General features: G+C 42.1%; 3 protein-coding genes across 3 annotated transcripts; all 3 read right to left on the reverse strand.

Annotated features, from left to right (window-relative positions):
- Window positions 1-6,997: 6,997 nt before the first annotated feature.
- Window positions 6,998-14,717, reverse strand: LOC137043233 (putative nuclease HARBI1). Its single transcript, XM_067419422.1, has 7 exons — window positions 14,663-14,717; window positions 14,290-14,496; window positions 14,062-14,174; window positions 13,885-13,996; window positions 13,570-13,811; window positions 8,581-8,657; window positions 6,998-7,112 (listed from the first exon to the last, which is right to left on the reverse strand). Exons 1-7 carry the CDS (start codon window positions 14,715-14,717, stop codon window positions 6,998-7,000), a joined length of 921 nt encoding a protein of 306 aa, XP_067275523.1.
- Window positions 14,718-18,549: 3,832 nt separating this feature from the next.
- LOC137043327 (extracellular calcium-sensing receptor-like) lies at window positions 18,550-22,244 on the reverse strand. Its single transcript, XM_067419569.1, has 6 exons — window positions 21,942-22,244; window positions 21,546-21,834; window positions 20,717-21,472; window positions 20,394-20,621; window positions 19,614-19,737; window positions 18,550-19,454 (listed from the first exon to the last, which is right to left on the reverse strand). The coding sequence occupies exons 1-6, from the start codon at window positions 22,148-22,150 to the stop codon at window positions 18,550-18,552; spliced, it is 2,511 nt and encodes an 836-aa protein (XP_067275670.1). The 5' UTR covers window positions 22,151-22,244.
- A 3,050-nt stretch (window positions 22,245-25,294) lies between these two features.
- Window positions 25,295-33,069, reverse strand: LOC137043279 (extracellular calcium-sensing receptor-like). Its single transcript, XM_067419482.1, has 6 exons — window positions 32,837-33,069; window positions 32,367-32,655; window positions 31,522-32,271; window positions 31,202-31,429; window positions 26,367-26,490; window positions 25,295-26,205 (listed from the first exon to the last, which is right to left on the reverse strand). The coding sequence occupies exons 1-6, from the start codon at window positions 33,067-33,069 to the stop codon at window positions 25,295-25,297; spliced, it is 2,535 nt and encodes an 844-aa protein (XP_067275583.1).
- Between the last annotated feature and the right edge of the window lie 39,020 nt (window positions 33,070-72,089).

Below are 72,089 nucleotides of genomic sequence, written 5' to 3' on the forward strand. Positions count from 1 at the left end.
TACAAGAAATAGTCTTTATTGGGACAGCAAGCACTACTAGAAACCGTGTTACTTAAAGGAAAAAAAAAGTCAACTACAATGATGTCTCTGAAGCTGTTTGGGAAGAGGTTAAAGTTCGGTGACTTTGCAGCAGGTCGCTCCAACGATCCTCCCTCCAACAGAAGTCAAGCAGACACGTCCAGAAGATCACAGCAGTCGTCCGACCCACAGGAGAAAGTTATGGCACTCAGCAACAAACCGCAAATGCTGTGGGAGATCCCGGTGTCACCGAGACAGTCTTCACAGCAACACTGGGCCCAGGAGCCCAAGATGGATAATCCAGAGGCTAGAAGAGAGCACCAAGAATGACCACTAACGTCACAGATAGCAGGTCACACTTACACTGTAGTACGATAAAATATAATTACGGCCCTTCAGGCAGCATTAGAGAGCGTTGAGGAAGGTTCGAGGGTTAGAGAGCGTTGAGGGAGGATCGAGGATAGCCACAGTCTTCGGGACAATGCCAGCCACTGGAACCATCAGATAGGTATTGCTGAGGCTAAAAACAAGTGATCATCATGAACACCAACACCACAGAAAATGGACCCCCATTCACAATATGTGGTAATAAAATATAATTACGGCCCTTTAGGCAACATTAGAGAGCGTTGAGAAAGGTTTGAGGCTTTAGAGAGCGTTGTGGGAATCCAGCTGCAGTATACCGGTGGTCAACCAAAGATGCCTGGGAACTTGGGCTTCATGTGCAGAGCAGGAAAGTGCACTCAACACAAAATGGCAGCAGATCAGCAGTCACCAGTCCCCACTCTGTTCCAGAGAACCAGTTTTTATCTCGTTCAAACTAAGCATGGCCGGCTGTTAGACAATTAGTCGCTAATTGCCATTATCAGCAGCCAATGCAGATGCAACAATAAAGTTACTCAGTCACAGGAAGTGTCATCCAAATATGGGCAGGAAGGTGGAGCATGGTGGCAAGTACTTATGAATTAATTAAGTTGCATTAGCAGGGGAGGAAGCACAGTCCAAATATGGGCATAGTAATAAAACAGGAAATAGGTTGCCAGGTTTGTCCATGAATAAATGTCTAAAAAGGGCCAAGCAGGGCAAATTAAGAAATAAAACCCACTACAAATTTGATGCACAGTACATAACCACTACAATTCAGAGTGCCAATATATTAATGCACACAGTAAACACCATCACACAACACTGCACACAATAAGGCCCAAATGTCTCTGATTAAAAACAAACAAAAATACTGAGTCAACCTATGACATTTCCCCCCCACTTTTCTAATGGTCGTCCCGACATTATCTATATGTGCCCATACCTGGTTGGGGGCTGCCCCCTGGTGGATCTTTGTGACCGCCTTACTGCCCCACTTGTTGGACTCACAGGGAGGCTTGGCAGACAGGGCACGGTTTCAGGTGATATTATTCGCTCCGATTCACCCATCAGTTCTTCGTTCAGCAGGCTTGGGTTCTGTCGTGTTGGGTCTACTCCACTAGCTGCAGTCAGCAGATCTCTCTCTGTATTTGGTATAACCGAAGTGGTGGTGGTGGGCATATGGCCAGTAAGCTGTTGCTGATGGATGAGTGGAGTGACCATGATCGGATACCAGGACATGCCCTGTGGTCGGCTTGTAGATGGTTCCTCTTCTGAGGGCTCCTCTCTTGGCATGTTAACGGGGCAACAGCGCAGGTTATTGCGGTGAATGGTCTTAGGGGGGCCTTCATGACCTTCTGGGTGAATTACATAGACCGGTCGATCGGCTCGAGGTCGGGCTACCACCACCCAAACATCCGGACCCCAACGCGGTGCCAGCTTGCCCTTTGCACGCCTGCGGAAATTCCTTAGGAGGACTCGTTCCCCTGGCAGAAGCGTATCCACTTTAGCCCGGCGGTTATACCTTTGCTGGTCCTTTTGTTGCTGCCTCTCGACATTTGCCTTCACCACGTTGTAGGCTTGTGTCAGAGTTCTGTAGTGGTGCTTCACCCAATCCGACAAAGAATATCTTGGTATGGCAGGGGATGAGGATACGACCCAGTCTACTGGGAGGCGTGCATGTCGACCGAAAACAACAAAATGAGGGGTCATACCAGTGGAGCCATGAGTGGAATTATTATAAGCCTGCAGTAATGCAGGGAGACTCTGTGGCCAGTGGTTCTGATCGGCTTCCGAAAGAGAACTAAGGAGAGACAGCAAAGTTTGATTAAATCTCTCGCATGCAGCGTTACCTTGAGGATGGTAAGGGGTGGTTCGGGACTGTTTACATCCATACAACTGGCACAATTGTTCCATTACAGCTGACTGAAAGGCCCCCCCACGGTCAGAGAGGATCCTTTCTGGGCACCCCACCACCTGGATCACGGCACTGTACAGGGCTTTGGCAGTAGTGGTTGCAGACTGGTCCTTGGTGGGTACTGCGAAGGCATACTTAGAGAAGAGGTCAGTCATGACTAAGATATACGGGAAAGGGTCCCCGGGTCTTCCCAGAGACAGATAGTCTATTCCCAATACCTCAAAGGGGTAGGATGTAGAAATAGGTGCCAGGGGAGCTCTTACCTCAGGTCCAGGCTTCTGCCGGAGACAACGAGGACAGGCCGCCGTCCAAGTCTCCACGCTCTTCAGCATGCTGGGCCAATAGAACCGTCTCCTCAGAACTGACCAGACCTTCTCTGCTCCCTGATGGCCCAAGTTCTCATGATATTGTTGCCATAGCCCTCGTGCTTCCTGCTCCGGGATCAACACTTGCCAGTATACCTCACCAGTCCTTGGGTCTGTGCATCGGCGCTGCATTTGATTGCCACGGATTACAATACGTTCCCACTCACGCAGGAGTCGCCTTACATATTGGGGAGCCCCTCTTTGTTCATGAGGTGGTGGAAGTTTGTTTACAGATTTCCAGGTCCAGAGGAGCTGTAGCCCTGGGTCCTGAAATTGGCAATTATACCACCGGTCCAGAGTCTGGTGAATGTCCTCCACAGGACGGACCGCATCAGCTGGTTCAGTCACCACCCTTACCGCAGCTTCGACGCACTCGCCTGGCAACCTGGAGAGGGCATCAGCATTTTTATTAGTACTTTTTATTAGTACATTTTTAGGGCGAAACTTGATGGTATACTGATAGTTGGCCAGCTGGTTCACCCAACGTTGTTCCACGGCTCCCAGGTTGGCAGTGGCTAAGTTTACCAGTGGACTATTGTCTGTAAAAACATCAATGGTGGCCCCCCACAGATAATCCTTAAACTTCTCGGTAATGGCCCATTTCAGAGCCAAAAGTTCAAGTTTAAATGAGCTGTAATTTTGGTCATTTCTTTCTGAGAGGTGCAGACTCCGACTGGCAAAAGCTATGACTCTTTCTTGTCCATCCTGCTCTTGGGCAAGTACTGCTCCCAAGCCCTCCAGGCTGGCATCAGTAAACAGTCTAAAAGGCAGAGAGAAGTCAGCGTATGCAAGGACTGGGGCACATACCAAGGCTTTTTTGAGCCTGTCAAATGAATCCTGGCAAGTTTCGGTCCAATTCACCTGAATTTTTCCTTGTTGAGCAGTGGCTGTTCCCTTCAGCAAGGCATGAAGAGGGGCAGCAAGTCGGGAAAAGCCATGAATAAATCTTCTATAATATCCTGCAAAGCCCAGAAAGGAACGCACCTGTTTGATAGTTTGTGGGATAGGCCATTTCTCCACCACAACGGTCTTCTGAGGATCAGTCGACACTCCTTGGTTACTGATGACGTGGCCCAGGTAGGTTACCTGTTGCTGAAACAACTTGCACTTCTTTGGTTGTAACTTCAGACCATGATCATACAGCTTCTGAAACACCTGTTCCAAATGGTGAAGGTGGCTGTCAAAATCAGGGGAAAACACGACCACATCATCCAAATAAATTAACAAAAAGTCATGCACCATGGACCCCAAGCACCGCTGCATGAGCCTCTGGAAGGTTGCTGGTGCGTTGCACAAGCCAAAAGGCATACGGTCAAACTCATAGAGACCCATTGGGGTAGTGAATGCGGTCTTCTGGCGGTCTTGGGGGTCTATTTCAACTTGCCAGTATCCACTAGCAAGGTCAAGTGTGGAATACCATTGGGCCCTCTTCAGTCCTGTAAGGGACTCTTCGATGCGAGGTAGTGGATATGCATCCTTGTGAGTAACTGCATTAAGCTTACGATAGTCCACACAGAACCTCCAACTGCCGTCTTTCTTTTTAACCAGGACTACCGGTGCTGCCCATGGACTGGAGCTTTCACGAACCACCCCACTATCTAGCATGCCTTGTAGAAGGGTCCTAAGTTCTGGATAAAGGGTCGGGGGGACAGGACGGTATCGCTCTCGACAAGGCGGAGCAGCACCCGTGGGTATCTGATGCTGTACTGCACTGGTTCTGCCAAAATCATCATCATGCAAGGCGAACACGCTGTTCCACTTCTTTAAGAGCTGCAGAATGCGTTGGTGTTGATCTGGGTTCAGGCCATCTCCCTCAACAGCAAAGATAGGGTCTGTAAGAGTAGAGAGTTCAGAAATGTTAGTCACAGCTCGAATTGCCACTTCCACAACTCCAGAGGAGTCGGGCTGGACCACTAACTCCCGTCCCATTTGGACATCACACTCGTCAGTCTGCGTCACCTTAGCCAATGGTCGGCGCAGTGGGACCTCGACTGGATAAGGATTTGGGTTACACATCCTCATTGGCAGCTTACCTCCGCTTACCACCACTAACGACCGTGCTACATACCACTCCCCATCTTGGTCCTCTAGGGGTTCTATTAATGCATTGTGAACTGCCTTGGGGGCTCCATCCTGAAGTTGAGCCCATACCACCATCTCAGACTCAGGGGGGATAACCACTGGTGGCTGCCGAGGCAGTAGAGCAACCCCGTGAAAGGGAATGGGGTGCCCTTCAGCCGTCACCCTCTGACAGACAGAGAAAGCTTGTTCCCAAACTTGACCTGCTACAGGTGACACAAGAGACTTGAAAGCTGACAACCCAGGGTGTTTACCCTTGGCCAATTCATCCCAACAGTGTGCAATTACATTCATTCCCAGAATGGCATGGTCTGCTCCCATGCACCCATCTTCAACCACCACCATTCCCTTCTGTGGAACCTGGACACCCCCGACAGCAAAATCAACAACTGCATAGCCAACATACGGAATCTGTAATCCATTAACTGCTCGTAAGGTTAACCAGGGAGAGTCGTGGGCACAATTCATGTCAATATCTCCAAAATGTCTTGCAAAAAAGGCTTTACTCACCAGAGTGACTTGGGAGCCGGTATCAAGGACACAAGGAATAATTTTTCCATTAGCCTCCACCTCAACACGTGGACATTCTCCAACAAGCTGGGACTTGGTGGTCACTCCAGCAGAATGAGCGACTGTCCCTGCCACACGCCCCTTGGTGGCAGGGGGCGCTAAAAACCCGAAGTTGACCTGCGACGAGCTGGACAATACCTCTGGATGTGCCCCACTCCTCCACAGTCCCTGCATATAGGCCTCCCCTCAGCATCCCATTGGAAGGACCCCCTGCCTGGTGGTGTCTGTTGAGGTCTTGGTCGTAACGTTGTACCACTATACAATCGGGGGGTGACGGCAGGCAAAGGTGGGACAGTGGACTGACCGGCCATTAGGGGGGTAGGTGATATCTGTTTGCGAAGTTCCTCAACAATGGAGGCACTCAAACCCTTTAATTGCTCTGCCACTTCTTTGCGAAATTCTGCCTGGAGTTCGCTTTTCAGTTGACTCAGGTCAGGTGTATCGCATTTTGGGGTGTTGACTGGTGAAGCCACTGCTGTAGGTGTTGCGGCCCATCTGACCCAGGCATGGTCTTCTCCATGTTGCTGCTCATGCTGGAGAGCCACAGCCTCAGTGCAGACGGCAGCAAATGTCAACTGGGGATTGCGGCGCACTTGTCGATGAATCTCTTGCTGGATTGGGCCTGGTCTTAAATTCAAGGTGAACTGATCTAACAGGTACTCACCCTCTTCTTCTTGGGTTGGCCCACGTCCCTGCCAGTCGAAGTAGAGTTCCCGTAATTTCAATATAAAGGATTCTACTCCCTCATCCTGACCTTGCCGGCAGCTGAAGAACCTGGACCGTCGCTGGGCTCGACTTCCTCCATCACCATACTTCTTCTGTAGGGTGTCCAGTAGTGCTTTAGTGTCGGCCGTCTCCTCTGCCTTAAATAACCGTGCCTGGCGCCTTGCCTCCCCATCTAGTGCTGCCAATAGAAAATCCACCCCTTGTTGTGTTGTTAACCCCTGGGCCCTCAGCATAGCTTCTACCTGAGATCTCCATGAGTTAAATGTTCCCCTCTCCCCACTAAAACGGGGTATCCATGGCCCCCCCATAAACCATGGTACCAATAAATGGGCTGTTCCCTGACTACTTCCACTAGCCACATTCTCTTCTGCCTCTCGGTTAGCTACGCTACCAGGAGGGTCAGACATGGCTGTTGTGTTTCGCTGCTGGGACCCTGCCGAACTACGCCAGAAAAAGACTGTCACCTAATGACCAACGTTAAATAAAATAAATCAGGTCCCAGCCAGAGAAACAAAACAGACAGTCAATGTGTGGGTACAAGAAATAGTCTTTATTGGGACAGCAAGCACTACTAGAAACCGTGTTACTTAAAGGGAAAAAAAAGTCAACTACAATGATGTCTCTGAAGCTGTTTGGGAAGAGGTTAAAGTTCGGTGACTTTGCAGCAGGTCGCTCCAACGATCCTCCCTCCAACAGAAGTCAAGCAGACACGTCCAGAAGATCACGGCAGTCGTCCGACCCACAGGAGAAAGTTAAGGCACTCAGCAACAAACCGCAAATGCTGTGGGAGATCCCGGTGTCACCGAGACAGTCTTCACAGCAACACTGGGCCCAGGAGCCCAAGATGGATAATCCAGAGGCTAGAAGAGAGCACCAAGAATGACCACTAACGTCACAGATAGCAGGTCACACTTACACTGTAGTACGATAAAATATAATTACGGCCCTTCAGGCAGCATTAGAGAGCGTTGAGGAAGGTTTGAGGGTTAGAGAGCGTTGAGGGAGGATCGAGGATAGCCACAGTCTTCGGGACAATGCCAGCCACTGGAACCATCAGATAGGTATTGCTGAGGCTAAAAACAAGTGATCATCATGAACACCAACACCACAGAAAATGGACCCCCATTCACAATATGTGGTAATAAAATATAATTACGGCCCTTTAGGCAACATTAGAGAGCGTTGAGAAAGGTTTGAGGCTTTAGGGAGCGTTGTGGGAATCCAGCTGCAGTATACCGGTGGTCAACCAAAGATGCCTGGGAACTTGGGCTTCATGTGCAGAGCAGGAAAGTGCACTCAACACAAAATGGCAGCAGATCAGCAGTCACCAGTCCCCACTCTGTTCCAGAGAACCAGTTTTTATCTCGTTCAAACTAAGCATGGCGGCTGTTAGACAATTAGTCGCTAATTGCCATTATCAGCAGCCAATGCAGATGCAACAATAAAGTTACTCAGTCACAGGAAGTGTCATCCAAATATGGGCAGGAAGGTGGAGCATGGTGGCAAGTACTTATGAATTAATTAAGTTGCATTAGCAGGGGAGGAAGCACAGTCCAAATATGGGCATAGTAATAAAACAGGAAATAGGTTGCCAGGTTTGTCCATGAATAAATGTCTAAAAAGGGCCAAGCAGGGCAAATTAAGAAATAAAACCCACTACAAATTTGATGCACAGTACATAACCACTACAATTCAGAGTGCCAATATATTAATGCACACAGTAAACACCATCACACAACACTGCACACAATAAGGCCCAAATGTCTCTGATTAAAAACAAACAAAAATACTGAGTCAACCTATGACACATCCTCAAAATCAGCGGGGTAGATTGGGAAGGCTTCTTACGGCGTCTGAGGGGGGCCAGGCTCACTGCAACAGATGGGAAAAAACCCTACCGGCCGATTAAATTAGGAGCGGTCTTGAATAAAATTACCGATCGGAAAGGCTCTTGCAACGTCTGAGGGGGGCCAGGCTCACTGCAACAGACGAGAAACAAGCTGTACCAGCTGATAATGAGGAGCATCCTCAAATCAGAAGGACCGATTAGGAAGGCTCTTACAACGTCTGAGGGGGGCCTGGCTCACTGCAACAGACGAGAAAAACCCTGCCGGCCAATAAATGAGGAGCAACCTTGAATTTGACAGACTGATCGGGGAGGTTCTTGCAACGTCTGAGGGGGGCCGAGCTCACTGCAACAGACGAGAAACAAACCCTAACGGCCGATAAATGAGGAGCATCCTCAAATTAGAGTGACCGATCGGGAAGGCTCTTGCAATGTCTGAGGGGGGCCCGGCTCACTGCAACAGACGAGAAACAAACCCCCACCGACCAATAAATGAGGAGCATCCTCAAATTGGAAAGACCGATCAGGAAGGTTCTTGCAACGTCTGAGGGGGGCCGGGCTCACTGCAACAGACGAGAAACTAACCCTAATGGCCGATAAATGAGGAGCTTCCTCAAATTAAGATGACCAATCGGGAAAGCTCTTGCAATGTCTGAGGGGGGCCCGGCTCACTGCAACAAACGAAAAAACCTTACCGTCCGGAGAAAGAGTGCACAACGAGATTCAACATGCGCGAAGTTTGAAAACCGTCGATCGGGGGCTCAAGCCGCATCTGACGGGAGATTAGAATCACAGCGTCAGATGAGTGAGCCCTACCAAATTGGTAAATGGGGCGTCGAAATTAAAAAGAAAGACTGACCGAGGGGGCCCACCCAGCTTCCGCCAGGAGCAGATTCCTGGCATCAGATGAGTGGGTACTATCGGCCGACGGTACGGAGAAAGAGATGGGGAAACACACGCCAGGAGAGCTTTCACAGCATTCGATGGGAGATCAATGCTCACTGCAATCGGAAAGGGAAGCTTCACCGGACGGAAAAAGAAAAGATGGATAGTGACTGAGAGGCTCTGACGGCATCCGATGGGAGATTAAGACTCATTGCTTCCAATGGGGGAGCCTCGCCAGATGGATAAGGGAGAAAATTAGCCAGAGAAACTGAGCTCCTGTGGGAGCAGAGGGAACAGCACTGCTGTGGCAGTGGTGAAAATTAGTCAGAGAAACTGAGCTCCTGCGGGAGCAGAGGAAACAGCACTGCTGTGGCAGTGGAGAAAATTAGCCAGAGAAACTGAGCTCCTGTGGGAGCAGAGGGAACAGCACTGCTGTGGCAGTGGAGAAAATTAGCCAGAGAAACTGAGCTCCTGTGGGAGCAGAGGGAACAGCACTGCTGCGGCAGTGGAGAAAATTAGCCAGAAAAACTGAGCTCCTGCGGGAGCGGAGGAAACAGCACTGCTGCGGCAGTGGAGAAAATTAGTCAGAAAAACTGAGCTCCTGCGGGAGCAGAGGAAACAGCACTGCTGCGGCAGTGGTGAAATTAGCCAGAAAAACTGAGCTCCTGTGGGAGCAGAGGGAACAGCACTGCTGCGGCAGTGGAGAAAATTAGCCAGAAAAACTGAGCTCCTGCGGGAGCGGAGGAAACAGCACTGCTGCGGCAGTGGAGAAAATTAGTCAGAGAAACTGAGCTCCTGCGGGAGCAGAGGAAACAGCACTGCTGCGGCAGTGGAGAAAATTAGCCAGAGAAACTGAGCTCCTGTGGGAGTAGAGGGAATGGCACTGCTGCGGCAGTGGAGAAAGTTTAGCCAGAGTAACTGAGCTCCATGTGAGCAAAGGGAACAGCACTGCTGCGGCAGTGGAGAAAGTTTAGCCAGAGTAACTGAGCTCCGTGTGAGCAGAGGGAACAGCACTGCTGCTGCTGTGAAGAAATTTAGCCGGAGAAACTCAGCTCCTGTGGGAGCAGAGGGAACAGCACTGCTGCTGCTGTGGAGAAAATTAGCCGGAGAAACTCAGCTCCTGCGGGAACTGAAGGAACGGCACTGCTGCGGCAGAAGAAAAAATGGTTGAACAGACAAATGGAGAAACATGTTTGTATAACCAACTGAGACTTTTGAAATTACTGCTTGATTATTGCAGAATGCTCCTTTTAACTAGTATGAAGGAAATAACATATACTCCCTCACAATTGTGTGCAACAAATTACGATATAATCGTAGTACAGAAACCTTCTCATTGTATGCATTTACTTGGCATAAACGAGAACTAATCATGATTGTGAACTGCTCTGAAATAAAGCGTTGTTGTTGTGAAGGCTGTAGAACGCACAGGTTCTGAATGTGAAGCTCACGTTTATTTAATGAAATCATGGCCTTTGAGGTTTGCGTAATCGTGATATATGTTTTCTTTCCCCAAAATATAAGATGGCTTAAAATAATGATTATTATGCTATACAATATAGCCTACTGTAAGAAATTTGTGTTATATTTAGGAAAACAGGAGCTCCAAATTGGATTGTATTTCATGAAATGCAGCTCGTCTTGCTTCGTCCGGATTCTGACTTTCAGTTTGCAAAGTCTCTGTCCAGATCAAACTGAACGAAGGTTAGGTTCGTTTCTTGTGTGAAAGCGTTCTGTATGGTTTGAATTATCTGACCATTTACAGGAAGTTCCTTTTTTTTTTTTTTGTTGATGTAATGTTAAAAGCCTTATAGAAAGCCTTCTTTAGGTTAATTTTATTTGTATGAATGGCTACAATTTCTAAAGATATTTCAAAGGAATTTCCAGTGGGTTTTTTTTTTTTTTTTTTTAATTTTTTTTTATTTATTAATATATTTTTTTAATTAATTTATTTATTTATTTATTTATTTATAAACACGCAACCACCAATATTTCCACTTCTGGTGTAATTATAAATGTAGAACTAGTGAAGTAATTAGATGTGCTTAGTTTTCACAAAAGCTCTCTCTGTTTGCTGCAGATCATTAAACTGTTACACTGTTAGAAGTCTGTCCAAAATCATTGACAAAACGCTGCTTTACAAGCCATGTCTTGTAAGGCAGTGAGGCAAAGAGTCAGCTGGCTAAGTTTTTGGGAGTTACTCGCCCGAGTGACGATGCGCTGACGTCAGACGCACGTTCGTTTACGAGCCGATCAATGTCAAGAAGCAGCACACAATAGTAGTGGGAAGTTCGGATCCTTTTTACTGATACGGATCTTTGAATCTTGTTTAGCAAAATGGACGAATCTTTTCTAAAGTGATCCCGTTAATTTAAGCAGAATCGAATTAAAATGTTACATGTTACATTTTCCAGCACGTTTAGTACTTCCCTGTACAGAACACATGCGCGTGCTCGGTAAACAAATGAACGAATCGCTCTCTGAGAAAACTCGTTGTTCAAAAGATTCGGATTAAAGATTCATACAAAATGAATGAATCGTTCGTAAACAGCATCACTACAGCAGGACGCGGTATGTCATGTAAGTTCTTTAGTGCACTCGCACAATTTGCAATGTGAAAGCAAACAAAACTAACCCAACATGTAAAAATGAATCAAAACATGAGCTTCAGTTCAGACCCCGGTGCGGACTTTAAGGTGTGGAAATGTCCTGAGTCTCAAATGCTTGTAAGAAGGTTGTACTCACTGTGTCCCTGTGTGACCGAGCTCATATGGGCGTCAAGTTGAGACGTATTGAATCAAGGGAGAGCTGGTTCCGACTAGTGGCTTGTCTTTTTTGTGATGTACGCTGTAGCATTGTCATTATCTGAGTGATGTAGCCTCAAAATATTTGTATATTCACTTTCCCAGAAGTATAATTATTTGTTCATCGCCACGGTCACCGCGTGCGCGTCCATGATGTACGTATTCTCGTGGATTAAAAGTAACGTAGGTAAAGTACACAGCGATCGCAAGCTTGAGGTGTGCCAGTAATACATTCATTATTTAAAGGGGGGGTGAAACACTCAGTTTCAGTCAGTGTCATGTCAATCTTGAGTACCTATAGAGTAGCATTGCATCCTGCATATCTCCGAAAAGTCTTTATTTTTTTAATAATTATATAAGAAAGATGCGCTGTTCCGAGTCTTTCCGAAAAAAGCCGAGCGGGTGGGGGCGTGTCGTGTGAGCGGAGCTAAATAATGACGTGTACAGCAGCGCTGTAGTGTTGAGTCGAGTCCGTCATCCCTAACAGCGGGAAAAAAAACTTTATTCAAAATAAAAATATGGCTTTTAATCAGATACAGCCATACATCTATGATCCGGAATCAGACCCAGAGGCTGCAGTTGAACAGGAGCAGCAGCAAAAACGACTAGAGCAGGACGTCTGTATGTGGTAAGTTACAAGTTATACACTAACTATATAATATGCTTAGCGGCTTGTGTTATTTACATATTTATACTTGAATTATATCGTCGTATTTTTGTCTTTGAAGGTGTACATGTGGGAAGTGCAGTTGTGCACGTGTGTTTGTGTGTTTACGCGTGGTTTGTGTAGAGACATTTGAAGCAGTCTCACTCACCCTTCTAACGTTGGGACTGCTCCATCCTTCAGCATTAGGCGATTGGGAAAATGCGGCGTCGAGCTGGGCCTTGTGAAACAGTCGGCACCGAAATGCAGCGAACAGATATAAACATTCGCGCAACTCAGTTGCTGATCCGGAAAAGCAAATTACATCCACTGTTGCCTTAACGCGGGGTTTTGGAGAATCTGTGCAAGACTGTCTTGGTCTGGCAACCAAAAACGCACTTTTTTGGTGACATTATGTGTAATTGTCACCTGTCCAGCAATCTACAAACCAGCGCTTTGATGGGCATAGGCTGTTGCTTTCGCTCTCTCCCTCGCTCTCTCTCACGCGCTTCCGGTAGAATTGTCCGTAAGGCCCATACAAGGAAATTCCGCCCCCACTAACGTCAATGGGGACGCATGATCTCAAAAAACTTGCCGAAACTTATGACTAACCGGAAGTAGTATTTTTGACAAAGAAATACTCCCATCAAACGTCCACCTTAACTTTTGAAACTTTGTCTATGTTTAGTATGGGATTCCAAGTCTTTAACAGTGTAAAAAGATCAGTATGCATGAAACAGCATTTCACCCCCCCTTTAAGATCGTTTTCTATTTCTTAAGACAGAAACTGTTGTAGTTTAATGTTGCAAGTCTCTGCAGTGTGCATTCTTTGATGACCGAGTGCTGCTTTCGCAGTTGACTCTGTTGTCGTGGTTCCAAAAACGCAATGTTATTAACATGCTTTTAGGACATTGATTATTGAAGTTGTTCATCGATTAGAATTGTTAGAAGACAAAATGCCAATTGTGTTTCATAGGGAAAAGCAGAAATCTTTTACCATGAATGCTGATGAAGCGGTATGAGTTGAGTTTATAAATAGCTTAAACTTTTGTTAGGAAAATACTTGTTTCTTGAGCATTTTGAGTTAGCCTAGCAGCGTGAGTGTGCAGGTGGGGCGACCTGCCTGAAGCCATCCATGCCAAAATAAAAATGGTCAACGAGAGGAGATAAATCTGTAGTATAAGTACACCTCCTATCGTTGATCAGATTGATTACTTACCATGCTCCACCTGTGTTTAATTAGGTTTAATTATCTGACGTGCTCCCCTTGTTAATTAGGTTTGATTAGCTGACGGCTCCGTTGTTTAATTATCTGTTAGTGCTCCTCCCGAAATTAGTTAATAAAACTTCACATTGTGAAGCACAACACAAGCCACAATAATGTCGCATGCCCTCTCTGGAATAACCCGGAGCCCACGCAGACACTGAAACCGAGATTTGAGGATCCCTATAGTCATCTCCACCTTGGCCCGTGTTCGGCTGTGAGCCAGGTTAAACCGTGTCTGTGGTCCAGGCCCAGGTTCAGGGTAGGGTGTCATTAAATAGGGCAGACAAGGGTATCCTCTGTCCCCCAGCAAGTAACCATTGTACTGTCCTGTAATGATTGAAGTGTACAACACAAATAAAGTAAAAACGAAAAAACAAAAATTGTATAAAGCAAATCATACCCTGCTGAAATGTCTGGCATAATGATGACTCGCGGAAAATTCTGGCATCATGCACAGATCCTGGCCATTTTGCCTCGACATTGGTGATGATTTGGGTTGCCTCACATATTACCTATAGTTAGTGGAAAAAGTAATGACTTTGATGATTTTAAGAAGGGGAAAAAATTAAGTTGTTACCTGCACATTGATACTATGAATAGATTTCCTATTAACATAGTCTCCCTCATTTATTGATGGAGCTTTAATAGGAATGTGAGTGCCATCAATGCACCCAATTACATTTGGAAACCCTGAAACAGAAAGTTATGGAAGTATGAAGTGTGTGCATAATGAATACATGTATAGATATTAATAATATGACTAAATATTACATATGCGTCATATATTTTACTACAAAGGACAAACCTGCCACTCTGTGGAATTCGCCTTTAATAACAAGCAGAGGTTTATGGCCAGGGAATTGTACAAACGTGGGTAACAACTGTTTAAGTGCCAGACACACTGTACGAACGGCTCTACACACAGTTGCCTTTCCCACATGCTCTGAATCGCCCACACTGTACAAAAAATGGCCAGACGCAAAAAACCTAAGTGCTATGCCCAGAATGTTTTCTGTGCTAAGCGCAGAGGTTTGTCACATTTGCGATATGCAGTTTTAAAAGACGTGTTAAATAAACTAATTAATCTTTTGAAAAACGATAACGCTCTTTTAAATATTCATTAGGGTATGCAAACACATCAATACGCGGTCTTATAACCCTCTCCCGACGAAAAAAACCTCGTATAATTTGTGCTTCTACATCCACAGGATCCTCGTCAAAAGGGCACGCCATGCTCACCAACCTTCTGAAACTAAGTTACACTGAAACATAACCTGCTCTCGAGCAGGTTATCTTCAGAGAGTCAGTTGCTATGGTTACATACATACCCAGAGAGTTACCCTTTGTTTTTGGAACCGAACGTTGAGGTTATCCACAAACTTACCCTTAAACATACCCAGGTATGTCAAATAACCTGCTTTTTGGAATACCCCCCAGGTGTCGCTACTCATCCTAAGAGAGCAGAGGGGGAGAAAAGAAAAGACAACAGGCACCCACACCTTTACAAGAATACGTACAATTACGTAACACAAGATTAGAGATATAGCAATCACAAAACACAGTTCTCATGAACACCTTGATAACGTTAATATACAAGCTCGATAGTCCAGCTAACGACATATTACACTTATGGGTTATATAGATGAAAAAAGGAAACAAACATTTATAAGGAGCATAGTATCTTACCACTCGGACACATTTTGAAACAGTGAGGGGATTTAGATGCTCCATACGGTGTGGAAATGAGCGAGTCTTTATCATCGCTGAAGTGAGCGACAATACGATCACAAATGGACAAACAAGCCAACATGACACACGAGCATATTCAAGCAAAAGCCAGCACATATTAGTTCTTTCTTGGCTAATGTCTGTCCTGTGTGACACTGAGCCTCTCTTCTCACCATGGACACACCCCTTACCTGCAAGTTTGTTATTGCACTCCACCTGAGTCCTTTTTCGAAAATGGTTTTGAAATAATACTTACCCCACCTTTAAACTATGTTATTCCCTTAAGTAAGACGAGTTGATACATACCTCTCTCGTCTCAGTGCGTGCACTTAATCGCTCTAACGCACTGTGACATTCTGATAGCATTTAGCTTAGCCCACTAAGCCCAGTTCATTCACTATTGTACCAAACAGGGATTAAGTTAGATTGAATAGTTGAATGATCAAGTATGGTGACAAAATAAAATGTGACGCTTTTCTAAGCGGATTGAAAAGGAGAACTATAATATATGGCGGAATAGCACTTCTGAGACTACTTCAACTCGGCGCAGTAAAAAGTCACCCCTGAAAAATCCTCCCTCACATCTCGTCACATGAAGATGTTACATGAATAACTTCATTAATAACATCTTGTTTGTTTAGTTACATGCTGTTTCCCATGTTTGTTTGGTTGCTTCTATTGCTCTCCTCATTTGTATCTCAGTTTGGATAAAATTATCTGGTAAATTATTAAAAGTAATGTAAATGTAAATTTATCTAGATTTAATAGAAAAAAAAATGTTTTATGTACAGGTCCTTCTAAAAAAATTAGCATATTGTGATAAAGTTCATTATTTTCCATAATGTAATGATAAAAATTTAACTTTCATATATTTTGGATTAATTGCACTCCAACTGAAATATTTCAGGTCTTTTATTGTTTTAATACTGATGATTTTGGCATTCAGCTCATGAAAACCCAAAATTCCTATCTCAAAAAATTAGCATATCATGAAAAGGTTCTCTAAACAAGCTATTAACCTAATCATCTGAATCAACTAATTAACTCTAAACACCTGCAAAAGATTCCTGAGGCTTTTAAAAACTCCCAGCCTGGTTCATTACTCAAAACCGCAATCATGGGTAAGACTGCTGACCTGACTGCTGTCCAGAAGGCCATCATTGACACCCTCAAGCGAGAGGGTAAGACACAGAAATACATTTCTGAACGAATAGGCTGTTCCCAGAGTGCTGTATCAAGGCACCTCAGTGGGAAGTCTGTGGGAAGGGAAAAGTGTGGCAAAAAACGCTCCACAACGAGAAGAGGTGACCGGATTCTGAGGAATATTGTGGAGAAGGACCGATTCCAGACCTTGGGGGACCTGAGGAAGCAGTGGACTGAGTCTGGAGTAGAAACATCCAGAGCCATCGTGCACAGGCGTGTGCAGGAAATGGGCTACAGGTGCCGCATTCCCCTAGCCTGACAAGCCAGACCCACATCAAGATGTTTGGTCTGGAAACTCACCATAGACAGGGCTCAATCCGAGGGGCGGGATAAACGGTTGTCTTTCAAACTCCCTCTGCATGCGATAGGATAGCGCTACCACCAACCAGAGCAACGAAGGTGAAACAGAGCTTGTTGATAGATTAAACATTCGCCGTATCCGGTCAGCAAAACTCCGAACACATCTTCCCTTTTTAAGAATGACTTCAGTGCCGTTCTTTGTTCTTTTCTCAGAGAAAAGCTTAACTCCAAGTCTTCCAGAATCGTGTTCAAAGCTGATTCGAAAGACCGCCGTTCGCCAGTTTCTGTGTTTACTAGAAGCACGCAAACACAACTCGGCCGTCGTCATTATGGCCCCGCCCACTGACTCTATACACGTGTAATTGGTCCAGCAAGAGTTAGGTGAATACAGCTCAGAAGGGTATTGAGAGTTCCTAGACGACACTTGCGGGCACATTCAATTTGCTGCCGCTAGGGTGCGTCTTGATTTCTAGGCTAGCATTCCCCAGGTCAAACCGCTTTTGGGCTACAGAGAAGCAGCACTGGACTGTTGCTCAGTGGTCCAAAGTACTTATTTCAGATTAAAGCAAATTTTGCATGTCATTCAGAAATCAAGGTGCCAGAGTCTGGAGGAATACTGGGGAGAAGGAAATGCCAAAATGCCTGGAAGCCCAGTGTCAAGTACCCACAGTCAGTGATGGTCTGGGATGCCATGTCAGCTGTTGGTGTTGGTCCACTGTGTTTTATCAAGGGCAGGGTCAATACAGCTAGCTATCAGGAGATATTGGAGCACTTCATGCTTCAATCTGCTGAAAAGTGGAGAAGATTTCTCACAGTGCCAAAACCACTGGTAAATGGTTTACTGACCATGGTATTACTGCGTTTAATTAGCCTGCCAACTCTCCTGACCTGAACCCCATAGAGAATCTGTGGGATATTGTGAAGAGAAAGTTGAGAGACGCAAGACCCAAAACTCTGGATGAGCTTAAGGCCTCTATCGGAGCATCCTGGTCATATTACCTCAGCAGTGCCAAAGGTTGATTGCCTCCATGCCACGCCGCATTGAAGCAGACTTTTCTTTTATTGGTCGGATGAAATATGCTAATGTTTTGAGATTTGGGGTTTTCATGAGCTGTATGCCAAAATCATAAGTATTAAGACAATAAAAGACCTAAAATGTATCAGTCGGTGTGCAATGAATCTAAAATATATGAAAGTTTAATTTTTATCATTACATTATGGAAAATAATGAACTTTATCACAATATGCTAATTTTTTTGAGAAGGACCTGTATATTTGAGGTTTGTCAAATGAAAAGCACATTGGAAACAGTGGGAATAGTATTACAGAATGTTCACTGAATAAAATATTGAAATACAAATGAAAATATCAAGTGCAATTTTAAGAAGGGTAAAAGAGATACACACAAGCAATAAACATTTGTCAGTGAAGTTTTTCATTTTAGCCTCCATTTGTTGCAATCTCTTCAATTGTAAAGAACCAGTTTTAGCACAAAGTCTGTAAAATCTGCCAGATTAACATTTCAGGTAGGCCTACCACATGTCATTCATGCAAGTAACGGCTACGTTTTACATATATTATAACAGTAATGTACCACCACCACCACCACCACAAAAAAATAAAAAAATAAATAAACAAATCCATTACAACTGCCATCAGTATGAAATTTGCCCAACATTACTTTAAATTATTATTTAGTGTAACTAGCAACATACACAACATGGTGACTGACACAAACTTATGGACCACATCCTACACAGCTGCTTTGTACATTGTTATAACTTATCCAAATACAGTATGTAGCATTGGAAACGAACATTTAATTTAAATCTGTTTATTTGTTAAACTTTCCCATCATATGCTGCTTTGTATTTTGTTCAGGCTTACACATGATTATATAACATTTTGGTGCAAATATGCAGAATAGCAAACCAAAGCTTGAAGCTAAAATGGCAAATATCTCCACAGCAACAGTAAATTTTCCAGGTGAACTGACATAAGATGGGATAAATGTGATCCATACAGCACAGAATATAAGCATACTGAATGTGATGAATTTGGCTTCATTGAATTTATCAGGCAGTGTGCGAGCGAGAAAAGCCATCGTGAAGCACAAGATAGCCAGTAGGCCAATATAACCCAGAGCAGCAGAGAAACCTATAGTAGAACCCAGACTGCACTCAAGAATAATCTTTTCCTTGTAATATTTCATATTTTTGTAGGGAAATGGAGGAGATATTGTTAACCATAGCACAGAGATTAGAACCTGTATAAGTGTAAATGTAAGCACACTGAGTCGTTGTTGTACAGGCCCAAACCATTTCATGACATTACTTCCTGGAAGTGTAGCCTTGAAGGCCATTAACACCACTATTGTTTTCCCCAGAACACAGGAGATACAGAGGACAAAAGTGATCCCAAACGCTGTGTGACGCAACATACAGGACCACTCAGTAGGCTGACCAATGAAAGTAAGTGAACAGAGAAAACACAGAATCAATGAGAAGAGCAGCAGGAAGCTCAGCTCTGAGTTGTTGGCTTTTACGATGGGGGTGTCCTTCTTGCTGTAAAACAGGATGGCTACCAGTACAGTTAACCCTACTCCAAACAATGAGAAAAAGACTAGCACTATACCCATAACTTCTGTGAATGAAAGAAACTCTACAGCCTTTAACACACATTTATTTTTCTCAGCATTAGACCAGTATTCCATTGGACACTGCTTGCAGTTATTTGAATCTGGAAAGGAAATTGTGATGACTGTAGTTATAAATAAAAGGAAAAATATTTAGTTTATGAACTCTTTGCTAGGACAGTGCATGCCAAAACTGCAAGAGAAGGGAAATACAAGGAAATAACACATTTTTGTTTGAAACTGTGAGATGGGCTAAAAATTACCTGTGTTGTTACTGATTTCTCCTTCTGCACATGGAATACAGTCATAACAGCAGACAGGTCGTCCTTTCTGTGCAGCCTTCCTAGTGCCTGGAGGACAGCTCTCACTGCACACAGACCGTGGCTTCTACATTGAAAAGTACACTGTACACAATTATCTTACATAATTAACTTACATTGCAAAATCAAAATATATGTGTAAAATATTTGTATATTTTTATTTGTATATTTTTTAAATATTGCTTTTTCTTTTTATTTCTTTTTGTTAATTTGTCAATTTCTGAGAACAGTATTTCATATCTGCAATGTTCATTCCAGTGTGCAATGGGCGACATGCTCATGGACAGTGAAAATGTTTTTTAGAAATCAATAAATTTCAAAGTGCTTTTTCAGAAATTCAACACCATTACTACTGTAGTAATGTCCTTTTGTTCAAAACGTGTTCAGTAATGTCCTCTGCTGTTCCATTTGTATGCTTGATCAAAGATTATTGCTACTTGGCCTTTTTTTTTTTTTTTTTTTTTGTCATATTAGCTTCTTTTGAACCAATGTGGAATCATACAGCATTTCTCACATGTAAACGGTTTTGTGTGAAGGAAACCAAATTTTCTCTCCTGAATTTGAACATTAGCAAAGCCCTGAGCAATGGTGGAGGGCACTGTAAAAATACCTTTCTAATGTGATATCCTTCAAGCTGTATGTTTAGACCAGTTCAAATGCTTTGACATTTGTTTTTACAAACTTTCAACAAACCTAAAAGATGAACATGTTACTGCCATTTACCTCCAGCTGTCCTCCAGCCCAAATTATGTTTTCAGTGTTGAGCATGAAACGTTGGTCAGGGGCCAGTGAGGCATCATAGTATCCCACTGGTTTAAACTTGATTGATCCATTAGAGTCCTGCTGCCAGTTCACAACTTCATATTGGGCTACAACAGCCCCAGTACTGTCAAACCATACATGATCTCCCATCTTTAAAGTGAAATTTACCGTTTTCAGAGCCTCAACCACCTATTAAGAAAAAAACATTTTCAGGCAAAAATTGATGAATCCTCTTGGTCTCTCCCTTTCAGTCTATAATCTAGTCTATCTTTTTATGTTATTACCTGCCGTGGTTGTATTTTCTGGTCTGTTTGACAACCCTCCTTTTCTTTGCACTTTAGTAGATTGTGCAATGAATGAGCCACAGCATAAACTGATTTGTAAACATTGCCTGCATATCTTTCTTCAGGCACATCTTCATTGTAACTTTTCAACACAAGAAGATCCTGATATGCATTGCAAATTAATTCATACTGAGAAGAATTCCTCTCTATTCGAGAGCATGGAAAAGCTGTGTCCCAGAAAGTTTTTATAACATAATCTGCAAAACCTTCAATATTGATTTTTTTCACTGCAAACCCCAATGATCCTCCCAGCACACGAAAACTGTTTGGAGTGACCATACTGTTTGCTGTTATCCATGCCTCCACACCAATTACTTGGAGACCTGTAATGTTCTGAATAATTAAATAATCAAGTAGATTATTCATTTCAAAATTAGTTAGAAAAGCGACAATAACTTTCGCAGTGCCTTTTTTAATTGTGTCTACCACATTTTTTAGTTTTTCAGGCTCTGTTCTTTGAAATTTTACAGAGTACTCCACACAAATCCCCTCCTTCTCAGCTGTATTCAGAAATATTGCCATTCCATAGTTTCCATAATCATTGTCACTGTTCACAGCTCCCACCCAAGACCAGTCAAAGTATTTGATTATATATGCTAGTGCTCTGCTCTGGTGGTAATCACTAGCAATAGTCCTGAAGAAATAGGGGTAATCTTTTTTATTACTGAGACATTCACATGAGGCCGAGGGACTTATCTGAAAGAGCCATAGGAAACAGTAAAACAGACATCAGTATTCATGTCAGACATTTAGTGTTTTTGCTTCTTACCACTGGAATTTTAAAAGGTCCTGTAGTTCTGGACAAAATCACTGTGTTTGACGACTCTGTTTCTCCTATGATAGCATGGATAGGGGACTGTCCATTGCATCTGTCCCCTGATTCAAATTCTTGACCATTCATTAATGCCATATTTGCACCCATAGAAGATAGTCTTGAACCACATGTATCATAAATTCGGTAGCCCATAGAAATGTTAGGGAGCAAACTTTCATTTCTGTTAATCTCTTCAATGGCAAAGATCATAATTTGAGCCATTCGAAAATCTCTCAGACTCACACTGTAAAAAAAATAAAAAAAATCAGGAGGTTAAACAAAAGTGCACATGTACCTTATCTGCAACTATGACTTTAAAATAGATTTTGAAGTATTAAAAAACAAAAAAACCTTGAGCATGAAAAAAGCTGAGGCTTTTGCTTAAACTGAAATGAAGTTAATGTCTCAATGCTGTGGATTGGAAAAAGTGCTCCAATAGTTACATCTCCGTCCTTGGATAGCAACGGGTACTTTGGGTCCCCCATCATTTGGCAAAGAGGCTTTTCTGCCTTTGCATGAAGTTGAAAGAAAAGCAGGAGTGTGCAAAGAAAGACAGGCATTCGAAAGACTGAGTTCAACAGAGGCCAAATGCAAATGACTTAATTCAATATTTGCACTTTTATACGCACAATTAATATGGATGACTGATTGAGAATGCAACCAATGAACACATAGACATGGGTCAAGCAGGGGCAGAATAGAGTCAAGCTATTATGATATAGTCTGATTTAATCAAGCCATTAAATGTATTAAATTGTAAAACTGCGAATATTAACCTAATCATCAGTTATTGCTGTGAAATCATACTGTGATATATAATAAATCATGGCTCTTTTTGATCCAAACTACCATTTGTCAGAGTTTAAGTCAACTATTAATTCCAATATATTAGGTAGTAAAAACACAATATTGGAGTTTAAAAAGCATTTTATGTGACTGAATCAAACTCATTGTGAGCAGCCTTTCTGCTTCAGCGCTGCCTTACGGATGTTCATACTGGTAATGTAGTGGCTTTGTGCAATTATAGCATCAGCAGGGATTTTTTTTTTACCATTTCAAATCTGGATTTGATCACTCAATTTTTTTCAGCGTTTTCGTTCATTGATGACTAATATTTTATAGTGTTCGGACATATTATAAACTATTAATAATTTTAATTATAGGCCTATAAATATAATTTAATTGACCTAAATGTTTTAAAATAATTTCCAATGAAGAAAAAAAGCTAATCTGTCAAATATTTTATTATTATCGCAGCACATATGAATTTATTGCAGGTGAGTTGTAGCCTGCACAAGGGTTTATAATGCATATTTCACACATATAGTGTGAGCAGTCAAGTGACAGCTCGACGATCGGACTATATAATGTGAACACATAAATCATGAGCTTTGGCATTAAATTGCATGCAATCTACATGTACAGTGTGAGTTGGTAACCTTGCTGAAATCCCACAGTGCATGTCTGCATATAATCATCCATCACAAGGAGTAAATTTAAAGAATATATTTCTGATGTGCAGCAAAATATTGTTGAGCTTCACAAAATAGAAACTGTCTGTAAGAAAATGGCTGTTGAAAATCATTCTTCACTAGGAAGCGTTCCACCTTTAGGCCACCATCAGGGCTAAGAAATTCCAATCAACTAAACTAAACTAATATAGAGTTTGAGTGGCAAAAAAACTCTTCAAGGATCACAGATGGAGAATTTTGGATGAAGTTGTTTGGAAAGGTTTCAAGAAAAATCCTCCTCGCTCATCAAAAAACAAACTCCCGTTAGAGTCCTTCACGGGTCCATTTTGGGAGACCCGCCCCGCCTGTACCCGCAAGGTTTAGCACCAGATCTGACCCGTGACCCGTAAAAATATCAAAATTAAATCTGCACCTGCCCAGACCCTGGCCCGTTACCTGACCCATGGCCGCGATAAATCACACACACTAAAATCATTCCAATTAAAATGATAATTTGTTTTATCTTGCACCTCTCTCAACAGCGTCATGAATGGGCTAATGAAACAGGCTGTGCCTTTAAAGACTACTCCACTCACCAACTTTTCTTTTACTTCATCCATTGCTACTCCTGCAACCGTCGCTCCAGCTGGGCTATGAGAGGCACAAAAGTTGCACCGTCGCAATGGTGGTAACGTGATGGGGCAAATGGCATATTTTTGCTCTGTGTATGTGTAATGGTAATTTTGACATAGAAATTGGAATAGGCCTACAGAATGTTCGGGGGGAATGAGGCGGGAACTGGCGAACAATAAAAGACTTTAACCAAACAAAACGAAAGTAACGTGGGCAGCCTCACAGAGTTAATTATCCATCCGCATCCCCGCCCGTGAATTTTATAAATGTCGCAATCCACCCCTTTTAGCCACTTTTATGCGGTTATCCACGGGTACCCGCCCCGGTTTGGTGGGTTAAAAAGTACCCCATGCTCAAGGTTAAATATACTGCTGGATCTTAATATTTTTCTGCCGGGACATGGTGTCATGGATTATATCAAATACCAAGAGATTTGTAAAAAAAAATCTATACCTTATGGGTTCTGCTAGAAATCTTATAATAGGCTGTGGTTGGATATTCCATCAGGACAATGTTCCAAAATCATGATCCAAATCAAAATCAATTCCAAATTCTGCCGTGCCCAGTCCCCTAATCTGAACCCCACAGCAAATGAGTGGGGTGAACTGAAGCCAAGAAGCACAAACATGGATCTGGGAATCTGAAGGATCTGGAGAGATTTTGTATGGAGGAACGGTCTCTGATCTCTTGTCAGGTGTTCTCCAAACTCATCTATAGAAACAGATTCAGAGCTGTTATCTTGTCAAAATGAGGTTGAAATAAAGTATTTAATAAAAGGGTGACAATAATTATGTCCAGTGTGTTTTGGAGAAAACCATTTATTTCATCAAGATATTTACTTCAAAGAAAGGTTAGATTTTTGTGATTTTTTTAAAATAAAAGATCAAATGGATTAAAAACGCAGATTTATTTTTACAGGCTTTATTCATATTTACCAAGGGGACAGACCATAACTTTTTCATGACTGTGCTGCATAAGTAGATTTATTATTTAAATGGCTTAATCAGTTTTTGTGGCGTTTTCTTTTGTAAATTTCATACATCAGTAACTTTTTGTCTTTAAATTTCTTTAAATAAAAAAATATACTGTTAATGAATGAATGAATGAATGAATAATTAAGGCATTTATATAGCGCTTTCATATGTACTACTGTACACCCAAAGCGCTTTACAATAACGTCAGAGGATCTCTCCTCAACCACCACCAGTGTGCAGCATCCACTTGGATGATGCGATGGCAGCCACAGTACAATGGTGCCAGTGCACTCACCACACACCAGCGAAAGGTGGAGAGGAGAGAGGGTGATAGAGCCAATTCAGCGGATGGGGATTATAAGGAGGCCATGATTGGTAAGGGCCAATCGAGGGTTTTTGGCCAGGACACGCCTACTCTTTTACTAAAAGTGCCATGGGATTTTTAATGACCACAGAGAGTGAGGACCTCGGTTTAACGTCTCATCAATCAATCAATCAACTTTATTTATATAGCGCTTTTACAATCACGATTGTGTCAAAGCAGCTTCACAGTGTCAAACAGGATAATAGAGGATGATAAAATAGGATAATCAAACAGGATAATCTCATCCGAAGGATGATAATATACACTTTGCTTTATTTCTCATTAGGATTTAGATGGATTCTTTCCCATCATATGTTGCTTTGTATTTTGTTCAGGCCTAAACAGGATAATAAAACATTTAGGTCCAAATATGCAGAACAGTAAACCAAAACTTGAGGCTAAAATAGCAAATATCTCCACAGCTACAGTAAATTTTCCAGGAGAACTGACATAGGCTGGTATAAATGTGATCCATACAGCACAGAATATGAGCATACTGAATGTGATGAATTTGGCTTCATTGAAGTTATCAGGAAGTGTGCGAGCCAGAAAAGCCAGAATGAAGCACAAGATAGCCAGTAAACCAATATAACCCAGAACAGCAGAGAAACCTATAGTAGAACCCAGACTGCACTCAAGAATGATTTTTTCATGATAATATTTCATGTTTTTGTAGGAAACAGGAGGGGATAATGTTATCCAAAGCACACATATAAGAATCTGTATAAATGTAAAGGCAAGAACACTGAGTCGTTGTTGTACAGGCCCAAACCATTTCATGACATTACTTCCTGGAAGTGTAGCCTTGAAGGCCATTAACACCACTATTGTTTTCCCCAGAACACAGGAAATACAGAGGACAAAAGTGATCCCAAATGCTGTGTGACGCAACATACAGGACCACTCAGTGGGCTGACCAATGAAAGTAAGTGAACAGAGGAAACACAGAGTCAAAGAGAAGAGCAGCAGGAAGCTCAGCTCTGAGTTGTTGGCTTTTACTATGGGGGTGTCCTTCTTGCTGTAAAACAGGATGGCCACCAGCGTAGTTAATCCTACTCCAAACAATGAGAAAAAGACTAGCAATATACCCATAACTTCTGTGAATGAAAGAAACTCTATAGCCTTTAAAAAACATTGATCTTTCTCAGCATTAGACCAGTATTCCCCTGGACACTGCTTGCAGTTATTTGAATCTGGAAAGAAAGTTGTGTTTACTATAGTTAGAAACAAAGGGGAAGATGGCTTCATTCACAAAGTCTCTTGATAAGAACCTGTATCTTTAACAGTAGAAGGAAAATACAAAAAACACAACTAACCAATTTTCTTTGGAGCTTTGAGATGGGCTGAAGTTTACCTGTCTTATTACTGATTTCTCCATCTGCACATGGAATACAGTCATAACAGCAGACAGGCCTTCCTTTCAGTGCAGCCTTCCTAGTGCCTGGAGGACAACTCTCACTACAAACAGACTTTGGCTTCTACAAAGTAAAATAAAATTATACATTGTGTTACAGGATATATGTGTGTTATTATGCTTAGTTTCACCCTCACAGACTCTTAGTTTGTTTATTTGCAGTCACGTGTCTCCTTTGTTCTCATTTGTAATAGTTTCCCACCACTAGTTTGTCTCCTAGGTTACTCATTGCATTCTAGTTTGTTATCAGTTCCCTCTTTTGTGTCAACTGTGTTTATCCAATAATCTTTGTGTTCTCTCACTATGTATTCTGCCCGTGTTTTATTTGTCATGGTCGGTTCTCGAAACTAAAGTTTAAGTTTAGTTTTTTCTGTTAAAAAAACGTATTTCATATTCTTCTTCTTATTCGTGCTCTTTCACTTACCACACTTTACAAGTGTGACAATATGTGATATGATGATGATAAATCTATCAGTATTATCAAGAACAGAATATTGCATCTTTGATGTATAAAATTATGCAAAAATGGAATGACAGCTATTGTATTGACAAACCACTGCAAAAACTGAAATGAGGCAAATGTCTTTGTTTAATTTTGCACATATTAGTAACATATTAGCTTTTAAATCAGCTAGGGGTTATGAAGTTAATAAATGCAAATGGTATTATTTTTGCACTGGGAAAAATTTTTGCACTGGGTTTTTCTTTCCTGAAATCTGGGAAGAGCTTTGAAAAGTATTAAAAGGTATATATATATATATATATATATATATATATATATATATATATATATATATATATATATATATGGCTGTGTGATGCGATCTGGGAAAACCCGTCGGATGTCGCACTTTTTAGCTAGGTCAAATAATAGGTTGATAATCCATATTTAGTCAAAATTGTTAATTGTTAAAATTATTATTCTATAACATCTGGTCTATCTTGTAGTGGCAAGCTTAAAAGACTGCGTCTTTCTCTAATGTTTTCACACACCCAGCGGCGGAGTGCAAAAAAAAAAAACGGCCATTGTTTTCACTCTCTTAACACCACAAAGACAGTTTACCCATCAAAATAAACCCCAATACATGTACATTAAAGGTGTATCAAAGTACATTTCCCGTCAGTCATATGTAAACAACGGCACGCAAAGTTTTTATTTAATACTACGTGAGATGGTGGACTCGGAGCACAAGAGAACAACACAGTCTGAAGTAATTGATCGCTTTAATGATCTCGTTCGCCTTAATCTGCTTAATCCTGGTGATGTCAGTGCCCTAAACGATAATATAATGGATTATTTCACATCCAAAGATGAAGATCGGATGATAGAAAACTTACTGAAGAGGAGTCAGTTTAGCTATGCTGCAGGTGTACTGTGCTTGCTAACTATTCCTGTACGTTACACTAGCGTACTGCGATGCGATCTAAACATACGAATTATCAAAGTTCAGAGACTGCCCATGCTACGATAAACAATACAAAACGTATTTCACTACTTACTTAGCTGCTCCTAAATTCTAGGTCCCTTTCCGAGGGAATTCCCACTGCGTCGTAAGAATGACACTTATGGGAAATGCCCCCAGCATTACGCGTCTGAAGCATGAATGAAACTAAGACCAATCCTGATTGGTGCTACATCATGACGTAGTATGTGACGGCATACCCAGAAGTATAAAGGGACGCCATTTCACAACCGCGATAGCTTTTTTACTCTTCAGCAGCGCTCTGTTGTGTGTGTGTGAATCTGAGACTGAGAGTATTTCTAGTTCAGTAAAATACGAGTGAAAGATGATGAGTGAACAGTTTAAGAAGTGTGTGCATCCCTGCCCCCATTACATCACGGGTGGGGACATGCACTCTATGTGTGTAAACTCTTTGGGAGCGCAGCACGCTCGGTTAGCTCCCAAGGGAGCTAGCTGTGAGTAATGTGAAGCACTTTCCATCAGAGTGCTGCACTCCCACCTGGCCGACCGTGTTTGACAAGGCCGGCCAGGCTCGCGTTCCCTGCGGTTCGGCGGCGGCTTAGATCGTGGGGATTGCAACGGGAACCGGCTGGTGAGATTGGGACTGCTGAGACACTTTCCCAATCGTAATCAGTCAGTTCTGATGTCCTTCATCTCCGTGCAGAAGCCCGCGATGCGGCTTCTTCTGCTCGGGAAGAGGGTCCGATGTTTGAGCTGTCTGCATCTGAGGATGTGGATGTGCTCAGCATCGAAGCAGGAGACATTAAGGCTCACTCGTCACCTCAACGCCGGGGTTTGCCATTTTTTACGGACTTGCATAACGATGTAAGTCCTGGAACAAACCACACTCCTCCCGCCTCTCTAATCCAACAGTGTAAATACGGTTGTCGACAGGTTTCAGGAGGCTAAGAGCCAATCTGCGGCATTCCAGCAATTCATCCCTCGCCGTTCCGAGTCTAAAGGGGCTGGTCCTAAGACCGACCAGCCCCAGCTGTCATTGAGCTCCTCGTACCGGCAGTTATAAAAGGAGAGCGTTACCTCTAGAGCCCCTCCCCAGGAAGCAGCAGAGGCGGCGTTCTCACCCAAAGCTGCATCCATGCAGCTGCATCTCAGCAGAAGGCCGACCTGAGGGCCGTCCTTCAGGCTAAGGCTTTGGGAAAGAGGTCGTCTGCCCCGAGGGGTTTCGGGCAGACAGCGATGCTGTTCACACACTGAAAATTGTCCACAACCTCTCCCTGCCGGGCAGCAGCTTCAGGGATTCAAGAACGATATTCAAAAAACACCCGAGGTCAGCCTCGAGAGGCTGATTCCCTTGGTAGATTTTTTTCAGCAGTGGCAACACCTGTCGAATGGGTTGCCATGGGTCCTGCGCATTGTAGAAATAGGGTACAGACTGCAGTTCAGCCACAGCCCACCGAGATTCAATTGGGTGGTCTGGACTGCAGTGGTCCCAGAGCAGGATTGGGTTTTGGAACAGGAAGTACACTCTCTGCTGGTAAAGGAGGCCATAGAACATGTTCCTCTTGCAGAAAGGGAGTCGGGGTTCTATAGCCAATACCGATATCGGGTTCTTCTATTCTGCCTAGCGCTCTCCACTCACACGTTCACCAAGTGCATTGATGCAGCTCTGGCTCCACTGAGACTTCAAGGCATCCGTGTATGGAACTATATCGAGGACTGGCTTATTTTTGCCCAGTCACGAGAAACACAGCGGTTTGACTTCAGCTTTGCCCTTAAAGGCACGTCCCACGTCCCAAGTATGCCTGGGTTCCAGCTTCACACTAAGGTAGTCATAGTTCGTGGTGGCATAGTGGCTACTCGTTCCCCATAAGTGTCGTTCTTACGACACAGTGGGAGTTACCTCGGATAGGGAACGTCTCGGGTTATAGACACTGCGTTGCCCTGCCACGCCTCTCCATGTCTTGGAGCGACTTGCTTCATCACGAAAAAGCTAGCACGGTTGTGAAACGGCGTCCCTTTATACTTCCGGGTATGCCGTCACATACTACGTCATGACGTAGCACCAATCAGGATTGGTTTTAGTTTTATTCATGCTTCAGACGCGCATTGCTGGGGGCGTTCCCCATAAGTGTCGTTCTTACAACGCAGTGTCTCATTCCCTCCTCAGGGAACAAGGGTTATAGTCATAACCCGAGACGTTTTCATATTTTTATATTCAGTATGACCTTTACTTTGAAATAACGATGAACACAGAAAAATAAATAAAGATTGGTAGACAACCAATTTGTTAGATTAGATTAGCGGATTAGATTTGCGGCCACTAGGGTGCGTCTGGATTTCTAGGCTAATTTTGAAAGCTAATTTCTTGATATATCAGCCTAAAACTTAAGAACACAACTTGTTTCTGGCTTTGATTGTATTGTAGTTTTACAGAACAGCATGTTTTGTACAATACATATTATTATAAAATATTATATAAAATATTATTATAAATGTATATTTTTTACTTTTTTCTTTTTTCTTTTCATAATTTATTTGACTTCTACAATAATCTGCTATGTGTCTTCTTTAAAACGAAACCAACCTGAGATGTATTTTCCAAAGCATTCTTGAACAGCCATTTAAGTTTGTATAGTGAATTTTCATGTCTATGCGATACGAGTTAGTTATTTAAGACTGTTTTTCTCAAAATTCCGTTCCTAAAAATCATAGTGATCGGCCGACTTCAGAAAACCATAACCTTTGTTTCAGACAAGCCATGAAATAAATAAAATATATTTGAAAAGGACTTGATCCCAGCACACACACACACACACACACACACACACACACACACACACACACACACATATATATATATATATATATATATATATATATATATATATATATATATATATATATATATATATATATATATATACACACACTCTAAAAAATGCTGGGTTAAAAACAACCAACCCAACAATTGAGTTGTTTTAACCCAATGGTTGAGTTGTTTTAACCCAGTGGTTGAGTTGTTTTAACCCAGTGGTTGGGTTAAATGTTGCTTAAGACAACCCAATTGCTGGGTAAGAACAACTCAACCATTGGGTAAAAACAACCCAATTGTTGGGTTGGTGCATTTTCAACCCAACTTGGGTTGTTTTTAACCCAGCATTTTTTAGAGTGTACACATACACATATATATATATATATATATATATATATATATATATATATATATATATATATATATATATATATATATATATATATATTCTATTGATTAATACGACATAATCATTCCCTTTCATAAACTTGACATGATTCTAGGCCCATTTAAACTTTGTATAAACAAGCTATATTTACCTGCAATTTTCCTCCAGCCCAGATTATGTTTTCAGCACTGAGTACAAAGCGATGGTCAGGGGGTAGGGAGGCATCATAGTATCCCACTGGTTTAAATTGGACTGATCCATCTGAGTCCTTCTGCCAGTTTACAACTTCATACTGTGCTACAACTGCACCAGTTTTGTCAAACCACACACGATCTCCCGTCTTTATGGTGAAATTTATATTTTTCAGAGCCTCAACCACCTAGTGAAAAACAAGACAGTTCAAAGAGATTTTGATGTTATCAAAGAGATTAAAAAGTATCCTCTTGCTCTTCTTTCACTGCCATTTTTTACCTGATGTGGTTGTATTGTCAGACCTTTTTCACAATGTCCTTGTTTCGTGCACTGGAGCAGATTATGTAATGAGTTAGCCACAGCATAAACCGCTTTGTAAACATTGCTAGAATATCTTTCTTCGTTCACATCTTCATTGTATTTTTTCAGTGCAAGCAGATCCTGATATAGACTACAATTGAATGCATAAGAATTCCCTTCAGTCTTTGAGCATGGAAATGCTGTGTTCCAGAATTTATTTATAGCATAATCTGCAAACCCTTCAATATCTATTTTTCTCACTGCAAACCCCAGTGACCCTCCAAGAACATGAAAGCTGTTTGGAGTGATCAAACTCTTTGCAGTTATCCAAGCCTCCACTCCAATCATTTGGAAGTCTGTAATGTTCTCAATGCTTAGCTGATCAAACAGATTTCCCATCTCAACTTGAGAAACAAATGCCACAATTACTTTTGCAGTGCCCATTTTTATTGTCTGCACAACTTTTTGGAGTTTGTCAGGCTCTGTTCGATAGAATTTCACAGAGTACTCAACACAAATGCCTTCCTCTTGTGCTGTTTTCAAAAATATGGCCATTCCATTGTTTCCATAGTCATTGTCACTGTTCACAGCTCCCACCCAAGACCATCCAAAGTGCTTGACTATGTATGCTAGTGCTCTGCTCTGATGGTAATCACTAGCAATAGTCCTGAAGAATGATGGGTAACTCTTTTTATTACTTAGACATTCACATGTTGCTGAGGGACTTATCTGAAAAATAAAGCACAGGAAAAAAAAACAGTTCACCATCAGTATAGTATCACTATGGTCAAACTTTTAAAACTATTACTATTATTGCTCCTTACCACTGGAATTTTAAAAGGTCCTGTAGTTCTGGACATAATCACTGTGGCAGAAGACTCTGTTTCTCCTATGATAGCATGTATAGGAGACTGTCCATTGCATCTCTCCCCTACTGCAAACTCCTGACCATTTAGCAACGCCATAGTTGCACTCATGGAAGACAGTCTTGAACCACATGTATCATATATTCTGTAGCCAATCGAAACATTTGGGAGCAAATTTACACTTGTGTTAATCTCCTGAATGGCAAAGATCATAGTTTGAGCCATCCGGAAATCTATAAGATTCACACTGTGAAAACATGTATCCATTTTTGCATGAGTAAACACAGTTTTACACATATATATATATATATATATATATATATATATATATATATATATATATATATATATATATATATATATATAGAGCAAAGTAATTTAGATAAATCATTTTTTATCAAATGCATTATCTTCTCAGTGTAACAAACCTGGAGCAAAAAAGCTGTTGAGGTTTTTGTGTAAAGTCAAATGATGGCAATGTTTCTTTACTGTGAATTGCAAAAAGTGCTCCAATAATAATATCTCCATCTTTAGACAGCAGCGGGTATTTAGAGTCTCCTATCATATGACAAATGTTCTTCTCTGCCTTTGCATGAAGGCAACAAAACAATAAAAGTATGCAAAGAAAGATAATAATCCTGCTGATTGACCTCAGATGCATCTTCCAAATGCCAATGACCTGATACACCATTTGAACTTTTGTATATCACATCATTAATATGCATCATGTAAAGTCAGTGGTCCCTCAGGACATAAGCTATAAAAGAATAGATGAAAAAAAATTATAATTATTTACTCTCTTTGAATAATGATTAGTAGTCCTTTCTACAGATAGTGGAACATTTAGGCCTTGTTCATGCTTTTAAAAGGCCTTCAAACAATAATTGAACACTGGTATCTAAAACCTCTATTTATGATTTAATTAAAAACTATATATACCGGGGAAAAGGATAAACTGAGAACCATTTCAATCACAGTTTTAGAATATGTGTACAGTGCCCTCCACTAATAAAGGCTCTGACCTGTTGTGTGCGATTGGTTAAAAATGAGTAGAACAACTTAATGCAGAATGGATTTACATTTATTTATCAGTATCTTGGGTTGAAGTGTGTTAAATGCTGAGGTAAAATCTATAAAGAGTAAACGGGCATATGCATGTGAATCTTCTAAATGACTGAGTGATGAACCAAATGAGTGATGCAATTAATAACATCCTCAGTGCCGCAACTTTATAAGCGAACTGAAATGGGTCAAGGAATAATTTAACCTGATTCTTTAAAACAGATACAACAAGTTTTTCAAAACATTTCATAATATTTGAAGTCAAAGCCACAGGTCTAAAATCACAATTCTCAATGGGGCATGTTCCCTTTCGAAAGGGAACTCGTGCTGCGTCAGCTGACGCTATGGGGGAACGGCTTCTGCGTGACAGGTGTCTGAAATCGCTATCAAATCACAATCCTACTGACCGGCGGCAGCCAGTGACGTCATCACCATGTGACCAGGAAGTATATAAGGGCGCCGGGCAATCATGACACTATCTTTTCGTCTTCAGGGACTGTCTGTCTGACTCATTAGAAAGTCTGATATGAAGTGCACAAAGAAAAGGAAGCGTTCGTACAGGAAGTGCGCTGACCCGTGTCCCAGGCTTCTCACACCTGAGGACACGCATACACTCTGTGTGCTCTGCCTGGAGGAAGAGTACATGCGGGAGGTTCGTGAGGGGGCTTCCTGCGCGAACTGTGAGCGTCTCCCCATGAGGACGCTCCGCTCTCGTCTGGCCTTCATCTCGAGGGAAGAGGATCCAGCATCTGGGAGCGGTCCCGCTCACGCTGAAGCTGAGCGGCGACGCCGGTCCTGGGGCTCCCAGATGGATCAGCCAGATTGCGAGAGGAGGCTGAAGGAGGAGGAGTCGGATGGAGACTCCTCCTCTTCGTCAGTCGCCGCTCTTCCAGTTGAACAAAGGATGGCTGTGGATGAGGAGGATAATGAGGCTGAGGCCAGATCCTCTCAGCCATCCTGCCCCGTGTATGGGGAGCTGCTGGAAGTTATGGGGCGCCACACTGAGGCTTCAGTTGCCATGGCAGCACGCTAGGGGAGGGGCCGCCCGCTCGGATAGATTGGGTGATCGGTTCCTCCCCTACCATAGCCGGCCAGCTCCCGGGAGCATTCCATTCCTCCCCGACCTTCACGAGCAGGTCGTGGGGGCCTGAAAGAAGCCCTACTCTGCGCGAATTCGTCGACATCAGCGATTTAATTTCGCTGAAGTTGAGGGATTGGCCGAGGCAGAGTATATGTCGATGCCGCCCATAGACAAGACGTTTGCAAACTATCTCGCGTCAGGGCGGCCATCGACATTGAGAGCTCCTGCCCTGCCATCGAAGAGTACACGTTGGCATGTCAGGCGGCAGCGGCTTTGCACACGATGTCAGTGTTGCAAGCTTATCAGGCTGACCTGCTGAGGGACCTCGATCAGGGCGAGGGCCTACCCCCTGATGCGATGGCCGAGTTACGCCACACCACATATATCTCTCTTCGGGCCGCCAAACAGACGGTGGTGGCCACAGAGAGGCATCTGTGGTTGAACCTGGCGGAAATCGGGGCAAAAGAGAAAGCCAGAACTGAAGTCTTTGTCTGAGGTTTAATCCTTTTTAAAAGGGTCTTATAAGTTGGCATCAAGCCAATTTATACCTGCGCTGTGTGGCATGAGCTGAAGGAGGGAACAGAGACGCCATGTCGAAGTACTGACGAATAGGAATCTCGCTAGCTAGAGCCAATCTACTTCGAGTGTAACTAAACGAGCCAATGCAATGATTGCACCAGCTGCTCATGCCACACAGCGCAGGTATAAATGAGGCACAGGTGCTTGCATCAAATCAGTACTTTTCTGAGGAGCCGAGTAGGTGAATTGACACCCCAGCAGGGTACAGAGGATATGGTGATGGGACATGGCGTCTCTGTTCCCTCATTCTTGGGAACAAGGTTTACATACGTAACCTAGATGTTTCAATTCAGTCAGTCACTCTTGCTATCAAGGGCCACGTCAGAGCACTGACGAATAGGAATCTCTACTAAAGCGCCATGGCCTGTGGCTACTTCCAGAGCCCTTTGTGAGCCTGCTACCATGACCTGATCAGTGACTTTTTGAATAACACTGGGAAACTGTGCCTTAGTGGAAGGGGACGCTGCGGAACCCACATCATACCATGAAGGAGTTATGTGGAGCACGAAGCTGAGCCGTAGCCTGCCGAAGTGAGGGGGCTCCATCACAGAGAAGGGAGGGCTCTACCACGGGCTTCCGAGAGGAGCAACCATGGAACATATGTGGGATCCCCGCAGGGTCACTCACATGGCACCAAGCCCAATACCGGTTCTTAAGGATTCATCGGCAAGAAGCCTGATGCCGGACGCTCTGTCATATCCGGCACCAAGGCTTCTATCCGTTTGAGGTGAGAACACAGGAGGAACCCGGCTCTACACGTAGGCTATAGAACCTAGCGAAAGTGTTGGTTGTTGTACAGCTTTACAGATGTCTAACACCGAGGCGCTACGTGCCAGCGCCCAGGAGGATGCAACACTTCTAGTAGATTGTGCTCGCACCTTGAGTGGACAGGGCACACCTTGTGCACACTCTGCTTGGAGACAGCCTTTTCCTTCTGCTGGCCTCCATGACAGACAAGAGCTGATCTGAGGTCCTAAAACTTTGAGTTCTGTCCACATAGATCCGCAGAGCGCGGACAGGACTGAGCAAAGCTAGGGCTGGGTATGCCTCCTCTAGGGGCAGTGCCAGCAGGTTCACCAACTGCTCCTGAAGAAAGTGGTGGGAACCTTGGGCACATAGACAGGCTGGGGTCTCAGTACCACGTAGGCATCACCTGGCCCGACTCCAGGCATGATTCGTCGACTGAAAAGGCCTGCAGGTCCCCTACCCTCTTGATGGAGGCCAATGCAGCCAACAGCTAAATTTTCATGGACAGAATCTTAAGCTCTGCTGCTAAGGCTCAAATAAGGCATTCTGAATTGCTTGGAGCACCAGACCAAGATCCCAAGAGGGTATGGAAGGAGGTTGAGGAGGATTTAACCGTCTTGCCCCCCTAAGGAACCTGACGACCAGGTCGTGCTTCCCAAATGACTTACCTACATGGTCATGATAGGCAGAAATAGCAGCAACATAGACTTTGACGGTGGAGGGTGACAGCCTACGCTCCAACCCTTGCTCCAGGAAGGAAAGCATAGATGCGACTGAACATCTTAGGGGGTCTTCAGGCTGGTGTGATGCTCACCTGGGGAGTGCCGCATAGTCAAGCCTTTTTATTCAAGCCAAGCCTGTTGTTCAATGACTCTGGATGTTGAGTTAAATGAATAAAGACTGCACTTGGGTTCATCAACCTCACCTTCAGTGCACTAGTTGTGACAGCTGTGCTCTATTCTCTGCCATTTTCTAAGTCATTGACACACATGGCACAGCTCTGGCTAACAGGATACCTGCCATTGCTGACAGGAGGCCAGCAGTGACAGCTTGACATTAGAGCCAAGACTGGTTGTTAGCGTATCACTTTATAAATGACTTATAACTGAACTAACAAACATTTATGAATTGGCATTCCCCAGTAATGGGAATCTTGAAAAATCACAATTCTGTTAATCCAACTATGCCACCCTGGTGAAAGACCAGGGAAACACTCCTAATAAGGACAAAGGTAAGTTTTATCACTGAAAAATGTCCAAAAAATATTTAGCGAAATGGGAGCATCAATACAAAAGAGGTTTTATTATAAAAAACATAAAAATTCTATGTCCTGGGATATGCCCAAAATATAATTCTCCAGGGCCAGGTGTCACAGGGACGAGACAGGCTGGCTGCAACTGGTAGGTGTGAAATCACCTAAAATGTTCCAGTATGATCCAGTAGGCTATGCAGTACCGACACTTCTACATGTGCTGGTCATAAAATAACAATATCATCCAAAGTTGATGTATTTCAGTAATTCTATTAAAACAGTGAAACTTATACATTATATTCATTCATTACAAACAGACTGATATATTTCAAATGTTTATTACTTTTAATTTTGAGGATTATAACTGACAACTAAGGAAAATTCCAAATTCAGTATCTCAGAAAATTTAAATATTGTGAAAAGGTTCAATATTGAAGAAACCTGGTGCCACACTCTAATCAGCTAATTAACTCAAAACACATGCAAAGGCCTTTAAATCGTCTTTCAGTCTAGTTCTGTAGGCAACACAATCATGAGGAAGACTTGACAGTTGTCCAAAAGACAACCATTAACACTTTGCACATTGAGGGCAAGACAAAAAAGGTCATTGCTAAAGAGGCTGGCTAAATTACTTGCAAGTGAACCGCTATTAATTACATATGATTTGATAAAAAATGTGCGTTTGTTTGTGTTTCACTCATTTACCTGACGAGCGTCACTGACATACTGCAAGCAGAGCCGCTTTCTTTAGAGCATTTGCAGTACATTCGCGGTAGAAAGACGCAATGTGTAATTATGTACGAAGCTTTATTAACAAAACCAACGGCTCAAAAACAAAAATATAAAAGTGACGGAAGCAACGCTATGCATTTTGCTGCCTTTATGCTCGCTGTTGTTACTAAGCACCCGGGTAAACAGCTGCTGCTTTGATGACACAAACAAACCCTGGTTCGGACCCAAATAATATAATATAAACACAGTCCAGCGGGGGGAGGGGGGAGCAATCGAACTCAGGTTAGGTCCAGGCAATCGAACCAAGTGTGAAAGTACCCTAATTCAGGCAAAAGGAACCCCAAATAAGTATTGAGTGCTGTACATGCTCATACTTTTCATGTTCATATTTTTCACTTGGCCACGATTTCTAAAAATCCTTTTATTTGTATTGGTCTTAAGTAATAATCTAATTTCTGAGATACTGAATTTGGAATTTTCCTTAGTTGAATAAATAAATAAATAAATAAATAAATAAATAAATAAACATTTTAAATATATCAATCTGTGTGTAATGAATGAACATAATATTCAAGTTTCACTTTTTGAATGGAATTAGTGAAATAAATCAACTTGTTGATGATATTCTAATTATTTGACCTGCACCTGTATAGTGAAACTTTTTCTGGTGTACTGGTACTTCTCACATGTTGCAAGAAGTTAATATTAACTGACATTTTAGAAACAAAATTGTCAATATTGATGTTTTTGCTCTATTTCGGCAATTCAAATATGTTTAAACCAAGCTAAACAAATATAAATAAGTGTAAATGCTGATTTGTACATTATATTGTATGTCAAATTATTGAATGTTTAAAATGTATCTATTCAATAATTTAATAATGTACGTAAAGTATTGGTTTGCAGTTGTGATCCAGCAGGTGAATGCATGTTTGTATTCAATAAAAGATGCAAATATACAGAGAAGGCTTCAGCTTGCCCCCGACATAGAAGGAGAAAGGACAGAGCAGCTGAGGAGAAAAGAGAGACTGGAGAGCTTTACTTTTCTTAAGGACAGTGAATAGGAACACTTTCTCCAGCACACACAAATAATAATACAAATTATCGATGTGTTGTTTATTTTTAATAATTTTGTTTTAATTTAACATTTAACTTTCAGACATACATGTAGCAAGTGTAGAAGAACTTTTAGCATATAATTTTATATTTTAACGTTAGATTTATGCTAATACCTAATGTATTAACATTTTAATTAATTATTTGATACAGTGCACTTTTTGTGTATACATGTTTTTACATTGTACTTACATTTTAAAAATACCTGCATGTAATTACGTAGTTACATTTGTAATTACACAGTTGGCACTTCACTTAATCCTATCCCACCACACCTGTTCCTAACTCTATCCGTATCCCACCTCAATATCAGCCAAAGTGATTTGCAATACAATTTGAACACATTAAGTACATTGTACTTATTTTTTGATGTAAGTACATATTACTTAAGCCCACCTAATATAAAGTGGGAACCACAAGGGACATGGTGATTTTGTTTTTTTTGTAATATTTTTCAATAATATAAATGTAAAAAAATCTGAAATACATTTTCTTGTGGCTTATTTGGTCACATAATTGATTTAAAAAGATTATGATGTGCTATTAATTAGTTATGGTGTCTCTGGTCAAAAGCTGTTGTTAATATGTTTTTGCTAATGGTTTAGGATCTGCACCACTATTAAAACCAGTTCTGGCCCAGTGCAGGCCATTTTATGGATTATTAAATGTGTGAGAGGATCCCTGGTTAAAAGCTGGTTTTAATATAGTTTGCTAAAGGCTTAGATTATGCCCCCATAAAAAATAAATAAATACATATAAATAAATAAATAAAATCTGTCCCAGTGCAGGCCTTGTTATGCGTTATTAAATGGGTGAGATGATCTCTGGTTAAAACCTGGTGTTGCTATGGTTTGCTAATGGCTGAGAATCTGTGCCACTATTAAAAACAGTTCTGACCCAGTGCAGGCCTTGTTATAGTTTATTAAATGGGTGAGGGGGTCTTTGGTTAACAATTTGCTATGTGGGCAGGTGTGCTAAAAACACCTATGTAAATATGAAAGAGAATATAATTGAGAAATATAATTGAATGAGAAGATATTTTTTGTCATATGATTTATTTAAGGTTGCCAATAATTGTGGCCAAGATGCATGGGATACATATATATATTTTATAATGTGAGTTTATTTTCTATTTGTTTGTTTGTTCAGTGATGTACAACCAAAATCTCATGTAAAAATAGATTTTTAATCTCAGTGAGGTTTTAGCCTGGTTAAATAAATACTAAATTTAAAAAAATAAAATAAACAAGAGAGTGCCAAGTGCAGTAGTATGCACTGTGCTGCTTACCATGAGCCCTCAAACGGACTTTCCCATGATAATATTTCAGCAATTGCAACGTGTATTTGACTACATTGTGTACATTTCTGGCCCTAATATGATGGGCCTCCTTTTTTTCTAATTAATGAATCTTTTGAATATCCATCCTCATTTCAGAAACAAGTCAACATGTTAAATTCAGTTTTTACATTCTTAGGGCCTGTTAATACTGACATTTCAGAGACCAAAAATAAACAATTGGATAATTTATTCTGATGTAACACAAAGTTGCATCATGTGTTTTGTTCACTGCTGTTGTTATTCCTTGCCACCCTTTCAAATGTTTATGCCATTAATATGGTGTAGCTTCCAGCTGTGCTTTAATTAATTGAAAGAGTTTCTTATGTTCCATGTTTGTGAAGATGCTGATCAAATTTGCTCCCAAGAGAGAACATGCCACTGGAGACTTTTTTGTCAGTCTGTTTTTCAAGTTGTAACCTGTCGAAGGCTTTGTGTTTATGCTTGTCTGCATAAACTACACACCCAGTCCACAGACTTCTTGAACTTTCTTTGTATACATGATACATGTACAGGTCAGAGGTCAAAATCTGACACTGAGGCTATTCTGACAAATTCAGCAATAATATACTACTCTAGTGAATATCCCCCAGTTATTGTGTCTTTCTTATTAAAAAGTATCTTTTTAGATTGGGGTGAGCCATGGCAAGACCTAATTATCATATGGTTGATATTCAATTGTCAGTAATGCCTCAGACTTAATTCTACATAGCCTTTCCATGCCCTCTGCCTAAATCTTTCTAATACCTATCTCTTTTGGCAAGACTCATGTCCAATTATTCTATGATCCTATAGTCCACAAAGTCACTGATAACTTTATCATGCAGTCTATCCTGCACTATGTGAAAAAAAATGCTCACAGAGACATTGCATATTCGGTCCCACTTCATATTAGGTGGCCTTAACTACTATGTCATTACATCGAACAATAAGTACAATATACTTATTGTTTACATTATATTGCAAATAAAACTGTATTGCATGTACGCAATAAGTGCATTGTATCAAATTATTAATTAAAATGTTTGAACATAGAAATGAAGGCCACCTAATATAAAGTGGGTCCATACATTTTAAACAATCATAAGCAATGTACTGAAGAATATGGCTATAAAATAGACTGTAAAAACTGTTCAACAAGGCTATTCAGTTTCAAATATGTCAAACAGCTGACCATGTATGCCATATGGCTTGCTGAACAACCATTTGCAGGTAGGTCAGTTGGATGAATACATCAAGGCCTGGTTTCAAGTAGTTTTTATAAACGTGCCTTTAAAAATAAACATGTGTGGTGGTATAACAATTGCACTGACAAATTGTTACACTGTAAAAAAATTGTGGTGGTTTTTGTTGGTTTAACTTAAAAAAGTAAGTAGCCTGGTTGCCTTAAAATTTTGAGTTTATTGAAATTAAAAATTTGAGTTGATACAATGAAGGAAATTAGTTTAATAAATAGAAACTCAAATTTTTTTTGTATCTGAACCACATAAAAAATTTGATAAATCATGAAAATAGCGCAATTTGGCATGTTTCACTGCGTCATCAGAAATAACACACACACAATTACCCAATATGCTTACAAAATCTTTTAATAATATTTTAATAAAGGTTGTCGAATCTCAAAAAATGTTCATTGTATTAACTCAAAATTTTAATTTCAATGAACTCAAAATTTTAAGGCAACCAGGTAACTTTTTTTCTAAATAATTTTTTACAGTGTAGATATGCCAGTACAGGTTGATTTCAGTTAAAACAGCTGGAATATGCATTTAGAGTACAGTATTAGGCTTCTGTGAACGAGAACATCAGCAAATTAAACTCTAAACCAAAATATCAGAAAGTTTAGGTTGAAAGGTAGGTTTAAATGGAAGCTGATTATATCTGCAACACTGATTTGGTGAAGAAAAAAAAAGATTTTTGATTACATGCAGCACATATAGTTTAGTGAATTGAGAACATTTAAACATAACAAAACCATAATTTGTTCTTTATCATTTTAAATAATTAAATCACTTATAGTTGATTGTGTTACCTTTTACAGTCTATTTTGACTACAGAACTATACTGAACTCACTCACTGGCACTGCCCAGTGGCAGTCTACTTTTCTGGTCTCCAGTGCCCTCTACTGATCTAATGCCAGCATTAACAGAAACATAATTAAACTAGATGCAGTGATAATGCCACTAATACCTCTATTCATTTAAATAAATAAATGCAAACATTCACACAACATACATTTTCCATTTAACAATATATAAATTATATCAAATTATATGTGCTCCTTCATTGGACATTTTTAAATCTGCTCTTAAATCATATTTTTATTCTTTAGCGTTTGAAAACCTGTAATTTTTTTGTGTGGATCTGCTTTGTACTCTGTACAGCACTTTGGATCAATCCATATCAAGTTTAAAATGAGTTTAATAAATACATATTTCTGTTGTTGATGATATCAAATTATGTATTATTATTATTATTATTATTATTATTAGTAGTAGTAGTAGTAGTATGCAAAATGTAAATGAGCACTACAGTGACTGAACTATGAAAAAAATGATGTTTGATATGAGATTGGATGTGTCTGTTATTAATCTTTCAGTGTACAGATCTGAAATTAAGTTAAAAACTTATGAAAGGGTTCAGTTATTAATATAAGATGTAAAATTGACAACCGTTTTATACATATCATAAAATTGGGTCACTATGATACATTTTATTGTTGAATTGTAAAACTTACAGCTCTATAAAATAAATTACTTAAAACTGTCACAAAGGTTGAAGTAGTTGTTTGTTTCAAAGTTCCTGAGTTCCCTATACATTTCATTTCTTTGTTATCTGTGTCATGCACTTTAATTGTACCTTTGGGTCCAGTCTGTCACAGAAGCTCATAACAATTAAATTTTTCATTGAAAAGACCAATTCTCCAAACACCTCAAGACAGCTTTCTGCTCTTGCCTAATCACTCATTTGTCTAGCCGGTTTAGTGAATCTGTTAATTAATTATGATGTAATGCTACAGATGCTGTTGTTTTTCCTCAATGACACCTTGGGATCTTATTTTGTTGCCTGAGAAGAAAACACTCACTTGTCAGCACATGCCTAACAGGCTGCTGTACACCTCTCATAGACCCTGAGGCCAATAATGAATTGGACAAGTAAAGCTGATTTCCCCAAAACACTTGACTGATTATACCACATCATTGATTTGTACCTTTACTTCCAATTAAATCACAACCCTGGGCAAACACTGATTAAAATATGAAACAAATAACATTTTGTTAACAGGTTTTGTTATTGTTGGAAAGTTCACAAACAATCTGGCTGCCCCCAAGATTAATCTAGTTGTTTTGGCTGTCAAAGTTGCTTTACCTTAGAGAATAAATTAGCTAGTGGTTAATATTTTGCTAGCTGCTTAAGTTTTCGTTTTACTTGTTGTAACTAATTTTGACCTTGTGTTGTGTTATACATTGCATAAATGTCAATGAAATGTTTAATTTAACATTTTAACATGACATTGACATAGGTTTATCAACAGTAGCTACTCCATTTAATACATTTTGATGTGTATCACAGGATTTTTGCATGTCTTTGCTGTAATGTTACAGTACCAAATACACCACCAAATGCATTATTCAGAACAGTGCCACTCTTCGTGCCAAGATCATTATTGTAGCCTAATAAATTCACACATTTAATGTACTGGTTATGCTGAGGATGAAAAAAAAATGTTTTAAAAAAAAAAAGTTATGAAACAAACATCTGCTGTTCTGCTTCATGATGAAAATGTTCTAATAGCAAAACCAAAACTATAACATATTTTCACTTTGTCATTTTATTTTAAAACGTTTTAAAAACATTTGTACTGATGTGGAACAACAAGGATTGAGAATCATGTTCACAGGAAACAAATAAAGATTATAAAATTATTCCCAGTTTTAAAATATTGTTAAGTATAGAGCAGGGGTGTCCAACACTGCTCCTGGAGGGCCACTGTCCTGCAGAGTGTAGGAGCCCTTTAGTACTGAGTTTGGACACCCCTAGAGCCTGCTTTGGATAAATATTCAAAAGCGTTCCCACTATTTTTGATTTGAATGATTCCGATTCTTACTTTCGATTTTGGTTCTTTTCGATTCTCGATTCTGATTCTTTGAGGGGTGGAGTCAAAACTTGTCACATCGATATTCAATTCTATTTTCAATACCACAGGGGGAAAAGCGCTGCATATAATGTCAAATAGATATTTTTGATATAATCATTTTTTTTGTCCGTCTCTTGAAAGTCTAGGCAATCAAAATTTTCTTCTGAAGATATCACTTTATATGATAAAGCTTTTAAGCTTTTTCTCATATATAAACATTGATCAATTACTATTAAAATTATCACAAATATTTGCTAACTCAATGTCTTTTTTTACATACAATTATGTTGTAATTGGGTAATTGTGTTGCAATACCTTACACACAGCAAAAGGAAGCTTGATTTCGAATGTTAAATTGAATTTAAAAAGATGAATAAACAGTAATAAACAGATTGCAAACAATAGCACAAATAAATACAACAGAATAAAATATACACATGAAATAGACTGCTTTATTTTGTCTAACATTCAGGTAAGAAACTGAAAAAATTAAAAAATGCACAAAGTAATTATATTTAAAATAACATTGGATAATGTTCTTTGTAAAAAATGAAATAGCCTACAGCTAAAACCATTAAAAGTACACATGTTGGTCAGCCAAGAGCAGTGTGATTGTTTGTCTTTATGTAGTTTGAATAACAAATAACTGCTGTCCCTTTAAGACCTAATGCACGCATGGATCCTAAACACTGTTCCTGTTAGTCATTCTTCATTTCTTCCTTAACTGTTTACGACTGTGTTTATGTTAATACTCTTCGAGATGTGCACTGGGATTTGAGTGTATTTGACCAATAATAAGATGGAAAAAGAAGCAAATGTTTGCACTTGTATGTCAGAGGCGGCTTTATAACGGTATGTGTGTGTGTGTGTGTGTGTGTGTGTGTGTTTATGATGTGAGCACGAAATCTGCAGGGATTAGTAGATTTATGTGCAATCCCATGCAAAGTTATGACCGATCACACACTAACACACTGTCATGAGGAAGTTTCCAGCAGAACGTGTGTTCACCGTGTGCAGAGGATTAACCGGTCTGAATGAGAATAACGTTATGCAGGTGCGTGTCAACTTCGCTGTCTGTCAAAGAGGAGAGTGCAGCTTGTATACTGTAAAACTGAGTATCGTATAATTTCAGATATTTCAGTATTGATATTTTTGACAACAGTAGTTGCACTGTGCGGACCCAGGCTTTTTATAAGTGAAATCAATCCACACTCCAGAGCGCCGCTTACTGTGAACAAGCGGGCATGGCCAGCACTTCCGGGAATCAGGTGGCCATGGAAACCAAAACTTTTTGGAAACGCGCTTGAAACCGATGATCGGAATCGAAAACATTTTTTTTTTAAACTATTCCAATGGCAGTTATTTTTTAAACGGTTCCAAGTTAGAACCGGTTCTCGATGCACAATCCTACTGGTTAAGGACTATGCCAAGAGGGCAATATATCTGCAACACATGGACAAATAAATCCGCACACACCCACACGTTTCTGTAATGAATCATGACCCTTACGAAAACATGTCCTGGGATACAGTTTTTCAAGTGTGCTATTAGGATACTTATTTTAAACTTAAAACAAGGATGTATTTTCAGGCTACTTTGTGTACTTCTCAGAAATATACTTTACGTATTTCTCAGAAAATATAGTTAAAGCTACACTGTGTAACACTTTTTTTTGTTTATTCTTAGCTAAAAACCCATGCGCGGGTTCAGAACATGCGGAAATGGCTCCCTCTGCTGGCTGTAGTCTTTAGCCTTTGGGCAAACATTCCTCCTATAATGCAAAAATCATCAATTTGCATCATAGGAGGAATTTTTCCAGAAATAAAATGCATAAATCTCTTGTCTCAGGGAGATATGAGGGGGAAAAGCACAATAATTTGAATATACTCCAGGGTTTCTACTGACACACAGCCATATGCTAATCGCTGAAGTAACCCTTTAATCTAATATATTTCTTTCTTTAAGTTTAATTTTGATTCATTTGATGTTTAATGTTAAATGTAAAGTTTACTGTTTTCCTCTTAATTTGTAATGGGCCCATCCTTTCCTTTATAAGCAGTTTCTTTGTTCATTTGAGTGGCTGTTTTTAGTTTGTTTCTTTCGCATCTGAAAGGTTTGACTTTGGTTTTTCTTTTCTTTTCTTTTTGTTTGTTGTTTTGTTTTGTTAAATGGAAATGATAAGTTTGTAAAATTATTCTTTTGGGGTTAAACTAAAGACCCGCTTTTTCATTTGATGCTGGTGTTCCTTGTGCTTGGCTTGCTGGGTCCATTACACCCCTCCATCTTGAAAGTACATTAGCCAAAGAGGGACATACCCATAAATTCAAGCTTCGCCTTTTGCGTTTTAACACTCGATGGCAGCGTGTCGAATGTGAAGAGGGGGATTATCATGTTAATCTTGGACTTAATCGGCCACCGTAGGAGTTAAAATGAAATCAGAATTAAGAGGAACAGAAACTATTATTCACTGGATGGTCATATACCTTTTCACCGCTAAATGGGGGAAAATATTACACAGTTTAGCTTTAAAGTTGGACTCAAGTATACTTGGTTTATACTGACAGAAAAGTCTAAGTATATTTGGCTTATACTTGTACTCAATTATATTTGTAAGTATATCTTGATCAAAATATTAAGTATTCTAACTTTTTTCACATAGTTTTACATACTGTCTTATAAAATGATAAATTAAAACTGTGTGTGTGTGTGTGTGTGTGTGTGTGTGTGTGTGTGTGTGTGTTAGGGGTTGCACCGACTAGTCGACTAATCGACTAGTCGACCTTAATGTCTCTATCACGACGCATTAAGCTTGACGTCGACTAGTCGCTGGCCTATAGAGGGCGCAACAGGAAAAGCAATTCCTGACACGCAGGCTCTGTTTTGAACTGTTAAAAATGACAAATAAATGCTGATAAGAACTGATAAATGCATACTCCGTGAGCACTCCACAAGACATCTTTGATTACCATCAGGATGTCAAAACTGATCGGGAGAATGCACGCTTATTGTACACGTCATTGCACTTAACTGCGTGCTGCATATTGCAACATACACACATAGCCGATCACACATCACACGGAGATTGCGCACGCCTCAAACAAAACCATTCAGTAGCGCACAAATGTATTGTCAACACTATTCTGTGATTTATCAAAAAAATAGCTTAGAAACTGAAACGTTCTAGCATATGTTTCTTGATAACTAAAACTCACAGCTTCACTATTAGTATAGTAGAGAGACGCTGCCAGGTAGAATTAAAGGGGTACTTCAGCGCTGGGAAGATGAATCTGTATTTAAACTGGGTCATCAATGTAGTAAAAATGTGAAATTATTTTTGAATTTGGTGCCTTCTAGACTGAGAAAAGACAGAAAATGTATATTGTCTCATGGGGATGAAAGACTACAATTCCCAGAATGCTTTGCTGCCCTGTGAGGCCATTCCCAAAGCCACAAACTTGATTACTGTGACTGAGTTGGAGAAGACACAACAATTAAAAACTGAACGTGTCTGTTCAATACAATGAGTGAGTGACCGCGCGAGTATCACAACATTGAGCACTAACTTCAGGAGTCAGATAAATGAGCTGATGAGCTCTTGTGATGAGAGCTTAGGTAATCGCGACTACACTCGCGGCATAAATTCACAATGCGACTTAAGTCTGCCGCAAAACATGCGGAAATGGCTCCCTCTGCTGGCTGTAGCCTTTAGCCTTTGGCCAAACATTCCTTCTATGATGCAAATATTGTCAATTTGCATCATAGGAGGATTTTTTCCAGAAATAAAATGCATAAATCTCTTGTCTCAGGGGGATATGAGGGGGGAAAGCACATTTATTTGAATATACTCCAGGGTTTCTACTGATACAAAGCCATATGCTAATCGCTGAAGTAACCCTTTAATTCACACACAATCCACTTACTAATGCATTCATATTTAAAATATGTAATCATTATTGTGCTACTTTATCTGTATCTTATTCAGAACGAACAGAAATCTGTGAGAAATATAACGACCAAAAGATAAAAGAACTTGATACAAAAGCTGTCATGTAGGATCAATAACCTTATGGGCAGCGCTGTGTCATATGCCATATCCGCTGTGCACAGTGCCGCCGCTCCCACCATGCGCTGCGCGTAGGGCACCAAGTGCTGAGAGGGGCACCACGATAAATTTCTGTCAGCGCAACATGAACACGCAACCCGTGGGCACCATTAAAAATGATGCGTTGGGCATCAATGCGGCCAGCGGCGGTACTGGCTGTGCACAAGAAGACCCGATTTCGAGTCTCAGCTCAAGGTTCAGGTTTATTTTATTTTTATATATAAAATGGGTATAAAAACCATTACGCCTATGGAATAACACCATATGTCACAAAAACAAACGTGTGTGTGTGTGTGTGTGTGTGTGTGTGTGTGTGTGTGTGTGTGTGTGTGTGTGTGTGTGTGTGTGTGTGTGTAGGCTAGTCCACTGGTAGTGTACAAAAGAGTTTACTTAAAATGTACTTTATTCTTTCCCTGCTATGGAAATAATGTTTTTTCTCTTCTTTTTTTTCAGCTCAAAACTGCCAAATTTTACCAAATGAAATGTCAAGGATGGGTGTGGGTATAACAACTGTGAACGACTATGGCCATACTATCTCTCCCCAAATTAAAACCTACTACCTTGCCAAATTCCAAGTCTCTAGTCACTATGTGCTTGAACCCCTAATTATATTTTAGCCTAGGCCACAATAAAACAATAACATGGCAGTTGACCTCTTGCAACGCTTCATCCTGGCTCTATATATATATATATATATATATATATATATATATATATATATATATATATATATATATATATATATATATATATATATATATATTAGGGCCGGGACTCGATTAAAAAAATTAATCTAATTAATTAGAGGCTTTGTAATTAATTAATCGCATTTTAATTGCATATAAATATTTGACCTGAGATCAATGAGAAGTGATTTTTCACATGTATTTGTAGTATACCATTGAATAATGACTGAATACATAAGCTTAATCAACAAAATATTGTTTATTTATTTCAGTCCAGCAGACCAGCGCAATGTTTGCCATTAAGTATAGCAAAAGCATATTTGTGATATTTGAGGCTCGATATGCTGCGGTGATACGCAAATTCCTTGTTGTATATCTTGCATACAACCATGCTCTTGACGGCGCTTCCATTCTTTCGTTTTTTAAAACAAAATTTCCCATCCACGGGGCCAAGCAAAGCAGTCTCATCAGCTTCTTCGTTCATGTTCACTCATGCCCTGCATCTCAATCAGCTCCCTAGTTCACTAGTCAGGGTACTGATCAGGACATAAGTCAATGGGCTGACTCCCTGATCAGTGCCCTGACTACTGAACTAGGGAGCTGATTGAGACGCACCCATGGTTTGTTGTTGTCGTGACTCCGGAGCGAGCACTAGTTGGTGTTCCAGTATAATCGGTCCGTCGAAACTCATTCATTGAAAAACGTTCCGCAGTGCAAAAATAAGTGTGGTTAATTTATTTTTATTTTTTTCGTAATTAATTAACGCGTTAAAGTCACATAATTAATTAATCTTAATTAACGCGTTAAAGTCCCGGCCCTAATATATATATATATATATATATATATATATATATATATATATATGAAAATACCCTCTACTTTTTTCTGAATCACCCCTAAGTCTAGATACCATGGGCCAAAACTCAAAACTCTTTATGCTTTTCCACCAGTTGCTCAGGGGTGAGTTTCCTGAACAACCACGTTACTCACTGCTGAACATATGGCATCGTTGAAGAAATTAACTAGCTGGTCACGACTGTTTCCCAAAACCGTAGTGTTGCAAATCTGTCGTTCAACCACGTTGGTTAATGTTGTCACACAGGTGGTGGAGTAACAACTGCTTTTAATTAATTATTTTTAGATCGAATTCATGCTAGATTTTTTGCTATAAATGATGTACATGGGACTTGAGGACAGTTCCCTTTCAGTCAGTCACTTCGACGTACGTCCCAACTAATTGGGATCACTTCTGGTAGCCCCTATCAGCTTTGAGATATAGATATTGGTGTGCGTGCTTTGCATATCTCACCCCGCCCCCGCGGCGTGGGTATAAAACAGAAGTGATTGCCACGCACTGTTGTCATTCACTTCGGAGCCGAACGGCGTTGATGAAGCATCTGACTGCCTGTTATTCAGCAAGAGAGAGAGAGAAAGCGTGTGCCAGGGGAAATCGCTCTTGTGTTGGCCAGACAGCACAAAACAGTGCGACCGCAATCTCACTGCTGCTGAGAGAGCTGCTGTTTTAAGAGCAAGAGAGAAACTGAGCAATTTGCACTACACACACACACACACACACACACACACACACACACACAACACACAGTTGGTTCGGTGGGCATGTTCCATATTGGTGAGCGCAGATACAGGCTGCACTGTTCTCCTGTATTTCTGTCGCGGTCTGTCCCTGGGTGCTTCAGCACTAAAAGAGCAGATTTCCTCACAAAAAGAGCTACACGGGTGACGTTGCGCCTTTTTCAAGATGGCATTCCACCTGTGCGTTTCTGGATGTGTCGTTCCCTGTCGCCCGCTGACGGTCACAAACGCTGTATAACGTGTCTGGGCTTAGAGCACGCTGAGGCGGCGTTTGTGGATAGCTCATGTTCTCACTGCGGGAACATGATTATCTCAGCTCTTAGGTCAAGACTCACCTACCTCCGAGATACCCATAGCTCGATTTAAGTCTATTCCTGCTCAGCAGAATAGCCCTACTTCGATGGATAGCCAGGGTGACCTGAGGATTACGTTTAGGGCAAACCCGCCGAGCGATCCTCCAGCGATCCTATTCCCTCACAAGCGCCACAACCGGTGGTGCTTCCGGAGGATTCCGTCGGCCACTCTCATGGGCGTCCGATGGTGTCCTTTGGGGCACCCGCGGATGAACAGATGTGGATCGCTGCATCGGAGGGGGAGTTTCAGTCCTCGGAGGATGAAGATTTGGCTGTCCTGCCTCCCTCTAGGAGGGTGGTAACGGTCGAGTCGGACCCTGAGTTGACGGCTATGCTTTCCCTGGCCATCGCAAAGGTCTGGCTTGAGTGGAACCCTCCACCCCATCCCGAACCTTCTAGGTTGGATAACTGGTTTCTCGGGGCGGGCGGCGCTGGTTCTTAGCGTCCCGCCCCGGTGCCTTTCTTCCCGGAGGTGCATGAGGAGCTTACTAGGTCGTGGAAAACACTGTTTAGCGCCCAAGGGTGACCTGGTGGCTCCTCCCTCCTCACTACCCTTGACGGCGGGCAAGCCAGGGGTTATGAAGGTCTCCCACCGGTGGAGTGGGCAGTCGCGATGCAACTGTGTCCGGCGACCGCTTCCAACTGGCGTGGGGACCCGAAGCTCCCGTCCAAGGCCTGTAGGTTCTCTTCCGGTCTGACCTTTCAAGAAATGATTTCAAGAAATATGGTGTATTTTATCACCTATATGCTGATGACATTCAAATTGATTTACCAATTGGAGCTGGAGGATCAAGCTCTAATTTATCCCTGGTTGCTTGTTTAAAGGAGGTGACCAGTTGGTTACAGCAAAACTGCTTGCAGTTAAATGCCAGCAAGTCTGAAGTCATGGTGTTTGGGATGAAGAAGGATGACAGTGTTTTAGCCGATTTCTAGGTATATGGGAAACATACGTTCAGCCTAAAATAAGAAATGTAGATGTAATTTTTGATTCTGCTCTTATTTTTGACCATCAGGTTAAAAATGTGGTAAAAAAAAGATTTTTATCAGTTAAGGACTATTGCAAAAATGAAATCTTTTTTGTCTGTTCCTGATCTGGAAACTGTGATTCACGCATTCATCTCTACACGCTTGGATTACTGTAATGCTCTATATGTAGGAATTATGTCATTCGCTTATCTCAAGATTGCAGCTGGTTCAAAACGCTGCAGCAAGGCTCCTGACTGGTATTAAAAAAAGGGAGCATATTACACCTGTTTTGAAAAGGCTTCACTGGCTCCCTGTGAAATATCGGATACAGTCTAAGGTTCTGTTATATTTTTATAAAGCTGTTCAGAAGTTGGCCCCGGAATGCATAAAGGATTTGGTGCTTATGAACTCTGGTAGAGCTCAAAGGTCCTTTAATTATTTACTGCTCGTTGTTCCAAGAACTTGTCTTAAAACTAAAGGGTATCGAGCTTTCTCAGTCGTTGGACCTAGACTGTGGAATGCTCTTCCCCCTGATATAAGATCTGCACCTTCAGTTGATGTTTTTAAAACTCGTGTGAAAAAGTATTTGTATTCTGTTTCTTTTAATTCTTGACTTTGTCATTCCATATTTTGTTTTTTGTGGTTTTCTTGCTTTTAGATGTACAGTCCTTTGGTCTACGTTGTAGTAGAAAGGGCTATATAAATAAACGAGACTTGAGACCTATCCATCGAAGCCCGCCCGCCCTCGCCGCCGCCCGCCACTCCTGCCCCTGCCCAGCAGCAGCAGCAACCACCCGGGCGTAGGCGTGGAGCCGGTCGTGGGACGGATATCCAGCTCACTCAGGCCACTGCCAAGCCAGGTGACAAACGCCGTCGTAAGAGACCCTGAGACGGGCCACCAAGAGATGAAGGAGTCTGCTCTACAGGAAGTGGCAGCAGCACCACTTCCTCCCCCCGGAGGAGGGCCGTGGGTTTTTTTGTGCTTAACATCTGGTTCGCCACTGGCCCCAGCACCAGTGGTACCCAAAACTTCACAAAAAGAGCAGTTTCCAAAATCTCTGGGTGCCAAGAGAGCGAGCTTGGCGGTGTTTGACGCTTCCATGCCTTGTCACCCTCAAGCACCTCTCCAATCGTCAGCAGGGGGTGCGCGGGACGCCCACAAGCGGCCTCCCCAAAGTACTGCGCCTCCTCAGCGGAAGCAGGTAAGTGTTGCCCCGTGCACGCAGACCCGGCCTCAGGCCGCCACCACGCCATCTGGGCCGGGACACCCTGCATGTCGCTACGCTGCCCCGCTGTATGTCTGTGGTGCCGTTGGTTTGCATTTCACGGATGAGCATATCAGTATAAAGTCCTACCCTTTGGGCTGTCCCTGTCACCCCGTGTTTCCCCGAAAGTCGCGGAGGCGGCCATTGCTCCCATGAGAGAGCTTGGTGTTCGCATCCTCAACTACCTCGACGAATGGCTGATCCTTGCCCAGTCGCAAGAGCAGTTGTGCAAACACAGGGACATGGTGCTCAGTTGGGGCTTCGGGTCAACTGGAAAAAGAGCAAATTCTGCCCCACGCAGAGGATCTCTTTTCTCAAATGGAGCTGGATTCGGTAGCCCTGACAATGCTTCTCAACGAGGAGCGCGTCCAGTCGGTGTTAAACTGCTTGAATTCGTTCAAATGCAGGAGAGCAGTCCCACTGACCGCTTCAATGCTGGCTATACGACCAAGTCCCGAGGTGGGCGTGGCACAGCGGGTCCCTCCGTGTCTCAGTCACACCGAGGTGCTGCCAAACCTTCAGCCCGTGGTCGGACCCTGTGGTTCTATGGGCGGGGGTTCCCCCTAGAACAGGTATCCATGCATGCGATTGTCTCCACGGATGCCTCATCCACCGGCTGGGGTGCCACATACAACAGGCTTGCAGTTTCGGGTCTGTGGACGGGGCCTCAACTGCAATGGCACATAAGCCGCTTCAAGACGCCGCTTCAGGGCAAGCACATGCTGGTCCGTATGGACAGCACTGCGGCCGTTGCATACATCAACAAACAAGGTGGTTTACGCTCCCGTCGCATGTCACAACTCGCCCGCCACCTCCTGCTATGGCATCTGAGGTTGCTTCGTGCCACTCACATTCCGGTACTGCTCATTCGTGCAGCCGACGGGCTCTCACGACAGCCAGTGCTTCCGGGAGAGTGGAGACTCCATCCCCAGGTGGTTCAGCTGATTTGGAGCCGCTTCGGGGCCGCACAGGTAGACCTGTTTGCCACCCCGGACACAGCCCATTGCCAGTTGTTTTATTCCCTGAACGAGGGGACCCTCGGCACGGCTGCCCTGGCGCACAGCTTGCCACAGGGCCTACGCAAATATGCGTTCCCCCCAGTGAGCCTTCTCACACAGACACTGTGCAAGGTCAGGGAGGACGAGGAGCAGGTCCTGTTTGTAGCTCTGTATTGGACCAACAGGACATGGTTTCCGGAACTAGTGCTCCTCGCGACAGCAACTCCTTGGCCCATTCCTCTGAGGAAGGACCTCCTGACTCAGAGAAGGGGCACCCTCTGGCACCCACATCCGGACCTCTGGAAACTCCATGTCTGGTCCCTGGACGGGACACGGAGGTTCTAGGTGATCTACCACAGGCTGTGGTGGACACCATCACTTCCGCTAGAGCACACTCTACGAGGCACCACTATGCCTTGAAGTGGAACCTGTTCGTCGACTGGTCCTCTTCTCATCGAGAAGACCCCCCAAGATGTTCGGTCAGGGCTGTGCTATCCTTCCTACAAGATGGGTTGGAGAGAAGCCTGTCTCCCTCCACCCTCAAGGTGTACATTGCCGCAATCGCTGCTAATCATGAGTATTCCCGTAAGTCCTTGGGGAAGCCCAACCTGATCGTCAGGTTCCTGAGGGGGGTGAGGAGGTTAAATCCGCCTCGTCCTCCCTCCGCACTGCAGAGACCTCCCTTTGAGCCTTTGCAGTCAGCGTAGTTGAAAATCCTGTCTCTAAAGACGGTACTGACTGCATTGGCCTCCATCAAGAGCGTAGGGGACCTGCAGGCATTTTCGGTCAATGAATCGTGCCTGAAATTCGGGCTGGACAACAAATGATCCTGAGACCCTGGCCTGGATACGTGCTCAAGGTTCCCACCACTCCCTTCCGGGACCAGGTGGTGGGCCTGCAAGCGCTGCCTTAGGAGGAGGCAGACCCAGCCCTGGCTTTTCTCTGTCCCGTCCAAGACCTTCAGACTTACGTGGGCAGAACGTAAAGCTTTAGGACCTCAGAGCAGCTCTTCGTCTGTTACGGAGGCCAGCAGAAGGTAAAGGCTGTCTCCAAGCAGAGGATGGCCCACCAGATAGTGGATGCCATCGTCTTGGTGTATGAATCCCTATAACGCCTATATGCCCCAGTGTAATGCGAAGCCAGTATGGCGAACCCTGTTGTGGCAGAGCGTCTGACGCCAGGTCTAACACTCGTATGCATTGGTGGAACTTGTATTTGGCTGGGTTTCATATGTTGTGACCCCTACGGCGGTCCCATTTTTTTTTTTCACAGTACGGCTCCCTGTGGCGAGCCCGTGTCTTTCCCTGCCGTCTCAGTTTGGTGTTGTTCCCCCGCCTAAGAGGGCCAGGACCACCCCTGGGACTTCCATATGTTGTACTGCCCATGGCCAGTTCATATGTGTACTCTCCACATGGTAACTCCCTCTGGGATAATGTGGCTTCTGCAGCGGCCCCCGAGGCACGCTTTCCCAGCGTTATCCAATAGTCCGCTAAATGGGTCTGGTGGAAAAGTAGTGTGACTCTTCCTGCAGGAATTTCCCCGCCCGTTCAGACGGGGTCTGAGGGGCTCTGGCAGGCGCTGGAAGTGGTAGTAACTGTGGCGTTTTCCATAGGGATCCCAATTCGTCGGTCCTTCCGACGTACGTCGAAGTGAACGACTGAAAGGCAACGTCTCAGTTACGTATGGTAACCCTCGTTCCCTGAAGGAGGGATTGGAGATGTACGTCCCGTCGCCACAGTTGCTGTACCATCACTGCATGCCGAGTCCTCAGTGAAAAATAACAGTACATGGTGATCGCTTCCGCTTTATACCCACGCTGCGGGGGCGGGGTGCGATATGCAAAGCACGCACGCCAATGTTCATTGGCCCGTTTTCTATATCTCGAAGCTGATAGGGGCTCCCAGTGATCCCAATTCCCAGTGATCCCGGACGTACGTCTCCGTTCCCTTCTTCAGGGAACGAGAGTTACCATACATAACCGAGACGTTTTTTTAATACTAATTCTTCCAGATTAAAATAGGCTCATTCTTATGCACTAGCACACGTAATACATGCACACTCTTAAAAAAAGCAGCTTTAAATCTCTTGACAAGCTTAAAAGACATAAATTACATTTTTATGTATTCAAAATAAAATATATAGACTGTAATAAATGTCAGCTTGCTTATTTTGCTCAAGATAAGGACTTATTAAGTCCAAATATCCTGCAAACAAGAAACTATGCTTCTAACAACAAGCCAAGAGCTGTTGTTGCAACCACACAACTTTTCGATGCTGTTTGGAAATGTTCGTTGGAATGATGGTTTCAGAGAAAAAACGACTGGTTATACTATGTTGATAACAACGAAACTTGCGACCATAGTTGGCTAACGATGCTTTTGGGAAACACACCCCTGCTCATCTTTTTGTTTATTATTGGATCTTAGTACTGCCTTTGATACTATCGATCACAACATTCTTTTGAATATACTCTCAAATTATGTTGGCATTAGTGGAATTGCATTGACATTGTTTAAATCATACTTTTCTGACCACTTTCTTTTTGTAGCAGTTAATGAAGAGATATCATACCGATCACAAGTTCAGTATGGAGTATCGCAAGGCTCAGCTAGACTATTGTAATGTTCTTCTGGGTAGTTGCCCTGCTCGCTTAATAAATAAACTCCAGGTGGATTAAAATGCAGCAGCTCAAGTTTTTACTTAAACCAGGAAGTATGACCATTTAGCCCAGTTCTGTCAACACTGCATTGGCTCCCTATTAAATATATTTGTTTAATTTTTAAATCTTGCTAATTACTTACAAAACACTAAAAGGTTTCGCTCCCCAGTACTTGAGCAAGTCTATTGCGGTCTCAAAATTCTGTCCAGTTTATAATACCTAGTATATCAAAATTAACTGCCGGCGGTCAATAATTTTCCTATTTAGCACCTAAACTTTGGAACAGTCTTCCTAGCATTGTTCAGTAAGCAGACACACTCTGTCAATTAAAATTTAGTCTAAAATCCCTTAACTATGGCATACACATAGAACATTATCAATTTATATTGTTTAAATCAGTTAAATGATTGTTTTAGGCGGCATTAACTAGGTTTGTTGGAACTGGGAAGGTTTTAACCTATTATTTGGACCTCACCTTTACCTTACATTCTGCCTTAAAGGTTGTTTTCACACTTGGTCCTTTTCAGAGGTCTAGGCACGGTTCGCGTGATTTTTGTCTCGTATGTGATCACTCCAAACCATCTCAGACCCCTTTGAAACGAACCGAACCGAGACCATCATGGGAAGTGGTATGGGTAGGGTTCGCTAAAAACACGCAATCTGTACAAAAACCACTCTGGGCTTACATGATTTTTCTGTTCGCAAATTCCAATGTAGTTTGGTCATCAAATGCCTCGTACAAATCAGCTGTTCATCATGGCTTATTCTTCTGACAAATATTATTCATTCACAATTTACCCTTGTTTATTGCAATTTCAACTGGATCCGAACTGTGTGAGAGAGAGACGGCTGTGCGCCTTGTCAGTTTAAAATTGTGTTACGAGCTCCTAAAACACTTGCACATAAGCCAGCTGTCACAGCGCGTGTACAAAATGAAATCTTTAGCATCTTACTGCATTTATTTTAAAGTGTCAAAAACACTTTAAATACATTATTGACATTAATTGACAATTTAAAATAAATGCAGTAACATGCTAAAGATTCCATTTCGTACACGCGCTGTGACAGCTTATGTGACAAGCGCTTTAGGGAGCTTGTAACACACTAGAATCACATAAACATTTGGTTTTGTCTTAAGTGAATTTAAACATCTGCATTATTAGCCTAATATAATAATCAGTGGAGTACATCACAGTGAAGATTATGCAGTTTTATTTTTTTCATGTGATTATTCCCAGATAGCAAAATTGCTCTGGCCCAGATCCGGCCCACACTTTACACTTTCATCTGGCCCACTACCCGCGTGGAATGATGGCACTTGGGCGGTCCGCTCCCGTTTGCCAGATTTAGGCCGCAATCAAGCCATAACAACGCCGCATGTCAGCCATGAACAAAACGCATGAAGCAGAACTGGCCCACATCTGGCCCAGATAGCAAAATTGCTCTGGCCCAGATCCGGCCCACATTTGACACTTTCATCTGGCCCACTACCCGCGTGGAATGATGGCACTTGGGCGGTCCGCTCCCGTTTGCCAGATTTAGGCCGCAATCAAGCCATAGCAACGCCGCATGTCAGCCATGAACAAAACGCATGAAGCAGAACTGGCCCACATCTGGTTCAGATAGCAAAATTGCTCTGGCCCCGGCCCACACTTGACACTTTTATCTGGTCCACTACCCGCGTGGAATGATGGCACTTGGGCGGTCCCCTCCCGTTTGTCAGATTTAGGCCACAATCAAGCCATAACAACGCCGCATGTCAGCCATGAACAAAACGCATGAAGCAGAACTGGCCCACATCTGGCCCAGATAGCAAAATTGCTCTGGCCCAGATCCGGCCCACACTTGACACTTTCATCTGGCCCACTACCCGCGTGGAATGATGGCACTTGGGCGGTCCGCTCCCGTTTGCCAGATTTAGGCCGCAATGAAGCCATAGCAACGCCGCATGTCAGCCATGAACAAAACGCATGAAGCAGAACTGGCCCACATCTGGCCCAGATAGCAAAATTGCTCTGGCCCAGATCCGGCCCACACTTGACACTTTCATCTGGCCCACTACCCGCGTGGAATGATGGCACTTGGGCGGTCCACTCCCGTTTGTCAGATTTAGTCCACAATCAAGCCATAGCAACGCCGCATGTCAGCCATGAACAAAACGCATGAAGCAGAACTGGCCCACATCTGGCCCAGATAGCAAAATTGCTCTGGCCCAGATCCGGCCCACACTTGACACTTTCATCTGGCCCACTACCCGCGTGGAATGATGGCACTTGGGCGGTCCACTCCCGTTTGTCAGATTTAGGCCACAATCAAGCCATAACAACGCCGCATGTCAGCCATGAACAAAACGCATGAAGCAGAACTGGCCCACATCCTTTCTTACTTGAATGCTGCTTTTAGGCATACCTATACTTTACCTGAAAATTTTAAAGCAATTTAATTAATTTGCATATTTATTTTATTATTTTATTGTATTGTTTATTTGTTGTATGCTGATGTTATCATTGCCTTCTGAAATAAAATAAACATCAAATAAACATTAATAGTTAAAATAAACTATTAAAAATAAATGTTATTAACCCTTTAGGCGCCAGAGGTTTTTTCCTAAAACGTTCGATTTTGACATCTTAATTTTAAAAGGCTATATCTTAAAAGTGATAAAAGATAGAAACTTTCTGTAAATTAGAGAAATATTTAGGAGGACCATAAGTTTATGTAGAGATTACATTGTCCCATCTAATTTGCATATTATGACGTCATAACGTGGGTGCAATCTTGGATTATAGAATTTTCATGAAAAGCCAAATGTTTAAATGATGAATGCAGCACTTCTTTCCCCCAAAAATGTCCCTCACCTTCTGTGTGCTATATTGCACAATACTGAATGTTCAGGTAAATAGTAAATAGAAAACAAACTGTGTAAATCATTACTAATAAATGGTAGAAACAAACCGAATGCATGTAGCGGTTTGCCCTTTGCTGTAGATTTTCCATTTACTAGATACAGTAAGCACTCTGATTCCATATATAGGGCACATATATATTATATATTATGCATAATAGCCCCCTGCCCCGTGTCACAGCGCGTCTGCTCGCGTCCAGATCTGCCTCGCGCGGCCGCCGAGTGTGCACAGCCTGGCACTGTTATTGTAATTTTGACTCCCCACCCTGCCTCCACGTTTCCCTCGAACTTGCTTATGAATACTTCGACATCTTCTAACATACCCAGTGGTGTTAGATAAAGTCTGCACCACAATACTGTCGACGCGATCGCGGAGATGCGCGCGGTGAGAAGACGCGCGCTTCATGGTGAGCGCGGCAAAAATCTCCCGCGGCCGCCGCGGTCTCAACACTAACACACCTGCTAACTTCGCGATGAACACTCGGACCCCGGGAAACATTGTTCCCACCACTGACATTGGGCAAAGGACCATCTACATTGGGCAAATGATCCACCGTTTGTGCTTAGTGTAACGTTAGGTTTAGTTTCACTTTCAGAATCACCGTCATCTCATATTTACCTTCAGAATTAGGGTCTGCGAATAGAAGACCCAACACTTCATTGTGGGTAAGCTTTATTGATGCCATTAGAAAATAAATATAGTAATAATAATCTAATGCAAATACTTGCTGACGTTGACAATGCTCTGATAAAACAGCTCACTCACACGTCAGCTCCGCTTTTGTTTACACTGATTCAATGCGCTCTTGCTCGCATATTTTGTATAGAATTATGATGTTTGTATGAGTCAGGGATGAAGTACGACATGTCTACCATCTAGTGGAGGGGAGGGTGAATGAAATTTGACACCCTATTTGACAAAATCGGCCGTTTTATTCAGTGACGCATCTTGTCGAGTAAACTCGACCGTGGCGCCTAGAGGGTTAACAAAGGTGGATGTCGGGTATAGCTAGTGCAAGAATATGTAGTATTGAAAGAAAAAAAACAACTTTAGTCTAAAACGAAATAATACTTATTCCACCAGCATTTGTAGCAATGTAATTAAAAATCTTTACAAACAAATATCTTGGTTACTGTGGAAAAAATGTAGCCTGACAAGCCAGACCTACATCAAGATGTTTGGTCTGTAAACTCACCATAGACAGGGCTCAATCTGAAGGGCGGGATAAACGGTTGTCTTTCAAACTCCCTCTGCACGCGATAGGATAGCGCTACATCAACCAGAGCAATGAAGGTGAAACAGAGCTTGTTGATAGATTAAACATTCACCGTATCCAGTCGGCTAAACTCCGAACACATCTTCCCTTTTTAAGAATGACTTCAGTGCCGTTCTTTGTTCTTTTCTCAGAGAAAAGCTTAACTCCAAGTCTTCCAGATTCGCGGTCAAAGACCGTGATTTGAAAGAACGCCGCCGTTCGCCAGATTCTGTGTTTACTAGAAGCACGCAAACGCAACTCGGCCGTCGTCATTATGGCCGCCGACTCTATACACGACGTGATTGGCCCGTCCAGATTGTGAGGAATACAGCTCAGAAGGGTATTGAGAGTTCCTAGACGACACTTGCGGGCCGATTAAATTTGCTGCCGCTAGGGTGCGTCTAGATTTCTAGGCTAGAAAAAATGTGGATCTGAGGATCAAATGTTGAAGGCCATAGGGCAGTGGTTGGCAACTGGCAGCCTGCGGGCCAAAAGTGGCCCGCCAGCGATAATATCTGACCCATGGCACGCCCGCATCTGCCGAATCTGGCAGATTGTTTTGATAGCGGCTGGTTCTAAAATATATCTGTCAATGTAACGGAGGCGAGCCAATGAGAACTGTGCAGGTAAACTTCCATTATTTCAAGAGATGCTCACTTTGTCTAGTGGACAGTACAAAATTATGCAGCATTTAGCCTCATCGTTAGAGCATCAGACTCTAACGCGAATAGTGCGAATTTATATCAACATTCAATCAATTTTTTCTTTATTGATTTTAGTGAAAAAATACAGCAACATTTTAACAGCAATGTTTTATTTTGGGATAAATTCAGAGGTTTCAATTTGAAAAGTTCTGAAAGACATTAAAGAGTCTGTGGAATAGATCGTTAGACACGCCTCTAAAAGAGCTGTAATGAAATGTCTGGTATGATGACAAAACGAACAGTGAAATATTGAAACGTTTGATTATATTGCGGGGCGTCAGCACCAACATGTGAACAACAACTCAAATTCAGCTTCCTTTTTATCAAAAAATATTGACAAGAACCAGCAAAAAAAGGTGCCATGCTTCGTCTTGTGGTGCCGTCTGATTCTTTGTGACTACTTCGTTGCAGATTAGACACGCCAGCTTTGCATTCACAAAACCAGTTAGAATGCATGCACAGATGTCTTCCCATGTATGCCCTGTTTTCGCTGTTAACTTTCCTCTTTAGACTCTTTGATAGTGCTATCTTAAATGTTTACATCCAAATATACTTGGCGACACCTGCCATAGGGTCAGCCATCAAACACCGAACTGGACTAGATCCAGAAAGGAACAGTCTTAAAGGGGTCTGTGGCAAGCAGCGGGGTGAGGGACCGCGAGAGTGGGCCGGTGAACGCGGGCCGGAAACGTTCGCCAGTTCCCGCCTCCTTCCTTCTCAGGTAAGAACCGCATTACACTGGTGCCAAAACCCGGGAGGAAGGAGGGACATGCTGTGGAAGAGCCCTCGCTGCTGAGGGGGATCGCGGTGCTGAGGAGGTCGGGCAGCACAGATGGACGAAGACCGCGAGGGCTGCCCAAGGCAATGGCGGGAGCGAGGAAAGTTGGACAGAGAGCTTGCTGCCGTGCACTTGGGTCGAGGTGGGGTGGCTGCCCTCCGAGAGGGGGTGGAGGAGTCGCCGCGCTTGCCGTGGGCCGTAGCTCCTTCCTTCCCAGCTAAGAACCGCGTTACAGGGTCTGAGACCACATTCCAACTACAATGGACCAAAAAGGATCCAAGTCCTCTTTCAGGTATAGGGAGAATGCGAACGTAAAGAGAACTGGGTCCTTTTTCACTTGGTTCACCTATTGGTTCACTAAGGGTGTTTTCACACTTGGGTCATCTTTAAAAGAACCAAACTCAGACTCCTTTAAGGCAATGATAACATCAGCATACACAAAATAAACAATAAAATAATAAACAAAGATGCAAATTAAACTTTTTTTTAACTTACTGTAACTTTTTACAGGTAAAATTATAGGTATGCCTAAAAGCAGAATTCAAGTAAGTTCTGTACATGCTTAGGCACTTGTAACACCATTTTAAACTGGCAAGGTGCGCAGCCGCATCTCTCTCTCTCAGTTTGGAAGCGGTTGAAATTTCAATAAACAAGTGTAAGTTGTGAACAAATAATTTGTAGAGACATTGTCAGAAGAATCAGCTGATGAGCTGATTTGTACTGAGGCATTTTATGACCAAACTACTGTACATTGAATTTGCGAACAGAAAAATCAAGTGAGCCCTGAGCGGATTGTTCAGATTAGGTGTGTTAAACTATTCCATACCTGCCAGGCATTAGTAGACTCAGTAGCAGAGAGTTTTATTGACGTGACTTCGGCTGCCCAGGTGCTTATTCCTGTTGTCATGCTTCCTCAACTCATTTCTTTCCAGGAACTGAGTGGTCAAGTTATGCCACCAGTCACCGGTGTACCGTTCCCATTAAGCTCATGACTTCTGGTAATCACACAGAGGAGATAAGACTTCTGTTATTTGATTCCTCTCTTGCTCCTGTGGTGTTGGGTCATCCCTAGTTGTCCCATCCCAATCCCCACATAAACTGGCAACAGAACACTGTCCGTGGTTGGAGCAGCTTTTGTCATGAGTCTTGTTTGGTGTCTGCTTGTCTTTCCTTGCTTGTCCTTTGTTTCAGGAGGAAAGGAGTAGCTTGACGTGAAGGAAGTGTTCAGTAAGTGACAAGCTGCTTCTCTTCCTCTGCATCATCCCTATGACTGTGTCATAGAGTTACTGCCAGGTACGTCTCCGCCTAAAGGCAGTTTATATTTACTTTCTGCTTCAGAAAGGGAGGCCATGATAATAATTCTGATAATAACTCAAACATTACATAAATCACACAAAAGTAATGGTGTAGATGGATGCATGTGAAACATCCCATACAGGGGCTTGTCAAAGTGAGCAGTCTTTAGGAACACAGTCTCATCTGCAAAAAGGTAGGATTTGAAAATCCTTGGGCAGCTGCACAAAGGCACCCAAGTAAATTCCAAATTCAGCACTCAAGGGCAAGCAAGTCATGTGTAACAAAAATCCTCTACAAAAGAAAACAACTCATTAACATTATTTACAAACTCTTTACCAAAGCATACACAGAAGATACAATATAGAAACGTCAAACTCACGGTTGAGAAGCAAACCCAAAGTTTCTCAAACCAGTATTATTAAGGAGAACAGAGAGCATGTGGATTCTCAAACTGAATCTACTACTTACTCTTTTATTTCCTCTTTTATTCATAAGTTATATATGCTACTGGTGTCCCCTAGTGGATGGGATTAACATAGCACTGCCAATAAGAACAAGTGAACCATGTGACAGACAGTGGCTGTTACATATTTCCCTCCTTAATTAGAAAGAGTTTGCACAGTACCATGAAATGGCTTTAAGTTTTGAACATGAAAATAATCTACTTGAGCAGAATCATCAACAAAGGACAGAGTAATTCACTCTACCAGGACCTTTCCATTTTGCTTGGCCATAATACCATCACTAGCCCGTGACAGAGGATGAGTACAAACCCAAACCAAGTCTCCAACCTGGAAGTGCACTGGTCGTCTTTGTAGGTTGTAGTAATGACAGTAGCTGTGTCCCAAAGTGTAGTGCGCGCACTTCGAAGGCCGCATTTGAAGTGCGATTACGTCATACCTGCACTACGAAGACTGTCCCAATGTGAAGGCTGCACCCTCTGAAGGCCGCATTTGAAGTGCGATTGCGTCACAGCGGCACTACGCAGGCTGTCCCAAAGTGAAAGCTGCACCTCTGAAGGCCGCATTTGAAGTGCGATTGCGTCACAGCGGTGCGACGAAGGCTGCCGCAATTCATGAGCGACTTCAAAATGCGCCCTTCGGTTCTCAGGCAAAGGAAGGGTACAGCAGATGGGACCTTCCCATAACTTCGCAGCCTTCCCTATCCCAGAATTCATAGCACACTGGTGACTACAGGATTTGACTGGTCCGCATTCCCGCGGCACTTGATCAGATTCCAGTTAAAGACGGTAGCGGTCGGTAACTCAAGTGTAGCCTGGGTACTATTGAACACAATAGTAGAACACGCAAGTGCTAGAAGTAAATAAAACGTTCAACGTTAGTGCATTCACACAGTTCCCAGTTCCCTGCCCTGAGCAAGATAAACTTTAATTTCCCAATTTTTAAATGGTATTTATTTCTCAACCATTATCTCAAGAAGAGGAATCAGTCCATTATCACCCTTTTCGCTGTTTCTTTTTTCCCCATACACTTTCTTTAAATAGCCTTCAAAATATAATCTGCGCGGCGCTGTATTTTCGTCCTGCTCCCGCTATTCCGCACCGCACCATTCCGCTCGCGCAAAATTCACTCCGTGCTCACCCGCTATAAATTATTTTATTCCCGACCCGACTGATCCAGCTAAATTTAGATTTTGTTTCCAGAATCCATCTTTTAAATTTCCCTTACAGAAAGAGAGACACTGGATAGGAATTGTCCGTGCAATCATTTATTTTTCTTACAGCCTAGGCTAGAGGTTAGATCGGGCTCAAAAAATCAAGCCCGACCCTACCCGAGCCCGTGCACGTTGTGTCCGAGCCCGGCCCGGCCCGACACATTAACTGTAATTATGAGCCCGAGCCCAATTTAAACCCGACCATTGTTCAATACGTGGGCGTTTTGACGAGAACGAGCCTGTAATGAGCAAAGCGCAGCGAAGCGGACTGGTGAGGCTCATGATAAAACTACATTTAGTTTTCAGTTTTCTCCACAGCGACTGTACAGCCGAATAACATTTTGTTGCAATATTGTCATGTTTAACACTTTGAAGCTGCTTTGAAACAATCGTCATTGTAAAAGCGCTATAGGCTATAAATAAAGTTGACTTGACTCCGCTCAATAATCCGCAGGCTCACGCTCATGATCCGCTCACCGGTAAACTGATGTCTGCTCAAATCCAGCTCAGACATTTATCTGTAGCATACTTTGTTGTTGCCATTAAACAATGCGTTTTTTTCCTTCATATTTATGTTTAAATATTATAATATTATTTTTACATATTTCATCTGATTATGATGAGTGAAAAGATGCGAGTGGGTCAGAAATGATTTTGGTGGTTATATTTAGTTTAATATTAAGTTTTGTTTTGTTGAAAGCATTTTTTTCGTTTTGTTTAAATTGTATCTTAATTTTAAAAAAGGTTTCTTAGGCCAATTGCCTGGATTTAATAAATAAAAAGCAAAAAGCAGACTATAATCGTGAGGTGAAGTCGTGGGAGTGATCGCTTTCATTCCTCATGCACTGGAGCGCGCGTCTCATAAATATACCGAAACTCAGCAGGCTACTCGCCTCACAGACATGAGAAATATGCGTATAGAAAGCTTGAAATGACCACTTTTAAACGAAACGATTCGAAGATATTTAATTAAGCAAAGTGCAGTGTTGACGCGAGCAGCTCTTGACACAGAGCGTTTCTGTTTATAATGCTGCGCTCCATCACTGCACGAGCTGTGAGTTTAACGCGCATTTTTACACTAATCCTGACAAGTGCAACTTTGTAGCCTACACATTTGTTTCTTAGTTGTTGTATTAGTTCTTACTTTGCTAAATATGTATATATAATTTCTGATTATAGCATAGCTTTCTGCCCACCCAATTAGACTAGTAAATAAAAAAAAATAAAAAACGCTTGATCACGGGCCCGGCCCTACCCGACCCGAGGATAGTGCAGAGAAATCTCAGCCCGACCCGGCCCGCGGGTCGGTTCGGGTTCGGGCTCGGGCAGAGAATCTAAACTTTAGCCTAGGCTGTAGCCTATGTCAACACCGTAACTAAAACAACTATCACAGAAAAATAGGCTAAATCAAATGTGACATCTGTCACTCAGAATAATAAGAAAAAATACAAACAAACAAAAACTGCTGACTTAGATGCTAAAATAAAGGTTTTTTTTTTATATTCATGAATGAATGAATGTTCACTGACGACGGTCAACGAAACATCGATCCTCCAAAGGCTGAATGCGTGGCCGACACAGAACAATTTAAATGGCTAGCTTATTATTTTTTATGCAAGTTATTTGTAAATTAAACGAACTGCTGTATATTGTTCATTTTCGTTCACTTCAAACGTAGGCTAAATTAAAGAGAAGTGGTTTTTCTATAGCCTCTATTGTTTATTTTTGTGATGCACGTTATATTTTGTAGCTACATTAAACACATTTATGTTTATACATATATTTTCTTGTCATGTAATTTAAAATGTGTAAATGAAAATAAATTGGTCTATTAGCCTACGTAGGCTTTTTACAACTATAGCCTATTTATAGACCAATAAAATAACTTAAGTTTAACATTAGAAACAACACATTTTTATTATCAGCCAAACCAGACGAAAACACTTTTCAACACTTTCATTGCGCTGAGCGGGAGAAGCTGGAGCTGGACCGGGATGGGGAATAATGCACAATAGTCTCTGGTAAGGCCTGAGCGGGACATCGTCTTCTGGGATGAGTGCATATTTCCACTGTCCGCAGCTTTGCGGGGCCGAATCGGTCGATGGCTGCATGGCATGCCATAAAAAATGCATCTGAGATGATGAGTTGAATAAAAATAAGTAGGCCTACTTAAAAAAAAAAAAAAAAACTTGGACGTATATATAGGCTAAATGTTTAAAATATATTGTAACAGTTACATTTAACATAAGAAATAAACTGTTAACTAATATTTGCAATTTGACAATGTTTAACCGGCTACAGATTTACATGCTTTATGGTCCAGCCCATCGTCGCAGGCTTTGAAGCATGTCAAAACCCAATAGAAAGCTAAAAAAAAAAGTATATATATATATATATATATATATATATATATATATATATATATAAAGTAGTAGTATATGCTCCAATTCTCTTTTTAAAATCTCCTCACAAACGCCCGCTGTCAGTTGTCAGAACCTGCTAGTCCATTAACGGCGCTTTGGTTCATTGTTGCCAAGTCTGGAATTGGGTTGCATTTAGGCTACTGTTGCTTTGGGGTGTTTGTAGCCTATAGTTCACAGGTTAAGTTGTCTTTACTTAAGCAATATTTCTATTGCCCGCGCCCCGCATTTTGGGATATTTTGGCCCATTCTGGCTGTGATTCCGATACTTTTGAATAACAATTGGAGGGGTTTTATTATTCAGACCTGGCAACCCTGTCCCTCGGTTCGCCCTTCGTGCACTTCGTGCACTTTGAAGGCGTGGCCTGGTCTGGCCTTCGAAGTGCAGGGCCTTCGAAGTGCGCACCCTTCACTTTGGGACACAGCTATTGTTTCTCATGTGCTCGTGCTACATTTCTTTGCATGGTCTGAATCAGCTCTTTGTACTTTTCAGAACTGGGTATGCTGGGTTGTCTGGGTCAGGTGATTTGAGAAATACTCTTTCTAAGGGACCTTTCAACTTCCAACCCATCATGAATTCAGCCGGAGTGAATCCTGTACTCTCTTGCCATGCAGAGTTGATAGCAAAACGGAACTCTGCCAACCATCTATCCCAGGGCTATTTAAATCTTACCCTGGAGGGCCAATGTACTGCAGAGTTTAGCTCCAACCCTGATCAAACACACCGACCTGTGATTTTCTAATGATCCTGGAGACATTGATTGGCATGTTCAGGTGTGTTTGATTAGGGTTGGAGCTAAACTCTGCAGTGCATTGGCCCTCCAGTTTAAGAGTTGAATAGCCCCGATCTATCCCAATGGTGGTGGTAGTCTTGAATATACGAGGCAATCATGGTTTTTAGAGTGCAGTTGACCTGTTCTGTGAGGTTTGTTTGAGGGTGAGCAGTTGTGGCTAGCTTTTGAATGACACTCCATTGCTTGCAGACTTGACAGATTAATTGTGAGGTTAATTGAGTTACTCTGTCAGACAACGGATCCATTGGGGTTCCCCATCTGGTGAAGATCTCTTTCACCAGGATGCGTGCAATCTGTGGAGCCTTTGTGACACGCATTTTGAGCACTAGTCCACAATTACTAAAAGATGTTCATTCTGCTTGGGACTTGGGAAATGGTCCCATGAGGCCAAATGCCTGGGTTCTACTACTGGTGTAGACTGCATATGGCCAGCTAGTTTTGAAACGGATGGTTTGTGTTGTTGACATACTTGATACTCCTTACAGTGTTTCCACACATTTGAGTGCATAGTAGGCCAGTAGCAGATGTCCACCAGTCTTAGCAGAGTTTTGAGTCCACTGTCCACTGAGAGGTTCATTGTGTGCATAGTTGAAAAACTCTTGTCTTAAGAAGTTTGGGCCCTCCCTGTCCTTGTGGAATGCTGCAGAACAGAAATCCATTTTTGGATTCAATTAATGCAATTCGGATCGCCAATGTCACGTGATTTCATGTCAAACTGCCAAACTGCTGAAATCATGTGACATTGGCGATCCGAAATGTTTGATTGATTCACTGATTCCAGACCTGCCAACCTTGAATAAACTTAATGAGTACTAGCCGGTATTATTAATTCAACTGGTAATTTTGACTGAATGGAAAAGAGAGTGCGTCTTTTTCAGGCAGATAGTGCAAATTATTTTATACCAGCAGGCCTAACAGTCATACAAGAAACAAACTATGGAGCAACGATATTAAAATGCTGACTCTATTAATTCACAGAAATTCGCTGCAAGTCCTGCACAACACTGCAACGTGCATGTTCACATTTTTAATTGTCCATAATAACCCCAAAACTCGGCTGCTTGCCTTCCACATCTAATTAATGGGCAAAGTTTACCGACTATTTTTCTTACCTTTCTTTTTTCTTTTCTTTTTTGCTGTGGATGTTATTGATCTTGTAGAAGTTTAGCTCTTGCATTCTTCTGAACATCTCACGCTGCCATTGCCCGATGTCATTTCTGATATAACTCCATAATCTGTCAATGTTTTAAATGCCTTTTCCCTGAATGACTGGCTACAATGACTGGCTGTTTTAAAATATAACTAGGCTAATATCATTACAAAATAATCCAGGCAGTCTCATCTACAAGATGTAGGCCTCCAGCTGGGCTCGTAGCTTGCCAAATATTGTTACCAGGCGCTGTAACAATATTTAACAATGTATATATATATATTTCATGTGATTGGTTCAACCGCCACCTGCCCGAATTTAATCAAAATATAATGTTCTGTCACATCATCGGCCTGATCCGCGGCTGTTACCGCCAACTGCGCATCTCTATGAGGCGGTTCAGCCACGGCATGCAAGCCTGCAGTTATCCGGCCGGCCTGATTGAGTCCTTGAACACGTGCGGGCGCGAAGCATTTGGCTAGGAGGGGCAGATGGGCGGAGGGTTAAAATGAAGCACTCTGATTGGCCAAAAGCTTTACACACTGTGGCTCAGCAGTTGACACCGTTGGTACAAACAGTGGGCCATTCTTTCACTAGATACTTGAGCTGTGACCGTTATTATGGAGATTTGTCTGCACTGGTAACAAGTTGATGGATAGATGTTTGCATTTCAGGTGTCTCCTCTGGTAGGGTAAGGCAAGGTAGAAAGATAGCAATGCATTGGGAAAATGGGATGACATGAATGGGAATGTCTCTTCTTGGAAATGGTTTGAAGCAGGTAAGGTATATTGAGCTTTATTAAAATTCCAGATGGTTCCCATAAACATCAGAGAATCCATACCCAAGATGACGGGTACAGTGAGATCTTCATCCTTCATTACATACAAAGTCAAGTCATACCTCCTTTCTTGTACTTCACATTCACAGTTCCACACCCCCAAAGCTGATAACATTTGGCCGTTAGCTTGTTTAAAGGTCTGACCCCGACTAGAACTCAGCTGTTCTTTGTGACTCAACTGTCTCCAACATGATTCCTGTATTAGAGTCTGTGAACTACCCATGTCAATCATAGCTTGTAAATATCTCCCCTGGATCAACATTGGCAGGATGATAAAATGTAAGCTCAACTTGTTGGCATTAGGAACACTGGAACTGGCATTCGGAACACACTGCAGAATACATGTGTATGCGAGGAATTGGACTTGGGATGGACATCCCTGTCGGTTTGGTTCTTGCACTTCTGCATTTCAGTGTTGGCCTGACTCCAATCCCTGTTTGCTTCCTCAAAATAGTGCTGAGTGCAAAATATTATTCACAGCGTTCAACAAAGGAAATCGGATCATTGTCTTAATCTGCACCGAATTGTGGAAATTCAACCCTCACCGGAGGGAGATATGGAGCAGTTAACATGGTATCAGGTAGGTTGGAAGTACAGTGATGAAGCTGCTCAGTACGTGGTCTATTAGAGTTTTTTGGCAGAACTGAAGTCTGGACTCATTTTGGCTTCAGCTACAAAGAAGCCACTAAGGAAATCGACAAGAGTCATTTTGTTTGCAAAATAGGCCAAGTTAAAATCCAGTAACCTACTCGGAAACATTGAATCTGAGAGCTTGCTTAACCTCCTGAAGTCATCCGCACTGCTGAGAAGCGTTTCGATAGAATATGTACAGCACGTTTTCCTCTCAATTACAAAATAAACACACACCAAAACTGACAGCGGTGGCAGCAGAACAAAAGCATCTGATCATAACGATGTGGATATGGATGTACCAGCTCTACAGTTCAGTAGCCTACTTGAAATGGCACTTTATACAATAGACTCTTATAGCTCTATAGTATTAGCCCTCTAGGCGCCACGGTCGAGTTTACTCGACAAGATGCGTCACTGAATAAAACAGCCGATTTTGTCAAGTAGGGTGTCAAATTTCATTCAACCTCCCCTCCACTAGATGGTAGACGTGTCGTACTTTATCCCTGATTCATACAAACATCAGGATTCAATACAAAGCAAGAGCGCATTGAATCAGTGTAAACAAAA

Source organism: Pseudorasbora parva, chromosome 16 (genome assembly GCF_024679245.1).
Source record: "Pseudorasbora parva isolate DD20220531a chromosome 16, ASM2467924v1, whole genome shotgun sequence".
Taxonomy (NCBI): Eukaryota; Metazoa; Chordata; class Actinopteri; order Cypriniformes; family Gobionidae; genus Pseudorasbora; species Pseudorasbora parva.

What these genes read in the sequence shown, in the direction of transcription:
- LOC137043233 (XM_067419422.1), bottom strand. Translation starts at nt 14,717, where the DNA reads ATGGCGTGCCCTTTTGACGAGGATCCTGTGGATGTAGAAGCACAAATT. An exon ending in ATGCCAGACATTTCAGCAGG is followed by an intron (nt 13,812 to 13,884) that starts GTATGATTTGCT and finishes CAATCATTACAG; the next exon opens with GACAGTACAATGGTTACTTG. An exon ending in CTTGTGTTGTGCTTCACAAT is followed by an intron (nt 8,658 to 13,569) that starts GTGAAGTTTTAT and finishes ATCTCCCGTCAG; the next exon opens with ATGCGGCTTGAGCCCCCGAT.
- LOC137043327 (XM_067419569.1), bottom strand. Translation starts at nt 22,150, where the DNA reads ATGCCTGTCTTTCTTTGCACACTCCTGCTTTTCTTTCAACTTCATGCA. An exon ending in AGAAAATACAACCACGGCAG is followed by an intron (nt 20,622 to 20,716) that starts GTAATAACATAA and finishes TTTTCTTAATAG; the next exon opens with GTGGTTGAGGCTCTGAAAAC. An exon ending in AGAAATCAGTAACAACACAG is followed by an intron (nt 19,455 to 19,613) that starts GTAATTTTTAGC and finishes TTTCCTTTCCAG; the next exon opens with ATTCAAATAACTGCAAGCAG.
- LOC137043279 (XM_067419482.1), bottom strand. Translation starts at nt 33,069, where the DNA reads ATGCATCTGAGGTCAATCAGCAGGATTATTATCTTTCTTTGCATACTT. An exon ending in GGGCTGGAGGAAAATTGCAG is followed by an intron (nt 26,491 to 31,201) that starts GTAAATATAGCT and finishes TTTACTTTGTAG; the next exon opens with AAGCCAAAGTCTGTTTGTAG. An exon ending in AGAAATCAGTAATAAGACAG is followed by an intron (nt 26,206 to 26,366) that starts GTAAACTTCAGC and finishes CTTTCTTTCCAG; the next exon opens with ATTCAAATAACTGCAAGCAG.